Source organism: Pelophylax lessonae (genome assembly GCF_965119305.1).
Source record: "Pelophylax lessonae genome assembly, chromosome: 2".
NCBI lineage: Eukaryota > Metazoa > Chordata > Amphibia > Anura > Ranidae > Pelophylax > Pelophylax lessonae.
This window is the reverse complement of record NC_138769.1, coordinates 355,137,082-355,209,170: the sequence shown is the minus strand read 5'-3', so window position 1 is coordinate 355,209,170 and position 72,089 is coordinate 355,137,082. Positions and strand designations below refer to the sequence as shown.

The 72,089-nt window shown below is 42.9% G+C and overlaps 1 protein-coding gene across 2 annotated transcripts; it reads left to right on the top strand.

Moving 5' to 3' along the window:
- Positions 1 to 14,255: 14,255 nt before the first annotated feature.
- On the top strand, positions 14,256 to 69,543 carry CYP4F22 (cytochrome P450 family 4 subfamily F member 22; the record flags this gene model as incomplete). Of its 2 annotated transcripts, none has more annotated exons than XM_082247067.1 (12): positions 14,256 to 14,477; positions 29,235 to 29,379; positions 35,407 to 35,460; positions 38,863 to 38,990; positions 43,219 to 43,340; positions 43,453 to 43,720; positions 48,390 to 48,456; positions 52,669 to 52,798; positions 63,875 to 64,008; positions 65,858 to 65,922; positions 66,009 to 66,091; positions 69,214 to 69,543. In XM_082247067.1, 12 exons carry the CDS (start codon positions 14,256 to 14,258, stop codon positions 69,383 to 69,385), a joined length of 1,590 nt encoding a protein of 529 aa, XP_082103193.1. In that variant the 3' UTR covers positions 69,386 to 69,543. The 2 variants fall into 2 exon arrangements, with proteins under 2 accessions (XP_082103193.1, XP_082103192.1); XM_082247066.1 differs by lacking the exon at positions 29,235 to 29,379 and adding an exon at positions 26,448 to 26,592.
- Between the last annotated feature and the right edge of the window lie 2,546 nt (positions 69,544 to 72,089).

The window sequence follows — 72,089 nt, the reverse complement described above, 5'->3', positions numbered from 1 at the left end:
AGGCCCTGTTCCAGCTAGCTACCCACAGCCCCTGTGCCAGCCACCCACTGACCACAGGGTGCCAGCCAGCCACCCACCACAATGTGCCAGACAGCCAGCCATCCACCACAGGGTGTGAGCCTGTCAGCCACCCACCACAGGGTGCCAGCCACCCACCACAGAGTGCCAGCAAGCCAGCCACCCACCACAGGGAGCCAGCCGCCCACCAGAGGGTGCCAGAAAGCCAGCCACCCACCACAGGGTGCCAGCCAGCCAGCCACCCACCACAGGGTGCCAGCAAGCCAGCCATTAAGCATTAAACAAAAATTAACATGTTCAGTACCAGATTTGTTTCAAAAATTGTCTTTATTTTTCAAACCTTTAAATGTACAAAATATCGGCCCATATCAGCCGATAACCGATACGTTGTGACTTATTATTCGTGTTCGTACCGAATAATTGGAATTTTGTTACCCGAACACGGACCCGAAAACTTTACTGTATGTTCGGGTTTAAAATCCGTGTTCGGTCCTTTTATTTCCTGTTTTTTATGTAATGGCGCACTTTTAATGGCGGGCTTTCAACAGCCAATCAACAAGTGTTTAACTGGTGTGCCTTAAGCCATCCCTGCCATGCCTACTAATGTATTAGTAGCTGTGATTGGCCATCTGAAGCATGTGACCATGTCTTTATAAGTTCGAGAGCCCCAGCGCGCCGCGTCATTCTGCTGTAGTTTAGGGACAGAGCACACATCATACGTGCTGGCTGCTGATTAGGGACAGACAGTGATTCTGTGAAAAATTGTGTCCGAAAAGAATGCAGGGACAGGTCGGAGTGCAGGCAGGGAAAGTTATTAGAGCATTTTAGGGCCAGGCTGGAGATTAGGCAGGGTCAGTCTACATCAATTTTGCTGTGTGGGGGGGTGGTGCAGTGAACGATCTTATTGAGCATATTAGGGACAGGCTGGAGATTAGGCAGGGACAGTCTACATCGATTTTGCTGTGTGGGGGGTGGTGCAGTGAACGATCTTTTTGCCCTCACCTGAGCCCACTGAGGAGGAGGAGGAGGGAGAAAAAAAAAATCTATTTTTATCAGTCAGTTGTGTGCAGCGTTCATCAGCTATATTTTACTACAAGTTAAAAGGGATTTTTTTTTTCCCCCCTTCATAGTCTGTTTGCTGCAGTGCTGACTCTGAGCTGACTGTGACAAAAGACACTGCTGTGTTCACATGTGCTATTGAGTGATTTTCAATTTTATACACTTTTTTTCTATTCCACTATTCAATATACACCCTTTTGGGTTAAAAAAAATTAAATTGTGGCATAGTCAGTACTAATCTATTTAAAAATTACAAACTTAAAGGGGAATTTTCTTTTTTTTTTCCCTTCATAGCCTGCTGCAGAACTGACTGTGACATAAAACATAAGACACTGCTATGTTCACATGTGCTATTGAAAAATCACCAATTTTATATCATATTTTCTATTCCGCTATTCAATCTACACCCTTGGGGTAAAAATAATTAAATTGCGGCATAGTCTGTATCGGTACGTGTGAGATACACCTTTCCAATTTTTGGGGCACATCTTCCACCGCCGAGGATTGCAGGGTGCTTCAGTTTGCATCCTGTTCCGAACTCCTCCTACTCCTCATCCTGCCTTTAGGGTACAAAAAAATTGTAATCGGGGCCTAGTCTGGGTCTGTACGTGTGAGATAGATACACCTTTTGATATCATATTTTCTATTCCGCTATTCAATCTACACCCTTTGGGGTAAAAAGAATTAAATTGCGGCATAGTCTTTATCGGTACGTGTGAAATACACCTTTCCAATTTTTGGGGCGCATCTTCCACCGCCGAGGATTGCAGGGTGCTTCAGTTTGCCTCCTGTTCCGAACTCCTCCTACTCCTCATCCTGCCTTTAGGGTACAAAAAATAGTAATGGGGGCCTAGTCTGGGTCTGTACGTGTGAGATAGATACACCTTTTGATATCATATTTTCAATTCCGCTATTCAATCTACACCCTTGGGGTAAAAAGAATTAAATTGCGGCATAGTCTGTATCAGTAAGTGTGAGATACACCTTTCCAATTTTTGGGGCGCATCTTCCACCGCCGAGGATTGCAGGGTGCTTCAGTTTGCCTCCTGCATGTTCCGAACTCCTCCTACTCCTCATCCTCATCCTGCCTTTAGGGTACAAAAAATTGTAATCGGGGCCTAGTCTGGGTTTGTACGTGTGAGATACACCTTTTGATATCATATTTTCTATTCCGCTATTCAATCTACACCCTTTGGGATAAAAATAATTAAATTGCGGCATAGTCTGTATCGGTACGTGTGAGATACACCGTTTTATAAAAAATTTTCTATTCCGCTATTCAATATACACCCTTTTGGAGTGTAAAAAATTAAATTACGGCATTGTCTGTATCGGTACGTGTGAGATGCACCGTTTTATAAAAATTTTTCTATTCCACTATTCAATATACACCCTTTTGGAGTGTAAAAAATTAAATTACGGCATAGTCTGTATCGGTACGTGTGAGATACACCTTTTTAAATTAGTTTGGCGCATCTCCTTCCACTGCCGAGGATTGCAGGGGGCTTCAGTTTGCCTCCTGTTCCGAACTCCTCCTACTCCTCTTCCTCATCCTCATCCTCCCTTTAGGGTACAAAAAATTGTAATCGGGGCCTAGTCTGTGTTTGCACGTGTGAGATACACCGTTTTATATCCTTTTCCGCTATTCAATATACAACCTTTTGGGGTGAAAAAAATTAAATTACGGCATACTTTGCATATTTTTTTTTAATCAGATAATTTTTATTGAAAACTTTTTTGTCACAAACAATACAAGACAAAAACAAAAGAACCCAACAAAGAAACATCAAAACAGCTCACAAATCAAAAGTATTCATCACATGCTCACAGTGGATAATAACAATACCAGGGAATAGGGAGGGAGGGTAGTCATCGGTATAGCATGAGTCTACAAGGCAATGTAATTCATCAATGGAACAGAAGACATGCATTCATCTACGCCTAATGAGCAGCAATCCCCCCCGCCTCACAGGTCCAAGTGATGACGGCAGCACACGCAGTACAGAATACAATAGGTGAATCCTCCCCACTAACCAGTAGAGTTAAATAGATACAGAGCTCCCTCAGATATAGGCATCCACCACCTAGCATGCAATGAGTTGCTCTCCCCTGCAAGCTCTCCGGGTGTCAATAACATCAGCAGCAGAACCTCACGTGGAGGAGGTAACCCCACCCAGGAATCGATTGGTGACTAAATGAGTGGGAGCTAGGCCAGGAACGTCTAGCCACGGCCCCCACACACGGTCAAATTTCAAGGCAGTACCCCTGTGTTTGTAAGTGAGATGTTCTCTGTTTAGGAGCACCTTAACTTCCTCAATCCAGTCAGCATGAGACGGAGCTATAGCGGATATCCACCGCCGCGCTATCAATTTCCTGGCCAGAAAGAGAAGCCTGAGCACCGCAGCATGGACCTCAGGTTGATAGAGCTCCTCATCCAAGCAACCCAAAATACACAACTTCGGTTCCACAGATAGAGTTAGTTTCCAGAGCGAGTTAATAGTCCTCACCACCGCATGCCAATACCGGTGCAACTTCGGGCACGCCACAGCATGTGCAGCAGGGTACCGGTGTGGGCCCGACATCTAGGACAGAGGGGAGAGTCCCTCCTCCCCCAGTCGTACAGCCTCTGAGGGGTCCTGTACGTCCGGTGGAGAATGAACAGTTGCGTAAGTCTCTGTGAGGAAGACAGAGACACCCTAGGGACATTCTCTAAAATACTCGTCCATTCCTCTGAGGAGATGGGACCAATATCCTCTGCCCAGGTGTCTCTACATTTAAAGGACATGGCTTTCGATATGTGCTCCATAAAGTCCGAGTACAGAGATGAGATCTGCCCCTTTTTGATGCTAATGGTCACCAGATCAGTGAGTATGACTGGGCGGCAGGGACCCCATGGGGAATTTCGGGACTGGGCAGTGATGGCATGGCGCAACTGTAAATATTGAAAGAAAAGGGAATTGGGCAAACCAAATTCAGCACGGAGGGATTGGAAATCCCTCAAGTTGTCCCCCTGATACAGCTGCGAAATATATTTCACTCCGTAGTCACCCCAAGTAAAGGAATGCCGGAGCTTATCCAGTTCGGGATAATGAGCATTGTTTAAAATACGTGAGTACCTGGAGTAGCCACTATAGCCAAAGTGACTCCTAGCCCTGTGCCAGACCCTATCGAGCAACTTGAGAGTGGGGCATCCCGGAAAGAGCCCAAGGGTGCCCGCCTCCAGGGACTCGACCAGAGAGTCCCCCGCCAAGCGTGCCGCAAGGACACGCCTGACAGGGTCAGAGTCGTCATCCTGCAGCCACCCTGTAAAGTGCTGTAATTGGGATGACAGAAAATAGTAGTAGGGGTTCGGTACCGCCAATCCACCACTCTCCTTAGACTCGTGCAACATCTCTAGTCGAATGCGAGGAGACAACTTTCTCCATATAAGAGCGCGGTAAACCGTGTTGAACTTCTTAAAGATATGAATAGGGATCCATACAGGGGAGTTATGCAGCACATATAACAGTTGCGGGTTCCAGATCATTTTGATCAGGTTGCATCTGCCCACCACAGACAGAGGCAACTTAATCCAGCTAGCCATTTTGTCCTTGAACCTATGCAGCAACGGCAGGATATTAAGCTTCACATAACGTCCCAGATCAGGATGGACAACCACCCCCAAGTAGCGGAAGTGGTCTACCACCAAGATCTGCGACGCCTCAGGGGGCAATGCAGTCTCGAGGGGATCTAACGGGAGTAGAACAGATTTATCCCAGTTAATCTGAAAGCCAGAGAAGGATCCGAATCTGCGAATCAAGTGCATCAAGGCAACCAGGGAGCCCGAAGTGTCTCCCAAAAATAATAACGCGTCATCCGCATATAAAGCAATTTTGTCCTCCCCCTCGCCCCTCCTAAAACCCACAATATTCAAATCGGCCCTGACAGCCGCTGCCAGGGGTTCCACGGCCAAGGCAAAGAGCAGGGGCGACAACGGGCACCCCTGTCTTGTGCCCCTGTGTAGCGGGAACGAACGGGTAACCGAACCGTTAATTCGCAGACAGGCCGTGGGCGCCCCAAACAGAATCTTAATCCAATGTATGAAGGAAGGACCGAAGCCAAAGCCCTCGAGGGCCATCCACAGATACTGCCACTCCACACTATCAAAAGCCAGACTGATCCCCGTGAACCAATTTGGCAATCACTTTAGACAATCTGTTAGCCAGAACCTTAGCCAGCAGTTTCAGATCGGTGGGTAGCAGGGAAATCGGCCGGTAAGATTCAGGGCGAGTCGGATCCCTCCCTGGCTTCAAAATGACCACCACCACCGCGTCATACATGGATCTCGGGAGTTCCCCCCCCTCTAAAGCAGCCAGGAGACTAGTAAGTAGCTCAGGTAGTAGAATGCCACCAAAGGCCTTATACAGCTCAATGGGGATACCATCAGTACCCGGTGCCTTGGAGTTGGGGAACGATGCCATAGCGGTCTGGAGCTCCTCCAATGTAATGGGGGAATCCAGAACAGCCCGGTCCCCCCCGGAGACCTGCGGTAAATGGAGCCCCTGCAGGAATCGTCTGAGGTCCCCCGGGTCATAAGTGACCTTGGAGGAGTACAGATCCTCATAAAAAGCCCCAAATCCCTGTAAAATAGCAGCTGTATCAGTGATCACCCGACCCGAAGGAAGAGCTAGCCTATGAATAATAGATGGGGGGTTTTGGGCCCTGGAGATGACAGCAAGCATGTGGCCCGTCTTTTCCCCCTCCTCAAAGTGTGCCTGAGAGGCGAAAAAACGTTTATGATCCGCCTGTTGGAGCTGAACAGATCGGAAGAAACGCTGCGCGTCCAACCATCTGGCCTCCAAGGCAGGCGAGGGGGAGTGTAGGAACTCACGTTCAGCACGGAGCACAGCTTCACTGGCATCCTGCGCCCAACGCCTGCTCCCAGACTTGATGGCCGACACCTCCCTAATACACAAACCTCGCAAAAAAGCTTTCATAGTATCCCACACCACACCCGGAGCTGCAGAGTGCCTGTTGTCGATAAAAAAATGTTGTAATTTGTCTGAGAGGGAAGTCAGGTTTGGGAACAATTGGAGCCAGAAGGGGTTCAATTTCCAGTGCATCGGCAGCTTAGGGCCTGGGAATGTAAGACCAACTTTCAACGGGGAATGATCAGAGAGACCCCTGGCAAGGTATTCCACCTCAGGAGTAAGGACCTGCAGCGAGTCGGAACCAAAGGCTATATCAATTCGGGATAGCGTGGAGTGAGTCAGGGAGTGGCAGGAAAACCCGGGCTCAAGGGGGTGTTTACAGCGCCAGAGATCCACAAGACCCAGCTCCCCCATGAACTTAGCAAAGGGAGTGGGCATTCTGGAACCCCCGGGGCAGAATTTTTTATGCAAGTCCAGGGACGGATCAAGGATATTGTTAAAGTCCCCCAGCACCAGAATTGGGACCTGGGGGTGTTTACCAACGAACCGAGACAAGCACTCTAGCACCTCAAAAGAAAAAGGGGGTGGAATATACACATTTGCAATAATACATTTGAAAACATCCCACATCCCAACCAGGAAAATGAACCTCCCCTGCGAGTCTATCAGGGAGTCCAGTATTTCAAATTTAGCAGCAGCAGCTACCAGAATAGATACTCCCCGGGAGTATTGACTATGAAAAGAGTGTAATTGAACCGGAAACCTCCGCGATCGGAGGCTGCCGACCGAGTCCGCAGTGAGGTGGGTCTCTTGCAAACAAACCAAGGTGGGTCCATGGAGCGACAGGAACGATATCACAGCTGTACGTTTACGAGAGTCACTCAGACCCCGTACATTCCAGGAGAGTAACGAGCCATCAGTGACTGCCATGTGGATAAATCAGCCAGGTGAGGGGGCAGAGCAGTCTGCCAAGGGGTATGGACAGCAGAGCACCAGCGAACTGCCAGGGTGGCGATAGAGAGAGGAGCAACAGGGTCAAGGATGTGCAGCAAACGTGAAGGAGGGATCCACCAGTAAATTGAGCTGTGAGAAAAACAAAAAGGGATAGAACAGAACACAAGACAGAAGATGGCAGGCAGCAAACAAGGCCACGGCCATCTGAGCCCCGCAGGGAACAGTTTGTTGGCCCCAATGGGGCATGGGGGTAGGTAGTGAGGGCCCGAACTTGGTCAAACATGGAGACCTGCAATTGTATGTCCACAGGTCCCAAAGCATGTAGAAGCAAAGGAACCATAGTGCTGCAAACAGGTAACAGAACAATATCCAGGCAGCACTATATCCGAGTAGGAAGAGAAAAAAAACAGCTTGGCTCCTGTTGAGGGGTATTGAGAGTCCACCCGCTTAAGTAAGGAGGTCCAGGGCAAGAAGATTATCGCTCCACAGCAGCTCTCAGCTGACCCTCCTGTCGATCCAGCCAGTTAGTCGCCATGACGGGGTTGTCAAAGAAGTGCACGGTTCTGTTAGCCACCACTCGTAGCTTGGCAGGGTAAAGCATAGAATACACAAGGGGGATAGCCCGCAGGCGTTTCTTGACATCCAGGAATTTAGCCCGTTGTCTTTGTAGGGCAGCAGAGAAATCAGGGTATATGGAGACCCGCGTACCTTGGATCTCCATCCTAGGATGTTGTCTCGCCAGTCGCAGTATGATGTCTCTGTCCTTATAGTGCAAGAGCTTTAACAGGAAGGGGCGATCCGGGCCACCAGGTGGAGGGGCACGGAACGGCACTCTGTGTGCCCTCTCCACGGAGAAAAAAGGGGACAAATTGTCTTTGCCAAAGGTATCAGCAAGCCATTGTTCAATAAAGGTAACTGGGTCTTTCCCTTCCGCCTTTTCCGGAATACCCACTAACCTCAGGTTACTTCGGCGTAGTCGATTCTCCATGTCCTCCAGCTTGTTCCAGGCTTCGGTGACCCCTGCTGTGTTCCTGTGGACATCCTGGGCCAGAGGGCCAAGATCGTCCTCCACCGCACTAACGCGGCTCTCCAGCGCGGTGGCCCTCTCCCTGATCTTTTGCATATCTTGTCGAATGTGAAGCAACCCCTCCTTCATGCTCTTGACTTCATCCGACAGGACCAATATGGAGGCACCATAGGTGTGGACAGCCGCCAGAACATCGTGCAGGGTAGGTTCCGACAGTTCCCCGGTATCCGCGCCGTTCAGCCCCCCCCCCTTGCTCCAGAGGAGAACTCACTGCGATCCCCGGCGGTGTTGCGGCCTGGCGGGCGTGCGGTGGCAAGGGAGCTCGGGCGGGAGGCGAGTGTCCGGCCTGAGGGCTGCGAGCAGCCGGAGATGTAGCAGCGGATTGTTTGCGGGCAGCCGGGTCATGGGCGAACTGCCCCAGCTTGGAAAGTGCAGAGGGCTTGTCCTTCCCCGATCTCTGAGGCAGCGGGACGCCGCCATTTTGGGCCTGCTTGGCCGCGTGCGACCCGTCCTCCTTCTTGTTTGCCATAGCAACTGGAGAGGTCCGGAGTCCTGAGATAGGTAGGTAGGACCTGGATCGAAGTAAGCGGGCACTTGTGATGAAGATAGCGGGCAGCTATTCAGGATGATACGGCAAAGGATAGCGGAGCCGAGGTAACACACGTCTGCCTACATGAACGGTTCAGCCACGCCCCCCATACTTTGCATATTTGACTGTGAGATACACCCGTTGTATTTGTATACTGTTTTTCTATTCCGCTATTTAATAAACACCCTTTTGGGGTTAAAAAAATTAAATTGCGGCATAGTTTGCATATTTGACTGTGAGATACACCCGTGCGATACTGTTGTTGTTTTGTTCCGCTATTCAATAAACACCTTTCTAGGGCAAGATCATAAATTACAGAAATATGAGGAGACTGTCAAATAGGGGCCGTGGCCTGGGTCGTGGTGCTGCTGGTAGAGCTCCTGTTGCAAGGAGAGGACGTGGTCGTTCTGTGCCAGCTACACGCACAAGTGAAACACCTTCCTCAAGTGTGAGTAGCCGACAGAACCTGCAGCAGTATTTGGTAGGGCATCATGCGCCTCTTGAAGTGATGAGGCCAGAACAAGTAGAGGCGATAGTAGATTGGGTTGCTGCTGACAGTGCCTCCAGTTCCTTCACATTGTCTCCCATCCAGTCTACTGCAGAAAGGTCAGAGTTGGCACCTGCAGCCAATGTCCAACCGTCTTTCACCTCACCCCCTTGCAAATCAGGCAAGCAGTCTGAGCCCCAAGTCATGCAGCAGTCTCTTCTTCTTTTTGATGACTCTGTCAGCAGGGTTTCCCAGGGCCATTCACCTAGCCCTGCGCCAGAAGTGGAAGAGATTGAGTGCAGCGATGCCCAACCACTTATTTCTCAAGATGAGTACATGGAAGGACCATCGCAGCACGTCTCCGATGATGACGAAACGCAGGTGCCAACTGCTGCGGCACTCAGAATTGTGGAGACCGACAAGGAGGGCAGGGGTGAAGACTGGGTGGAAGATGATGTGGAGGACGATGAGGTCCTCGACCCCACATGGAATGAAGGTCATGCAGGTGACCTGAGTAGTTTGGAGGAAGAGGCGGTGGTCGCACAGAGCCACCAGCACAGCAGAAGAGGGAGCAGGGTGCAGAAGCGGAGCGGCCGTGCCCTAGACACTACGCCTGCTACTGCCCAACACAGCAAGGGACCGAGCGCACCAAAGCCAGCTCAAAGGAGTTCTCTAGCGTGGAAGTTCTTCAGAAAATGTGCTGATGACATGACACGAGTGGTTTGCACCCTGTGCAGTCAGAGCCTGAAGCGAGGCATAAACCTTCTCAACCTGAGCACAACCTGCATGATCAGGCATCTAAGTGCAAAGCACGAGCTGCAGTGGAGTAGACACCTTCAAAACCAAGAAAGGTCTCTGGCTCCTCCTGCTTCCTCTTCTGCTGCAGTCTCGGCCTCTTCATCCACCTCTGTAGTGATACCGGCACCTGCCACCCCGCAAACAGACGATCTTTCAGCAACACTGCCACCTGGGTCACCAACCATCTCCACAATGTCCCGTGGAAGCGTTCAGCTTTCCATCTCCCAAACACTTCAGAGGAAGAGGAAGTACCCCCCTACCCACCCGCGATCCCTGGCCCTGAATGCCAGCATTTCAAAATTCTTGGCCTTTGAAATGCTGTCATTCCGTCTGGTGGAGACGCACAGTTTTAAAAGCCTTATGTCGGTGGCTGTCCCACAGTACGTCGTGCCCAGCCGCCACTACTTTTCCAGGCAAGCCATCCCTTCCCTGCACAACCAAGTGGGGGTAAAAATCAGGTGTGCACTGCGCAACGCCATCTGTGCCAAGGTCCACCTAACTACCGATACGTGGACCAGTAAGCACGGTCAGGGGCATTATATCTCCCTAACGGCACACTGGGTAAATGCAGTGGCGGATGGGCCTGAGGCGGATAGTAATTTGGCGCATGTCCTTCCACCACCGAGGATTGCAGGGCGCTTCAGTTTGCCTCCTGTTCCTAACTCCTCCTACTCCGCTTCCTCATCCTCTACCGCCTCCTCATCCGGTCAGTGTAACACCTTCACCACCAACTTCAGCACAGCCAGGGGTAAACGACAGCAGGCAGATTTAAAACTTGCCTGTTTGGGGGGAAAACCACACACCGCGCAGGAGTTGTGGAGGAGCATGGAACAGCAGACAAATGAGTGGTTGCTGCCAGCCTGGTGGTGTGCGATAACGGGCGAAATCTCATAGCAGCTCTGGGCCTAGCCGGTTTGACGCACATCCCTTGCCTGGCGCATGTGCTGAATTTGGTGGTGCAGAGGTTCCTTAAAAATTACCCCGATATGTCAGAGCTGCTGCAGAAAGTGCGGGCCGTCTGTGCGCACTTTCGGCGTTCTCACCCTGCTGCTGCTCGCCTGTCAGCGCTGCAACGTAACTTCGGCCTTCCCGCTCACCGCCTCATATGTGACGTGCCCACAAGGTGGAACTACACCTTGCACATGCTGGAAAGACTGTGCGAGTAGCAGCAGGCCATAGTGGAGTTTCAGCTGCAGCACGCACGCATGAGTCGCTCTGCGGAACAGCACCACTTCACCACCAATAACTGGGCCTCCATGCGAGACCTGTGTGCCTTGTTGCGCTGTTTTGAGTACTCCACCAACATGGCCAGTGCCGATGACGCCATTGTCAGCTTAACTATCCCACTTCTATGCCTCCTTCAAAAAACGATTCTGGCGATGATGGAAAAGGATGTGGCACAGGATGAGGAGGAGGAGGATGAAGAGGTAACATTTCCAAGGCTTTCAGGGCAGTCATTCGCAAGTGGCTCCGAGGGTGGGTTCCTGCACAGACAAACGCCAGGGACACAATTGTCCAGCAGGGGCACAGTTCTGGAGGATGAGGAGGAGGAGATGGAGGAGGAGATGGAACCATGTTCACAGCAGGGTGGCACCCAGGCCAGCTCATGGCCATTACTGTTGTGTGGTTGGGGGGATACAGAGGACACAGACGATACACCTCCCACAGAGGACAGCCTTTCGTTGCCTCTGGGCAGCCTGGCACACATGAGCGATTACATGCTGCAGTGTCTCAAAAACGACCGCCGAGTTGCCCACATTCTAACTTGCTGATTACTGGGTGGCCACGCTGCTGGATCCCCGTTACAAGGACAACGTACCGTCCTTAATTCACTCACTGGAGCGTGATCGCAAGATGCGCGAGTACAAGCGCACGCTGGTAGACGCGATGCTGCTGGCATTCCCACCTGACAGCGGGGCCACAGTGGAAGCACAAGGCCAGGCAGAGGAGGAGGAGGAAGAGGTCGCCAACGCAACCAGGGCACCGCCAGCACCTCAGAAGGCAGGGTTAGCATGGCCGAAATGTGGAAAAGCTTTGTTAGCACGCCACAACACAACAAACAGCAGATCCAGCAGCTCATATGGAACGTCTTAGCAGGAGGCAGCATTTCACCAACATGGTGGAGCAGTATGTGTGCACACGCCTACATGTAGTGAATGACGGGTCTGCCCCCTTCAACTTCTGGATCTCCAAATTGGGCACATGGCGTGAGCTTGCCCTTTACGGCTTGGAGGTTCTGGCGTTTCCTGCAACCAGTGTATTATCTGAACGTGTATTTAGCACGACTGGGGGTGTTATCACAGACAAGCGCAGCCGCCTGTCCAGAGACAATGTGGACAAGCTCACGTTCATTAAAATGAACCAGGCATGGATCCCACAGGACTTTTCCGTACCTTGTGCAGAATAGAGATGGATACCGACCTTACCCAGCCATTGTTATATTTTTGATCTTTCTCACTCTTTTGGGGTGTACCCTCATTTAAAATGACTGAAAAAAAGCAGTGTTGGCTACCTCGTCCTCTTCCACCGCCGCTTCCACCTACACCGCCACATCAACCACCACCTCAACCTCTCTCCTACTCCATATGGGCCTCGTCCTTCACAGATGAAGAAAATTGTTTTATTTTTCTGTTTTTTTTTGTTGTTTTAAGTTATTTCCCTATCCACATTTGTTTGCAGAGCACTTGCCATGCACTTAACTACGTTTTGCTGCCATTTGCAGCACTCTAGACCTTTCCATTGGTGTTTTAGAGCCATTTTAGTGCCTGAAAGTTCGGGTCCCCATTGACTTCAATGGGGTTCGGTGTCCGGGTAAAGTTCGGAAAAAGTCCGGGACACGGACCGGACTTTTTTTTCCAAGTTCGGCCGAACCCGCCGAACACGGACATCCAGGTGTCTGCTCAACTCTAGTTGTGACCAAAATATCGGTATCGCCCCTGAAAAAACCATATTGGTCTATCCCTACTGTAGATGTAACCAAGCTAGACCAAATGTAAGTTTTTTAAAAAAAAGATAATTCTTGGAGTTCAGCTTTAAAAGAGGTGTATGTTTTTTTAAAACTCATACTTACCTAGGTGGATGCAGCGTAAGTCCGATGCTGCATCTATCCCCTGGCGCCTCTAACACTAAGAACCGAGTGATTAAACACCCGCAGATCGCTCGCGTTCGGTTCTCAGAGCTCCCTGAGCAGAGAGCTGGTCACTGTCATTCAGCAGCTCTCTGCTCTGACCCCCCCCCCGCACTCACTCGCTGAGAGGTTGAGCAGGGTGCCAGTCCAGGCACGTGGGCAGATCCCACCCACCTGCATTGTGGCGACTCTTGCCTGAGCCTGGACCAACTTTTTGACACCAGCAGAGAGCGGACTTCAGCCCACTGTCTTATGAAAACGGGTCACAGGAGTGCAGAACGAACTTTGGCTGTACTTCTTTAAAGGGGTCGTAAAGCCAGAATGTTTTTTTATCTTAATGCATTTTTTGTATTAAGATTAAAAGCATTCTGAATGCAGCAGCCCCCCCCTCCCAATACTTACCTGAGCCCATCTAGATCCAGCGATATTTCAGGTGTGTCTCAGCTGTCTGGGACTCCCCTTCTCATTGGCTGAGACAATAGCGTGGCACCGTTGGCTCCCACTGCTGTCAATCAAAGTCAGCCAGCCAGCCAATCAGGAGAAAAAAGGGTGCAGGGCTGGGCTGCAGCTCCGTGTCCGAATGCACACAGGGAGCTGTGACTCGGCTCCGTTGCCCCATAGAAAGTTGCTTGTTGTGGGGACACTCAACAGGAGGGAGGGGTCAGGAGCACAGAAGAGGGACCCAAGAAGAGGAGGATCGGGGCTGCTCTGTGCAAAACCAACTGCAAAGGGCAGGTAAGTATAACATGCTTGTTATCTTTAACTAAAAAAAAAAAGACGAGATTTTACAATCACTTTAATATAGAGTATTGCAGAGTAACAATGGCTTTGGCGTCCCTGTTATTTCTGTTTTGAAGGCTAGATTAACACCTATGTATTTTTTTAGTGCATTTTGCAATTTGCAGAAATGCACTGCAGTCCATTTAAAATGGTTTCCTATGGGACATCTATGTGTTTTTCAGCTGCTGCGTTTTTGGAAAGTGTCAGGGACTTTTTTTCACGCGTTTTGTCGTCTATGGAGAGAGTTGGCAACAGTACTAACTTGATAGTCGCCAGAGACACAGTACATTAACAGATCAATTAATATCTTACAGGTTCAACAGGAATATTTTTGCAACAAATTCAACAAAAACATTTTGATGGTATATTTATCCAACTAAAAGAAAGCAAATAAGAAAACTTAATTGTTTGAGTTTACATACACTTTAACTTGAAAGAAGTTGTACTGTGTGATTTGCTCATGAAGTTGTAGCATAATCTTTTTTATTTCTCTCCCTTTCCATAGAATGTTGCCATTAGTGGATAACTTCTTGGATGCACTTAACCTGGAGCACACGACATTCAGAATCTATGCTGTCACTGCATTGCTTCTGTTCTTTGTTGTTCTTGTTCTTCGAACTTGCCTAAAGGTGGTTCTGTCTGTAAATGCATATATCACCAATGCTCAAAGATTACGCTGCTTCCCAGAGCCGCCAAGGCGAAATTGGTTTTTGGGACACCTAGGATTGGTAAGCACACTAAAATCAAAACTGTAGTCTAGCTACCTTAACTTACAACTGTATCAGCATTGTAACTATGACAGAATAGATATACAACTTAGCAAAGTTAGGAGTTCATGAAGAACTTTATATGTGGTAAAGTGATCTTTTTCTTTGCAAATACAAGGAAAAGTAAGAGGGTTACCTAAAGGGACGTTGCCACCTGGTCATGTAGAGCAAAGGGACCAGTGTCTTTGCAGAGCCCCCTCCCTGACCCACTTATGCATCTCACCTTCAGTCCCTCTCTACTCCTTCCTTCCTCACAACCATCACTGAAATCACTAGTGCCATCGACCAGGGTGAGCAGTGATATCATTCCTTGGGATATATGACCGCACTGGGGCCTAGTGATTGACTGTTAGGCCCAAGCGCTGTCACAGGGGAGGAAGTCACTTGCCCTTCCATGCTCAGAAGCACCTGGTATTTTCTTTAGCTGTGATGGAGGAAGGATCGTCAGGGGAGCACTGGCAAAGTTGAATATAAGGGGGTCAGATGGATGCGCTTTGCAAAGACACTGTCACTTAGCCTGCGTGGGCATGGTGAAAGTGTCTCTTTAATTTCCCCAGCAGAATATACTCCCTATTGTTGGATTGTTGGCTCCGATACCACTCCATTTAGTCACCAGGTTAAGAAACTGACTTGTCTGGGCCTACAAAGTGCTATGAACAAATCCCCCCCCCCCCCCCTGTATGACAGTGCTGGGCCAATCAATGTAATCTGGAAGAAGAAACTTGAGTCACATGCTCATCCACCCAGAATTTCACTTTGCTCCCAATGGCTGTATAAGCTAAAGTGCACTGTATTCATCTTTTTTCTCCAGTTTGTCTGAGGATTGCAGTAATTTACCGGCCTTCTGGCCCAGTATTACACTTTCCTGATGACTTTTCTACATGGCTACTCTAGTTCCTCTCCTCTGAAGTACATGCCATCATCCTCAGTGACTTTACCATTCCAGTCAATGCTAACACCTCAGCTACTTCTCAGCTACTCAGCTGAACCTCTTTTATCTTAACACAATTGACACAAACCACTATTCATATCAGTGGCAGCAACCTTGACTTTGTATTCTCCCACCTCTGTACTCTTTGCAACCTCTCTAACACCCCTTTTCCTCTCTCCGATCACAACCTTACCAGTTTCACACGCTCCCTGTCTCCAACCTCCATTGCCTCAAACCAACAAACAGTTCCTAGTATTTCTTCCTCCCCCCTGATCCCTCATGACTTTACCATTGAGATCAACAGCACAATAATTGGTCCCTCACATGCCAGGGTGCTAGGTGTAATCCTAGACTCTGACCTATCCTTCGGGTCCCACATCCAGTCACTGGCTAAATCTCGCCACTTTAACCTCTGCAACATTTCCAGAATTTGCCCCTTCCTAACGACACCACAAACAACTTATTCATACCTTGGTTATTTCCTCCCTTAACTACTGCAACTCCCTTTTCACTGGCCTACCTTTACACAGGCTACCCCCCTTCAGTCTATTATGAATGCTACTGATAGACCTATACACCTTACAACTTTATCCTTGACTGCTGGCCCTTTCTGCCTATCCCTCCACTGGCTTCCACTAGCCCAATGTATAAATTTCAAAATACAAACCATAACGTATAAAGCCATCCACAACACTGCCTCCAGCTACATCACCAACCTCATCTGCAGATATTACCCAAATTGTGCTCTCTGCTCCTCCCATGACATCTTGCTCTCTAGCTCCCTTGTTACCTCCTCCCATGCTTGCCTTCAGGACTTCTTCAGACCCTCTCCCATCCTCTGGAACTCCCTATCCCAGTATATCAGGTCATCCTCAAACTCCTTAAAAACAAATTTATTCAGGGAAGCCTACCCCGCCGCTAACCTAAAAACGATTTTTTAATCTCCATCAGATCATCCCCTGCAGCTATTACCTTTTGCACCACCTCCCCCTCCCTCTTCCTTTAGATTGTAAGCTCAATGAGGGCCCTCCTATTCCATGTGCACCAAACTGCATTGTAATTGTACTGTCCCCTTATATTGTAAAGTGCTGCACAATCTGTTTGCGCTATATAAGTCCTGTATAATAATAATAATAATAGGGATGGAATGGTGAGTACATGCTGCAGGAAGGAGTTAAGTGACCCGCTTACTTTGCCCTGAATGGGCAACGTAAAAGGATCACTTTAATTTACCGGTTAGGTAAAAGTTAGTACAAAAATGAGAAGAGAAGCAGTAAAAAAAATAAAAAATCTTGCAACACTTACAGAAGGGTGGCTGACATAAGTGAGAGTCTGGCATATACTGATACTGGATCTAAAAGGAGAAACAGCATGTGGTCAGATACACTAATCTATGCATAATCTATGCTGAGACTTCACAGACCATGTTCTGGAGAATGCAGCTCAGTACACCTTAGTACACAGTAAACAATAACATAAACTGTATATTTAAATCTGACTGGGTCTTCTATATAACTGAATGAAACCAATGCAACCACTTACTAGTTGGGCTTTCTTACCAGCAGTATATGCCATATTGGTATATTCTTTTAATTTTTTGGTAGGTTTGGTAATAGTGCTGTACTCCTAGAATGGTCTGGTATTGGCTTGTCTTGTATACTACACTGCAATACACTGATTTCAAATCAGGTAATTAAAGTGGTTCTAAAGCCTTAAGGTTTGTTTTTTTTGTTACCTTAATGCATTCTCTGCATTATGGTAAAAATAATTTTGTAATGAGGGCCCCCCCCTCCCCAAAACACTTACCTGAGCCCAATCTCGATCCAGCGCTTTGCACATGAGCAGCAGCTCTCTCCACTCTCTCCCTCCTTACAGGGCAGATTGATAGCAGTGGGAGTCATTGGCTCCCGCTGCTGTCAATCAAATTCCATGATGAAGGAACAGGGGGTGGGGCAAAGCCAGTGGGCTTGGGAGTTTGCCCACATGGGAACCCCCTTAGCAAGCGGCATGCTGGGGAGGTCTTTGGAAAGGGGGAAGGAGCGGCATGCGGGGAGTAAATGAGGATTGAGGCTGCTCTGTGCAAAACCATTGCACAGAGCACAAAAGTATGATGTGCTTGTAATTTAAAAAACATAAAACCCCAAAGGTTTTATATAACTTTAAACAAATAAAACTGCACATAGTGCCATTTAAAATGTTTTCCCATAAATATTTGATAACTATTATAAAGGATATATTAACCAACGCAGCAACCCTTTTCAACCTATGTACCATGTTGACACCATTGAAACTATTGTCTAATGTCAATAAACCCTGGCTATAAAAAATGTTATCTTCAAATCATGGTACATTAGTGCTAACAGAAAATAAGTATGGAAATATGTATATAGAAGAGTAAAGAATGCAGAAAACTAAGACACCCAGAGTTGATTTTTTACACTCGTGTACTAAACAACAACATTTTTTTGAGTAGTATTTAATATTCATTTTTCCAAAAAAAGCTGTGAAAATTAGAATGCATTCTTTACATTGATAGTCAGGTAAGAAATGTATTTACATTGGTAAAAGAGCCCCTATATATTGGTATTCAAGGAGAAAGGAGCCACTTACATTGTTAGTAGTGGGTGAATGATCCCTTTGGAGACAGCCTAAAACATCATCGGTGTCAAGGTTTCTTAACTGAGACATGGCGCTCTACAGGTTCTGCCAAATTGTTGGTGCCGGGTCTATGCAGGCACTGTCAGTCAGGAGAGCAATCCACCACTGCTCATTGCCTAAAGTACAGTGATCAAACAAATCCTACTAAATAAGTTGCACCTGATTATCGGCAGCCATCTCTTCTCTACAGCCATTTAAAGTGCAAAATTTACACAGCTTTTGTGAGCTTCCAGAGGCCAAGGTCTGAGGTCACCCACTGCACAGCTCAGAGAGGAGACCTGAGTGTTACAGTATGTGAAACCTGAATATAGGGAATGAGCACACTCCCTCTACACAAATCTCCTAGGGAAACCTGCACAGCTGAGGCTGTCACACACCTACTGCGTGCTAGACAACCCCTTCCTTGTCCCCCTTAATTACCTGTAGTCCACACAGCTTGTCAGATATGACTCTTGCAGATAGAAGACAGAAATCACACACAGTGCTTTGAATTGGAGGCAAGTACACACTATAGAAGGATGTGCTTTGCTAATTTTTCATTTCAGAGGTTTACAACTACTTTAAGGAATCCCTAGCAACCTCTAGAGCATGGGTGCCAAACTCAATTTCATCACAGGCCTATCAGCAATATGGTTGCCCTCAAAGGGCCAGGTGCATCTGGGGTGCGCTATGTACAGAGTGCATGGTCCAGGAGTGCATTAAGTACAGAGTGCAGAGTTTAGGATTAGGATACGTACAAAGCTCAGGAGTGTGTTATGTACAAAATGCAGGGTTCAGTGGTGCACCATGTACAGAATGCAGGGTTAAGGGGTGCGCTGTGTACAAAGTGCGGGGTTTAGGAGTGTACCATGTACAAAGTGCAAGGTTTAGCAGTGTGCAGAGTTCAGGGTGCGCTGTGTACAAAGTGCAGGGTTTGGGGTGCCCTATGTACAGAGTGCAGGGTTTAGGGGTGCACTGAATGCAGAGTTCAGGGGTGCATAGTGTACAAAATGCAGGGTTTAGGGGTGCACCATGTGCAGAGTTTAGGGCTGTGCTACATACAAATTGTAGGGATTAGGTCTGTGCTATGCACAGTATACTAACCCCCCCTTCCCAAAGCTTCATTGCATCCCTACTCACTCCTACCTTTCCCTATGTAGGTGGATCTACTACTGCCCTAGGTAGGTGGCTCAAGGTACCCATGTATTTGGCTCTGTTATACCTCCCTGTGTAGATGGCGCTGCTTTACAGGAGATCGTTCTTTCTCTCACTTTCAGGAGAGCTGTCCCCGCCTTAAGGGATCTGTGACATTCAGAAGCTGCTGAAAACAAAGCTGTCCCTTGTAAACTGAGGGACAACCAGTAGTGGGAGCCGAGGGTGGGAGCCAGAGGTGGCGGAATAGCTTCCGTCACAATCCGGCTGCAAAACTGGTTGAGAGGGCCTTGTGTTTGACACATGTGCTCTAGAGGAACCCTAGATTTTTTACAGAACTCTTTTGAGAAAGTCGGATATTGGGACTTTGTACTTTTTAAATGTATACATTTATTAAAGTGTAAATCTGGACAAATTAATCTGTACACACATGCAATAATGAATGCGGTGTAGTATTTTGAAGGACTGCAGCAAAAACATCTGAAGGAAAAAAGTAACTGTTACGACATGGGTAGCATTAAGGTTTCATAATATGTACAATTGTATTTCTGCTCTGGGGTTTGCTAAAATTCTTCAGAATTACAATGGATTCTACAGTTCTGCTTTACAACAGATGTGACAGTTCTGCTTTTTTATTTTCTGCCATTAGAATATAAAAAGGTAACAATTGTAAAGGAACAGATTTGAAAAGTGTGAGATCATCTATTTAGCAAGCATGTAGTGCAGTGAAGCAATTTATTACATATACTTATTGAGGTCACAAATACAATAACATGGTGTTTCCCCTGTATACCAGTAAACCTTCTAGAGAAGAACAACATTGTAGATATCTCTGCAAATTACAGATAATCTGCATTTTTTCAACTTTCAATATAACCTTTTTAAGAAGTCTATTTTTATTTGTATACTAGGCATTTATCCTGTGTGTGTCCAGTCTCAGCATATTAGAGTGCCTGGGAGGTACAGAAAGATCTGGGAGTCTTGGTTGATGATAGACTAGGCAATAGCATGCAATGTCAAGCGGCAGCTGCCAAAGCAAGCAGAATATTAGCATGCATAAAGAAAGGGATGTATTCCAGAGATAAGACTATAATCCTTCCACTTTATAAAACTCTGGTCCGACCGCATCTGGATTATTCTGTCCAGTTCTGGTCGCCAGTCCTCAGGAGGGATGTGTTGGAGCTGGAGAGAGTCCAGAGAAGGGCAACTAAACTGATTAGGGGATTGGAGGACCTTAATTATGAAGAGCGTCTGCAATCGCTTGATTTATTCTCCCTGGAGAAGAGACGCCTGAGGGGGGACATGATAGCAATATATAGATATCTCAATGGGGATCTCAGCTTAGAAAAAAAGCTATTCAGTTAAAGGGATTGCATGAGGACTTGGGGGCATACAATGCGATTAGAGGAGAAGCGTTTTAACCTCAGGCAACGCGGGGGGTTCTTTACTGTTAGGGCTACAAGATTGTGGAATTCTCTACCACAAGAGGTGGTTTCTGCGGGAAGTATGGTGGCTTTCAAAAAACTCTTAGACGTACATCTCAAGGATCAGAACATTCAGGGCTATGTGAGATGATTACAGCCACACACACCTACACAGGTTGAACTGGATGGACTATTGTCTTTATTCAACCTCACCTACTATGTAACTATGTAACCTGTGTTCAAGGCATATGTTCCTGAATGCACAGGGCTCTAAACATGAGTACCAGCTGCTACAGCGCTCATCCCCATTTAGTTGCAATTGACTTTGACAGGCTGCAGGCGGCGGAGCTGGACGCTACACCTGTGCCTCCCTGGCACACTAAAGTTCCAGGATTGGACTCGCATTGGACTACACGCCTAATGTGCACAGAGCCTAATATATCCAGAAAGTTAAGCTAATGAACTATTGGCAGTTTAAAGTGACTGGAATTGTAAAAGTATAAGTGCTGCTATTGCTGGTCTTCTTTTGAAAACGCTAGTTGCTTGAGTGTGTCTGGCTTCAATAGTCACATACCTGGAACAAGCATGCTATAAATCAGTGTGCGAAAGTTTATTTTCTTTATATTTGTTATTGACCAGAGACTTAAAGCATTGAATCCAAGGTATCAGCATGACATCCCAAGGAGAGGTCAGCAATGGCAGCAACCATACCTTTCTAATGACATGAGTCGCTTTAAAGTGGTAGTAAACTCAAAATCTTTCAAATCGGCTGACAGGCAGGCTTTTTATAACAGAAGTGACCCTAGAGGTCTTTTCTGTCATACATGTCCCCCCTGCCTTTCAGCAGATAATGTGATCTGAGCCGCACATGCGCAGCTCAGATCACATATACAGCCTGCTCTACATGCGGCAGCGATGTTTCTCCCGCACACATGCTCGGGAGTGATGTCACATTGGCCCGGGCCAAAAATGTGCCCAGAAATACGATACCCCGAATGAAGACCGAGTGAAGATGGAAGCGCCAGGAACTGGGGAGAGCCCTGACAGAGCATCGTTGGAGGGCTCAGTTTGTAGGTAAGTTTGTCACAATGTACTAGTAAGCAGTGCATATTAGTACATTATGGCTTAAACCTGCAGGGAGGCGGCACTTTTTTTATATTGTCATAGAGACTTTACTACCGCTTTAACTGTAAACATTCAAAACCATTCTACTTAAAGGGGAAAAAGAAGTCTATTCCTTAAAAAACACACAAGAGCCAATTGTCACAAATACAGGCTTTTTATTTCTTGCCATTAGTAGTAATTCTCTGAGCTCCATTGTGTAATTTACAGCCTGAACAAGGATGACTAGGTATTTGACTAGCTAGTGCTTTTTGGGTGTTTGACATCAATAGAGGTTGCAGAAAGTCTATTGTTTTCAATCAGACAGACCTTTTTTATGTCATATGTATACCTATAATGCAATAAAAAGGCTATAGGTCAACTTTAACTTAACACACACTCTGCTTCTTGTGATTTGGGTCAGATGATTGTCTCTTTTCTCTATGGAAAGAACCAAAACACAATACAGAATAGCTTCACACTCATTACTTGTAGCTATATATAGCTTCCAGATATTTAAACCATTCAAGCTCCTTTGTTCCCCAAGGTAAAATGATGTTTGGTGACTTCTTTTGTGATCACAGCTCGCGTATGTACATACACATCCCTGGATCTTCCCGTTTACCAAAAGACATTCCAGCTTCCAAAATATCAACTCTTGGAGTTCTGCATGCTTTTCTAGATTTATCTATATCATAAGAAATGATAAAACAATGAAAAAATTTGGCCACCATCCTACTGATGATATTTTTAGATTAACAGTATTCAGGAATAGACTGGAACTCCAGCCAATGATAAATTCTCAGGGTCAAATGTCAGGATCTCAATTTAGAAAATCTTTGGAAAAAAAAAAAAAAAAAAGAAAATCTTTGTTTGATTTCATCACTCCCTAAGTTCTAAGCATAACTTTTGATAATGGAGGCTGACCCTGATTAAATAACCATTCAACTGAAGAAGAAAGAGTGAAACCAGATCTGTAGTTGAAGTCAAGATTTGCATTATGGAGCATCCTGGGTTTTTGTGGATCCCAATAGGAGCGTGGTAGAATTATTGAAGCATGCTGGCTAGCATTGAATTTCTAGTTTATATGTCACTAAAAGTATAGAGTCACTTTAAGACCATACTTTTTTATTTTCTACCTTATGAATTTACCTTTTTGCTCTTTTGCAGTCACCTTCTTCAGCACCTGTAATTGTATCTGCATCTTGCTGTTCCTAAGCTTCTGTCATCATGGCACCTAGAGGTGTTGTCCCGTCCTCAACTGTTCCTAGCTGTACACTATAGGTCTTACAAATTACAAGAAACCTATTCTAAGGCCCCGTCAGTGCGGTGCAGTGTTCAGCGTTGTGTTTTTATGCGCATTTTACACATATTTTTAGGTGCCCTGCCATGAGACTCTATTAGAATTTGTGTTTTCATGCAGTGTTAATTTAGTTGACAAAAATATTTGCGTCATTAATTTTATCAGCTGCATGTTTTCAGTGACGAAAACGAAATGAAAATAAAATTCTAATTAAGTAAATTGACAAAAACTGCCGAAAATTAATTTCAATGAACGAAAATGTGGGGTAGGGACATTTACCCACCTAAACTTCCACTTTCCTCGGAACTCCGGAACTGTCTGTTAAAGCCCCAGACTCTGACAAGCTGTATTGGCTGAGGGATGCAGGTTCCCTCTGTCTGGCTGCTGCCTGGGAGTTCTGGAATAATGCCCTGCAAACCTCGTGGTGAGTGTTTGCCCTCCCAGCAAGGTAGCAGTGCTTAGCAAAATAGATCCCGAACCAGATTTCTGCCCTATACACTCCCATTTACTTCCCCATTTCCACTATATGTTGTTAGATTTTTACTCCATGAATATATGAGTTTGGAAATTCGAAAGAAATGCTTAAATAATGCATCACAATTTACCTATACCAATTAGATTTTAGCCAAATAAAATGTACTGGTGATTTTAGTCGATTAAAACACAACTAAAAATAAAACAATTCAGATGACTAAAATACCTCTAAAACTAAAATTACATTTTAGTCAAAAGACTGTCTAAAACTAACTCGAGATTTGACATCAAAATAACACAGTTTTCATAAAAAAGCACATCAAAGTCTTGCTTGCTGCTTCTTAGATGTGCTTTCATAAAACACACTTTCTAATACAGTTTAATGGCCACACACCTAACAAGGTGGAAACTGCACATAAAAACGCGACTTTGAAAAACCGCACCGCAATGTGAAACGAGCCTTAGAAAAATATGGGGGTTTCCACTGGTGACCTCTTTCTGACAATGCTAGGTGTCTGGCTGGATACAGAGCAAACATGCAGCCATTGTAGGAAGATCAGTTGCTTTGTATATTTATCCTGGATCGGGGACACCCAGCCACACTCACTACAAGTGAAGACTCCAGTCTAGAACTATTGTGTGGTCACCAGTCAGTGATTCAGCGATTGCCTGCTCAGATTAGTAAAGGCATTAAGAATGATCTTTTTGTAATATTTTGAATGAAAAAGACAACGCCCTTCCTTTTTTGCATGATAATCGGTGTTACATCATGGACGCCAGTGTAAATATGGCATTTTTCAGAAAGCCATTGTTTACCATGGTTTTTGGAATTTCAACATAGGTTTCTTTTTTAGAACCCAAGATAAGGAAAACCTGTTTTGAGTGTTTAAAGTCCTAATAACGGACTTGACAAGATGCTTGCTTTTACCTTTATTAGCCTGAAAAAAAAACCTTTTGGAAGCTTTCATATCTCACAGTGGAATGGCAGTTAGCAGTAAAACTACTTTCAGAAGGGTACACAGTGTGATTCATTTAGTAAAGGGGTAGATTATGTTCACTTTGCAAAGTGATTTTTTGCTTAGTTTAGTGCAGGGGCTTTTAAACTTTTTAATTTGAGGACCCAAATAAGAAAATTGTTACTGTCGGACCCAAGAAAGAATTTTTATCAAAATGTCTGCAAATCGTTAAAAAAAATAAAATAAAAATGGTCATATAATAAACACAAACCCAGAAACAGTAAGAACCTATTTACATCTATGTGTTGCAGGAATGCAGATTCAGACTTTGTCGCTTTTTGGTGCCATTCATATTGCATAGTAAGCTCATTAGGGAACATGCATGCATTTCAGTGTGCAGCAGCTCATGGCCATGCACTGTAGTTTCTTGTGGTGTGTTAAAAGTTTTTTAGTGCATCTGATTTTTGAGATGTTTTGGTGCATTTGGCAGCATTTGGCAGCACATTGATTTCAATGGACTGGCTTAATCAAACACATGAAAAGGCATGACATAACCAGCCTTATTGCACAGCACAAATGTAAATAGACCCTAATTCATGCAACTCTGTATTCAATATGTAACAAGGAGGCATTAAGGTTTGCACATGGGAGGCACTGCAAGACATTACCTTATACTGGTGGTTTGATGCTATCTCTCTACCCACAGCTACTGTTTACAAGCTGATTCTGCCTCAATCAACTTACCCATCTGTTATTTTTAAACACTATTTATAAGGCTTTTTGCCCTACCACTAAAATGTCCATGGGCTTGTTTTAATGCCGTGGGCAGCTTTTTTAGCTTGTTAAAGAGGAATTCCAGGTATGGATACTTTATACATAGTTACATTGCTCCAGCTTAGAACAATGTACCTATGTATATACCATACCTGGCTTATTCCCCAGGAAGCTGGAAATCTCTAAAGTAGACAGCTCTACTGCAGTGATCTCCACTTGCATCTGGGTCTCCGGCTGAGTGGCTGTCCAGCTGCATTGTGTACACAGGAGGTCAACCGCTAGGCACGGAAGCCATTCAGAGAATACTTTGCATTCTCTGAATAATGCAAAGCATTCTCTGATTGGACAAGGTAGAGAGCGCAATGGTCCCCACCCCACCTGGAATTCATTAAATTTGATGCTTTTATTGCAATAAAATTCCCCATATAGAATACATTGCGGGCACTTTGCTCCATTTCTTTAAGCTTTACTGTAGTAAAGCCAAGAGAAATAAAGTCTTATTTGTATTTTTTTTAGTAGTGGACATTTCTAAATAGCCCCAGGTCTCTTCCTCCTATAATCTTTCTGTATAATTTCATCCATTCCCCTCCCTGCCACCACCACTGCCTTGCACGTATTGTAGTCTTTAGTCTTCCAATTATGCCTGAACAAAAGTATTTTTTTTCTTCCTTGCACATAATTGGATATTCAAAATGTATACCACTGTACCGCAGTAAGCTAAGTGAAAATTCCATTTAGAAAGTGAACATGCTCTACTAGTAAATTAACGCCAGAATATTTTTGACTGACAGTTGTAATCTTAGGTATTTTGTAGGGACTGGTATTAACCAGGACCTTTACTTCTATAAGTGACTGCTATATCCACTTTAACAGTAATAAATTGATAAACTGGGGACCTTGATATTGGGTTCTGGAACCCATTTGGGTTCCTGGTCTACAGGTTTCACAGCTTTGTATTATAATGATGTAAAGTAGTCTTTCTTTATTGTACAATATGTACTGTTGGTCCTCCAGTAACATGCAGGGAAATATAGTTGTATATAAAGGGCATAAGTAGGGACCACCTGACCTTATTACGTTTCTTGCACTGCTTATTAATGCTGATAATATGCTGTCACACTAACCCATTTTCACTCCTCTGCAGTATAACCTTGCTTTGTGCCGTATCATTGCTTTTAGATTATGCCAAATGAAGAGGGTTTGAATGAAGTCAGCAAGCTAGTCACAAACTTTACCTACACTCTGAAGTCATGGTTCGGGCCTACCTTGCCTATAATCTCACTTGTTCATCCGGACACAGTTAAACCAATGGTAGCAGCTTCAGGTATTGTATCAGAGTCCCTAAGAAGAAGTATCACGGTTTCACCCGCATTAATTAATTTTTTTATTTTTTTTTTATTGAATTAGGCTCAAGAATGATGTTTACATGTTTTTTTCTTTAGTGAATATTCCAGATATGGTTATGAAAAAAGCTTTAAAAAACCTGGAGATGGTTAGATGTGTTACCCAAAGTTTACTTTCTAAGTAATGGTGGACTGATTTAGGTTGACAATAAGCATCATTTTATATACTAAAGCCATATCTTTTATATTTCAAAATGTTTTGCCTTAGTCCCAGTCTAAAAATTGGGGCATCATCCCTTTTAATAACCACAGTCTATTTAAGTTTTCTTCATTCATTTTTTATTCATTCAATGTCTTACTTTAGTTTTGTATTCAACAGACCTCAGGGAAACTTTGATATATGACCCAATTAGTCATATTCTAACTATCATTTTGTATACTTATGTGTGCCCAAAAGTTTACACCTGGAGCATACTGGTTGCAACCCTGACACATTGGGGTTGATTTACTATAGCTACATTTTTACTAAACTGTTAATTGTGAGAATTGCCATAGCTTGGCTGCCGTATGGGTCAACCAGGTGAATTCCTAGAGATGATTGTTGTTGAAGGCAAGAGGATCACTGATGAATTACATTACATTTTGGGATCAATTTACTAAAGAGTCATTTTCACCCTAGCCTTAAAACTTTCTTAGACCCGATTGGGTATTTAAAGTGAACACAGGCTGGGTTTCAAAATAATTTTAATCCAAACAGTGTAAAAAATACCAGTAAAATATACGTAGTGGCTTTTAAATTGACATATCCATTGCTGAGTTTTGCGTCTTGTTTGCAGTTGTTTTGTTCACAAAGTATAGTGTATTTACAGTGAGGATATATGCTTACTGTATTGTTTACATGAAAATGTTGTATTTTTTATATTTTTACATGCTTGTGTTTCCATATTTTCATTGGGTTGTATCTCAGAGTGGAGACATTCTGCATTTGTGCAAACAAACTTCTAAGTTTTAGTACCCATTTAAATTGTTGCATTATGGTAACATGGCAAAACCTGCATAATCGCAATATACATTACTTTTGATTTGAATGGCACCACAACACTCTAATCCAATGCACATCCAACGCCTCGTATACAGTAATGCGCTGAGTTGGAAAAGATAGTGCACGTCCAATTTACAGTGCTCTAGCAGCTCTTTGAAATGAAGGTGATGTCTTAATGCAGCGCATGTTTATGAGCAACATATTATATGCTACAGAAGAATTCCAGGTATGTATAATTTATACATAGTTACATTGGTCCAGGTTGAACCAGTGTAACTATGCTTAGACCATACCTGGCCAATGCTCCTGGAAACTGGAAATCATTGAAGTAGACACTGTTACTCTAGTGATCTCCACTTGCTTCCGGGTCCTGTGCCGAGTGTCTGCCCTGTTGCAATCTGAAGACAGGGGGTTGGCTACTCAACATGGGCTCCATTTGGTTTGCATTTTCTGAATGAATGCAAAGCATTCTCTGTTTGAATGAAGTGGAGATGTGATGTCATTCTCTCCACCTCGCCCAATCAGAAAAGGTTTTGCATTCATACAGAAAATGCAGAGCATTCTCCAAATGGCACCAGTGGTGAGCTTCCGACCTTCTATGTTCAGAAAGCAGCAGGGTAGCTGCAAGAACCTAGAACTAAGTGGAAATCAGAGGATTTTAGGAATTCTATTTACTGTTTTAAATAATTATTTATATAAAAGACAGCTGAGAGCCACATGGGAAGCACTGCTGTAAAAAATTACAGATGGAATCTCATTGGCTGGCATATGAACAACACATCCACTAGGGTTTATAAATGGGCTCAACTTACTGGATCTGTGGAACTCTTAAAGTACATGTAAACCCTGCCCAAATGACATTTAGTTTGCCAAAGCACTGGTTATCATAAACAATTTCATTTTTTTTTTCAAATACTGATTTTACCATTTTTCGTTCTTTATTACATATCAACACTGCTTATCTCCTGCAGCCTTGTTACAGCCATGTTCTCTCTACATATATGCACTCCAATAAAGGCTCGATGACATTTCTCAAGATGTTTTTTTTTTTTGATGGTGACAACAGTGGAACATGCCAATGCAATAGGATTGATTTTCTAACACTAGAGAGTGAAAAATCTGGTACGGTTCTGCATCGAAACCAATCAGCTCCCAGGTTTTTTATCAAAGCTTAATTGAACAAGCTGAAGTTAGAAGCTGATTGGCTACCATGCACAGCTGCACCATATTTTGCACTCTCCAGTTTTAGTAAATCAACCCCACTGTGTTTTGGCACGGTTGCTTCTGGTCCCTATTGGGAGAGCCTGTCACAGAGTGACAATGTAGGATAACAATTAAAAGACTGGGAAAAAGTGTTGTCACTTTGTAAATGAAAGTGCCAGCCAGGGGCCTTTATGTCAGAATCACCAGGTATTATTTTATTGAAAGCTGCAAATATAAAAAGACTTAAAAATAGCTTTTGGAATTATTTTTACATGTTAAGGCTTGTATGAAATTTTAGAGATTGGGTTTACATATACTTTATACTAAATTTGCATGCGTGATTGATATCAATCTGACTGTTACCTCCCACCAATCTAGATCAAGGGTACAGAAGAAGGATTACTGGTGGCAAATGATCTGGTGAAGAAGTACGTCTATGCCTGCTCCTGGTGGTTTAGTCTTTACTATCCTATCATCAGGCTTTTCCACCCCACTAGCATTAAGTCAGTCCTGCAGGTTCCAGGTAGACTATTTTTTCCAAGTCTTCTGTATAATTGTCACCTGCTTCAATTCATGTGCCTTTAATTTTTTCCAGCTGGTGCACAGTAAAACAGACATTCATGTTAGTAGGATACATTGCAATGCACATGTATGAAAAATATGGCATTTGTGCTTAGATGTGCTTACTGAGCGAAATACTAATGCCTGCAAATTGCAGGTAACGCTTATGCTGCACTGTGCCAACACCTACTTACTGTTCTAGCTTTACCTTTACTTTTGCACTTTTACCTCTGCTGCCAAAGATTTAAATAAAGTGAAGAGAAATCAAATGAGGGCATACTCTACTGTGCTACATACCTTCCACATATTGTCCCTTAAATTGAATGCATGATGACTTAGAGTTTAGTGTGTCCTTCCCTCATCTTTAGTTTACATATCTAAATTTTATAATGAGATTTACTGGAGATCCACCTTGAGGGTAGATTGTGTGGTTGGACTGCGTTGGGTGACTTTTCCTGCACAGGTCCAAAATTGCTATGGCTCCAGTGTGGCGGGGTCACAGGCACGAGGATAAACGCATCAACACTGCCTGCACTGCAATGCACACCAGCTGCTGCCTTGTAGCGCAGTGATTAGTGTGAATGTACCCTAAGGCTTCATGTCCCTCCGGACTTGCATGTGTGTGCTGGGCCTGATGTTGTCTACCTTTGAGGCGGTGTTGTTTGCACAGTTTCATAAGAGGTTCCTTCAGAGGGAGATCCTGGTAAAATGGGACAGGTGTCCCAAGTCTCTGGACACTCAGATTCATCAGAGCCGGGAAACCAGGGGTTCCCTGCTCTGGTGGCTTCCTTCTCCGGCCCTCCAGCAGGGCAAGTCTTTTCTTCCCTTGTATTGGACAGTGGCAGGGGAGGGCTGGCAGCCTTAGGCCTGGGGGGCAAATCTAGTCAAGTGGCCCGTTGAACCACCGAATCAGCTCACCATCCATGCCCATCTGGTTTTTATAGCGGGTATTGATGTTGTTATGAAACAAGACCAATATGACCCCGATCTCGTTAAAGAGCCGATGCCGCGGCTCATTGCACATGTGATTGGCTGTGTCCAATCACAGTGGATCATGTGTAAAATGTGGAGAGCCAGATCAGTGGCATCTCCTCGCAGGGGAGACCTGTACAGATAATCAGAGCACAGCATTACAGTGCAGCCTCAGCAATGCCCAGCAAGTGATGCCAATCAGTGCTACCTTTCAGTGCCTGCTCATCAGTGCAGCCCATCATTGCATCAGTGCCACCTATTAGTGCCCCATATTAGTGTCTCCACATCAGTGCCACCTAGAAAAATGTTTTAACCACTTCTGGAGCGGACGATTTTCCCCCTTAATGACCAGGCCATTTTTTGCGATTCGGCACTGCGTTATTTTAATGGACAATTGCGTGGTCGTGCGATGCTGTAACCAAATAAAATTGATATCCTTTTTTTTCCTCACAAACAGAGCTTTCTTTTGGTGGTATTTGATCACCTGTGCGATTTTTATTTTTTGTGCTATAAACAAAAAAATGTGACAATTCTGAAAAAAACAATATTTTTCACATTCTGCTATATAACATTCACAATAATAATAAAAAAAATTAAAAATCAAAACTTTTTTATAATTTTAGGCCAATTTGTATTCTGCTACAGATTTTTGGTAAAAAATAAATCCCAATAAGTGTATATTGATTGGTTTGCGCAAAAGTTATCGTTTCTACAAACTAGGGGAAAGATTTATGTCATGTTTATTCTTTACTAGTATTGGCAATTTGGCAGCGATAAGCGATTTTTTGCAGGACTGCAACATTGCGGCGGACAGATCGGACACCTAACTGACATTGTAGACACGATAACTTTTGCGCAAACCAATCAAAATACGCTTACTGGGATTTATTTTTTACCAAAAATATGTAGCAGAATACAAATTGGCCTAAAATTATGAAAAAGTTTGATTTTTAATTTTTTTTTAATTATTATTGTGAATGTTATATAGCAAAAAGTGAATTTTTTTTTTTTTTTTTCAGAATTGTCGCTCTTTTGTTTGTTTATAGTGCAAAAAAATAAAAATCGCAGAGGTGATCAAATACCACCAACAGAAAGCTCTGTTTGTGGGGAAAAAGGACATCAATTGTATTTGGGTACAGCGTCGCACGACCGCACAATTGTCAGTTAAAATAACGCAGTGCCGAATCGCAAAAAATGGCCTGGTCATTAAGGGGGGGAATCCTTCCGGTCCAGAAGTGCTTTTAAAGGACATACAGCGAGGACTGTACATCCAGTGGAGATCTAAATACTGGGCTCCATACATAAAAGTGAAAAGGAAAAAACAGCACATGTCCCATAGTAATCAGAGAGTCCATTCTATAAGTCCAGGAGAGTGAAGGCCATGTCAGACCAGCAATCCTCTAAAACTCACCAGTAACAAACCACTTACTTTTTCCTATGGAGTGGCTCCCTCACTGGATCAGTGAAATGTCGCTCTTTGCTTCCAAGTAAGTGAGTGAACTTCTACAGCATTTAGACCCAGCAAAGGAGCACTTCTATCAGTGGTTTGTCTTGGGATTTATCATTAGTAGCAGAAACACTCATTTGACATGGGGCCTAAGAGGAGCAGGAAAGTCTGACTGGTTTCTATGGCCAACAAGAACAGTTCTTTGTGAGCTGGGTACTAAGACTTAGAAACACCACTCAAAGCCAGGAAAACAACTCTCAGTTGCAGACTGCCTAACACAAACTCATCCAAAAGCATGCATATGCAGGATTAGGAAAGCACTGTGCACTCCCGACTAGACAACTTTAAACTTACCCGCCCACACTGGAGACTGCCCGTGTGATGTGAAGAGAATGTGTGGGCGGGCACAGGAAGAGAGGGGCGGGAGGAGGCAGAGCAGATCTGTTCTCTCATTTCTACAGAGGAGGGGGGCTTTGCTCCGTAAGAATGGAACACAAACAATCTCAGTCCTGTGTGACAGGTACAGGCAGCTAACATCCCTGTCACAGGACATATCGCCGGCTCGCAGCTGCAGTGGAAGATAGAGACATTCTTTTCACTGCTCCTCCACGCTGTAACCCCTGCCAGAGCCGCCCGAGCAGCAGCACCCGGTCAGCTCCGACACATGCACAGTCCTGAGCTGCCTGTACAGCGGCCCATTTTACAGGGAATCAGAGCGGCCTGGGGGGAAATTGCCACTTTGCCCCCTGGCCCAGCCCGCCCCTGGACAGTGGTCACGGCAGATTCCAGCCTGTCCGGGTGGGGAGGTGTCCTGGGGCTGAGCTTAGCTCAGGGTTGTTGGAAGCTGGAAGAATCCAGACTACCGATCAATGTCTTGGAACTTCTGGCAATCAGGCTTTGACTGGATCACTGGACGGATCGGCTCCGGGGGCTCCCAGTACGGGTTCAGCCGGACACGGCAGTGGCTTATGTCAATCACCAGGGCGAAACAAAAAGTGTATTTGCAGCTCTGAAGGTCTCTTGAATACTTCAGTGGGCAGAACACTTTGTTCCAGCCCTTTTCGCTGTGTACATTCCAGGTGTGGAAAATTGTCAGGCGGATTACCTCAGTTGACATTCATTGGACCAAGGAGAGTGGTCCCTTCATCAGGACTTGTTTTATCTCATATGTCTGCAGTGGGGCATCCCCCAAGGTGGACCTGTTGGCGTCTCGGCTCAACAGAAAAGTACCAAGGTTTGTGGCAAGGTCACGAGATCCTCTGGCGGACGCCACAGATGCTCTGGTGGCCCTATGGGGCCGGTATCATCTGATTTATGCCTTCCCTCCTCTCAAACATCTTCTGCGGCTTCTGCACAGGATCGAGGCCGAAGGTTTTTTTTAGTCATTCTGGTGGCCTCAGACTGGCCTCGCCGGTCTTGGTACTCCGACCTAGTGCGACTGGTTGCCGATGTCCCTTTGAGGCTGCCTCTCAGAAGGACCTGCTTTCCCAAGGGCCAATCTTCAATCCTGCTTTACAATCACTGGCTTTGATGGCCTGGCTGTTGAAAGCCAGGTGTTGAAAGATAGGGGTTTGGCTGGGTTGGTGATTCTGACTATGCTGAAGGCGAGAAAGTCTACCTCTAGAAAGATTTACCATCGTATGTGGAAAGCGTACATTTCGTTTTGTGAGTCAATCAGTGTTCACCCTTGATCTTTTTGGTGGCTCGAATTTTGGCTTTCCTTTAATGAGGTGTTGAGCAGAAGTTGGCCTTGAGTACCATCAAGGCCAGATCTGCCTTGGTGGTCTTCTTTTAGCAACCCTTGGCTACACATTCCTTGTTGCATACTTTCATTCAATTCAAGGGGTTCGACACCTGACTCCACCAGTGCGGTCACCTTTACTGCCGTAGGATTTGAACTTGGTGCTCTCCGTTCACCAGAAACTTCATTTTGAGAATATAAGAGATCCCCCTGTTTACGCTGTCACAGAAGGTGGCTTTTTTGGTTGCTGTCTCTTCTGCTTTCAGGGTGTTGGAACTAGCAGTGGTATCTTGTAGTACTCCCTACTTTGTAGTCTATAAATATAAGGTGGCTCTTCGCCCATGCCCATCGTTCCTACCTAATGTTCTGTCTGACTTCCATTTGAATAAAGGCATTGTGTTGCCTTCTTTGTATCCTAGGCCCGCTCATCCCAAAGAATTTGCATTGCATGCCCTGGATGTGGTTCGGGCGGTTTGGGTGCATCTGGTAGCCATGGAGTCTTTCCAGAGGTCAGACTCTCTTTTTGTGGTCACAGACGAGCCAAGGAAAGGGTTGTCCGCTTCTTCTGCTACCATTTCCAGGTGGATCAGACAGACAATGATTCAGGCCTATTCCATCAAGGGGCGGGTTCCTCTGTTCCCTGTGACAGTGCATTCTACCCGGGCGATTAGTGCTTCTAACCTACGTATGTGTTTGCTTCTGCGGATGGGGGCGCTTTACTTTTTTTCTTTCTTTTTTTTTTTTTACACTGTCCCTTTATTTTTTTATCACTTTTATTCACATTACAAGAAATGTATACATTCCTTGTAATAGGAATGAGGCATGAAAGGGCCTCAATGGCCCATCACAATGAGGGATGTGATCTAGAGATGTGATGGGCCATGTTGATGGATGTCCTTAATACAGGTTTACTACACCTTGTTCTTTTATCTCCATGAGTACTGATGCCAGCTTACTCTACAACTTTTGATTACTAGAAAAAAGACCCTTGAACATTATTTCAAGCTTCTGATACACAGTAAACTACATTATATCCAACTATCATACACTGCCTACTACGCTATGTTGATCCATTGGCACTCATTATATCCAACTATCATACACTGCCTACTACGCTATGTTGATCCATTGGCACTGCCTACTTTGGGACTGTGGATGCCAATCGCGGCATCCCTGGTGGTATCATTTTCTATAATCTGCACCCCCCCCCTATATTGGAACTATCTAAAAGGCTGAATACTCTACCAACAAGTCCCCTATAATATACATGATTGATGACCCTAGGCTTAGAGGGTTTTAGCCTCTGCCTGCTCCCACACTCGTCTGGGGGAGTGTTACTGGTGCCTCCCTGTGCTTGGCCCATATACAATCTTGTTCACACACCCAGGGAACAATGTATTTTCTTTCACCCTTGAAACTCCTGAAGAAGCAGGCAACCATGAAACATGTTGAGTATTGACCAGCTGTGCTCCTATTTGTATACACTACCACCTTATAGGAATTGGACACAACAGTGGAGCCACTGTAATGGGTGTCATAATGTACATTCTTATTTTGTGTTAATACTCTTGTTATGTTGCATATATTTCTAATAAAATTATTCTGATTTTATATGGTCTGACATGTGTCTATTGTTACCAAGAAAATCCTCTAGCCCCTCTTCCCCTTTGTCTGCATTTGTACTTAGTACATTTATTAAATTATTAATGCTCATCTACTAGGTTTGCAGTAATGCCTTATTACTGAGCAGAAAGTATACAAATTTGAATGACTTATTAACTTTATTGGTATGCAATGGGCACTTTCAGAGGTCTGTTTTTTTTTTCCAGCTCTCATTGCCCCAAAAGATGAACTGTTCTATGGCTTTCTAAGACCGTGGCTAGGTAAGTTTTCAATTATATTTTTTGGTTTTAGAAAATAAAATGTGTGTGTGTGTATATATATATATATATATATATATATATATATATACACACACACACTATATTATTACCAAAAGTATTGGGATGCCTGCCTTTACACGTACATGAACTTTAATGGCATCCCAGTCTTAGTCCATAGGGTTCAATATTGAGTTGGCCCAGCCTTTGCAGCTATAATAGCCTCAACTCTTCTGGGAAGGCTGTCCACAAGGTTTAGAAGTGTGTCTATAGGAATGTTTGACCATTCTTCCAGAAGCACATTTGTGAGGTCAGGCACTTACGTAGACGAGAAGGCCTGACCAGGGCCGGCCCTACCATGAGTCCCGCTGGGTCCATGGGACCCAGGCGGAAATTTGAGAGGGATGCCAGAGATGGCTCTTTAATTAGGCGGTTGCCTTAAACCTCGTGGCTGTCTAATTAAAGAGCCGTCTCTGGGTAGCAAAGCTCCCTGCTCTTCTGCAATGGCTGCTCTTAGTCTCGCATTCCCCACCCGTGTGCTCAGCCAGCTCCTCCGGGTGCCTCTCTACTGCCCCATTCAGTGCCGCTCAGCACAGTGTCCTCCCCAGAGTCCCACCCCACCCCCCAAGTCGGCTGCATCCATTCTGGCTCCCACACAAATGAAGTTTAAGCACACAGGTGCTGCTGTACAGAATCCTTATGAGAACTGGAGGACACCGCAGACTTGTCTGCAATGCCAGCCCCCCTCCTCCCCACTGTCATACACAGGTCGCCCTAGGAGTCTGAGATATGCTGATTGCCCGTCCGTGCTGCTGCTGGAGGGAGCCCAGGTGACCAAGGATGAGTGTGCTGAGATGACCCCACATCCCCCACACACCCTCCCATACCCCATTCCATCTCCCCTGGGGACAAGGACCCATTCTTACCTGGCGACAGGGACCCCTTCTCACCTGGAGACAGGGACCCCTTTTCCCCTGGGGACAGGGACCCTTCTCACCTGGAGACAGGGACCCCTTCTCCTCTGGGGACAGGGACCCTTCTCCCCTGGGGACAGGGACCTTTTTTCAATTGGGGACCAGGGGACAGGGACCCCTTCTCACCTGGAGACAGGGAATATTTCTCACCTGGGGACAGGGACCCCTTCTCACCTGGGGACAGAGACCCCTTCTCCCCTGGGGACAGGGACCCTTTCTCACCCCAAGGCTTCTGCGTGGCTATCTCCCACCAGGAGCTCTTTCCTTATGGGGAGTCCCGGGGGACCTACTGCTGCCCGATGGTAATGATGAGACCCCTGAGGTGGTGAAACTCACACAGCCCCTTCTCTTCTGTGAGGCCGACTTCAAGGAGCTCCATGTGAGTACAACACTGATAGAGACAGAGCACTGACACCAGCACTGAGGGAGAAAGAGCACTGACACAAACACTGAGAGAGACAGAGCACTGACACCAACTGGGATAGAGGACACTGACTCCTGCACTAAGACAGAGTGCACTAAGAGAGTCCCATGACGCCAGCACTGAGATAGAGGACACAGGGAAAGAGGACACTGACACCAGCACTGAGAGCACACTGACACCAGTGCTGAGATATGACACTGACACCAGCTCCAAGACACACTGCACTGAGATAGATCCCCCCCCAACGCCAGTGCTGAGAGAGAGTGCACTGACACTTTAGTTTAAGTTTAAGGCTCTTAATAAATGTGATTTATACTGTTAATTTGTATCGCTTGAATTCTTTTTTGCATTACGGGTGTGAGTGGGGCCTCATGTTTAAGTTATGCCTAAGGCCTTAATAAGCCCAGAGCCCCCTCGGAGAGGTGGCAAATTGACGCCCAGTAGGAAATTTTTTCCAGTAGTTTTGTGTGTCATCAGTTTGCGGTCCATTATGGGAGATATTTCCTTATCTCATACTGCCTCCCGCTTTTTTTTTTTTTTGGGGGGGGGGGGGGGGGCAGCATTTCATTCTTGGACCCAGGCAGTACAATGTCTTGGTCTCTGCTCTAATTCATCCCAAAGGTGTTCTATCGGGTTGAGGTCAGGACTCTGTGCAGGCCAGTCAAGTTCCCTCACCCCAAGCTCGCTCATCCATGTCTTTATGGACCTTGTTTTGTGCATTGGTGTGCAGTCATGTTGGAACAGGAAGGTCTGAGGTCCAGAGCACTCTGGAGAAGGTTTTTGTCCAGGATATCCCTATACTTGGCCGCATTCATCTTTCCCTCGTTTGCAACCAGTCGTCCTGTCCCTGCAGCTGAAAAACACCCCCACAGCATGATGCTGCCACCACCATGCTTCACTGTTGGGACTGTATTGGACAGGTGATGAGCAGTGCCTGGTTTTCTCCACACATACTGCTTAGAATTAAGGCCAAAAAGTTCTATTTTGGTCTCATCAGACCAGAGAATCTTATTTCTCACCATCTTGGAGTCCTTCAGGTGTTTTTTAGCAAACTCCATGCGGGCTTTCATGTGTCTTACACTGAGGAGAGGCTTCCGTCGGGCCACTCTGCCATAAAGCCCCGACTGGTGGAGGGCTGCAGTGATGGTTGACTTTCTACAACTTTCTCCCATCTCCTGACTGCATCTCTGGAGCTCAGCCACAGTGATCTTTGGGTTCTTCTTTACCTCTCTCACCAAGGCTCTTCTCCCCCGATAGCTCAGTTTGGCCGGACGGCCAGCTCTAGGAAGGGTTCTGGTCATCCCAAACGTCTTCCATTTGAGGATTATGGAGGCCACTGTGCTCTTAGGAACCTTAAGTGCAGCAGAAATCTTTTTGTAACCTTGGCCAGAACTGTGCCTTGCCACAATTCTGTCTCTGAGCTCTTCAGGCAGTTCCTTTGACCTCATGATTCTCATTTGCTCTGACATGCATTGTGATCTGGAAGGTCTTATATAGACAGGTGTGTGGCTTTCCTAACCAAGTCCAATCAGTATAATCAAACACAGCTGGACTCAAATGAAGGCGTAGAACCATCTCAAGGATGATCAGAAGAAATGGAAAGCACCTGAGTTAAATATATGAGTGTCACAGCAAGGGGTCTGAATACTTAGGACCATGTGATATTTCAGTTTTTCTTTTTTAATAAATCTGCAACAATGTCAACAATTCTGTGTTTTTCTGTCAGTATGGGGTGCTATGTGTACATTCATGAGGAAGAAGAATGAACTTAAATGATTTTAGCAAATGGCTGCAATATAACAAAGAGTGAAAAATTTAAGGGGGTCTGAATACTTTCCGTACCCACTGTATATTTAAATATATAAAGCTCTCTTTACTTTACAATTAGATCAAAGTCCCATTGACAGAAAAAATAATAATGAGCGACAGGTAAAGAAAATGGCATGCAGAATAATGAAATGTATTTACTCAAACAATTCTTTTTACATTTGATGTTTTATCATTTAGGAGATGGTCTTCTTCTCAGTCATGGGGAGAAATGGGGTCGGCACCGGCGTCTTTTAACCCCTGGATTTCATTTCGATATCCTAAAAAATTATGTTACTATCTTCAACCAAAGCACTGATATCATGCACGTATGTTCAAACTTTCCATAATATCTGTAGTATCACAACTTTCTATGTGGTAGGTCATTGGTTCTCAACCTGGAGTATGCATGCTCCTGGGAGTACATTGACAGATAACATTGGATATTAGAGGGGCTGCTTTCAGTATGGCAGATCGTTGAGAACTGGTGCAAGAGTCATAATGTGGTGCTTACAACGGTCAGATTTTATTTACTGTATGTAAAACCTTTATCTAAAAAGAAAAAAACTGTTTCTGTAACTGCTCAAAAAGTGGTAGCTGGAGCTCGGCTTTAACTTGTTTGTCAAATCCATCTAAATCTGCATCTAAAGCCCCGTACACACGTACCGATCGTCGGCCGAAAAGCTTCGGCCGACGACCGATCTGCCGATTGTAGGCTTGTTAGTATGATGCCTCCGACAGCCGACAGCGCACATTCGGCCGAAAAGAATCTGTCATGCAAGCATTAAAATTTTTGTATGCCGACACCAGAACGGCCGATTGTTCGCCAGTCAGTACAGATTTCGGCCGACAGACCGCAGATTTGCAAGACTGGGCATGCTCAGAAAAGGAAAAACACAGGGAAAGTTAACCATCACATGACATCACTTCTGCAGTCGGCGGACAAAATTCTTGTGCAGTCTTTTGCACTTTTCAACAAACACGACAGCCTGGGGACAAAATACGGCCGATCGTTCGCCGACGATCGGTACGTGTGTACGGGGCATAACACTACACTCACCGCAGACTGGCAATGCTGCTGTCCAAAGGTGCCTCCACTGCTCCTCCATCCAGAGTGGAGACACCCTAAGACAGGAAGTGTATTACTGGCTGGATCACCAGATGAAAAAAAAAAAAGAAAAGATTTAAAAAAAAGAAAACGAATGCACCTACCACATTTAAGGATTGGTAAGCTGCAAAATAATAACTTTCTGAATTTAATAGCGGTTTTATTTGTCCCATGTTTTGATAAAAAAGCAACACACATGGAACTTCTATTAAAAAGGAACATTGTTGCCACGGAGCTGACTAAATGTTTGGTACACTATTTTTCTGTTTAGTCTTGCAGAAACATTCTAGAAGAACGTTTAAAGGGGAAGAATGAATGCAGCAGACAGATTCCGTTTTCCAGAATTGCCTTCTAACTTGGGGTGATGCAGGCACAGAGGAGAATTGCTGCGACTTTACTGTGTTTGCAGTGCAGTTTTTAAAGAGCATGTAACTCAAAAACCGCACCAAAAATGCACAGCGGATGCGTTTTTACTGCGCTTTTGCCATGTTTTCCATTGCTTTCAATGGGGGAAATGCGTTTTTTGTTACCCAAACATGCTCCAAAATGCTGCAAGCAGGATTTTATTTCACCGCAGCAGTAACGCACTGCCCCAGTGTGAACATATTATTTGATTTTAAACATTTTTCTTGAGCTTTTCAGGCGCTTTTTTAACGCAAAAGTGCTTGAAAAACTTCTCAGTGGGAAAGGGCCCTTAGGGAGGAAAGGAAAAACAACCAAAACATTTTTAAATGAGCTGCAGGGGTACAGATTGGGGGGGGGGGACAACTGACACAGCTGGACTACTGACACCAATGTGTAGCAATTACAGATTTAGCAATAGATGTAGCAATTTACAGATTATAGAATTACAGCTTTGTGAAGTTGGAAAACGCATACTTTTTTTTTTTTTCTTTTCTGTAAGGGCTTGTTTACAGTGCAGTTGGGAAAGTGGTAAAAACATGCAGTTGAGCTGTGTTTTTACCACCCCCAACTACTCCCCTTTAAACTGTCACTAAACCCACATAATGAAAGAAAACTATCAATAAATAGTGTAATGCATGTTGTTCATACTCACTCACTCACTATGAGATTCATTTTGTGTGTTCTGCTAAAATCCTGGTTGATCCCGCTGCTCTCTATCTCCCCCTTCTGTCCATGTCCCCAATTCAGCTAATGATTTTGCAGATGTAGTGGTAACTCTGCACATGCTCCGTTTTCAGTTTCTATGCTAAGCATTTCTTCCCTATGAGATATACTGTGAAAGGCTGGCTCGGCTGCACGAACCGCCCTACCAGTACGACGGTTCGTGGGAGCACTCCTGGGGACACGCGCGTGCCGCCAGAGGCACACTCGCACACCCATTAGCCAGCGGGGAAGCTGACTCTTGGGGCCGGTGGCTGCGATTGCCCCCAGGCAACCGCGATCGCTCCCCGTGGAGAAAGAACGACGGTCTGCTGTTGTAAACGGGTCTGCTGTTGAATAAACACAGAACGCCTGTGTTCCTTCTATTATAGGATCACAGATCTCTGTGTTGATTCCACAAGCCAATCCCTCTCACAGTTAGAAAACACCCCCTAGGCATACACTTAACCCTTTGATCGCCCCTGAGTTAACCTCTTTCCTGCCAGTGTCATCATTACAGTAACAGTGCATACGTTTAGCACTGATTACTATAGTAATGTCACTGGTCCCCCCAAAAGTGTTAAAAAGGTCAGTTAGGGGTCCGATATCTGTCCACCGCAATGTCGCAGTCCTGCTAAAAAACGCTTATTGCTGCCATTACTAGTAAAAAAAGAAATAAATCAATAAAAATGACATAAATCTTTCCCCTAGTTTGTAGACGTGATAACTTTTGCGCAAACCAATCAAAATAAGCTTATTAGGATTTTTTTTACCAAAAATATGTAGCAGAATACAAATTGGTCTCAGAGGATGAAAAAATTAGATTTTTACATTTTTTTTATTGGGAATGTTATATAGCAGAATGTGAAAAATATATACAGTAAAACCTTGGATTGCGAGCATAATTGGTTCCGGAAACATGCTTGTAATCCAAAGCACTCTTATATCAAAGCAAATTTCCCCATAAGAAATAATGGAAACTCAGATGATCCGTTCCACAACCATTTATTCATAAGTCTTTCAGTTTATAGTCCATATAAAAAGATGATAGCAATGTGATAGGTTGTGTAACCATAGAATGTCCATCCACAAATGGCGCCTCCACAAGGGGATTAGAAGCAAAATCCAGCAGGAGCTACAGAGTATAAAAGAAAAGAGAGGTGCATCTAAGTGTAGCAGTATGGGGACATTTAATGAAGGTACAACATTTAGCAACTTACATGGTTGATGATTAAACAGGCACATCTAAGTATGCAGGCATCCGGGGTAAAGCTGTCCACATAGACCATCTTCTGAACCACTGGCTCTCACCAATGTCAGTCATTGTGATTGGGAAGACTACCCTGCAGTAGAGTGATCTGAAAGCGAGACTTTGAATCACTCGTGGAGCGCAGCGTGGAAGGGTGTGATGAAGATGGCAGTGCGGAGGATGGTCTATATGGACAGCTTTACCCCAGATGCCTGCATACTTAGATGTGCCTGTTTTAATCATCAACCATGTGAGCTGCTAAATATTGAACCTTCATTAAATGTAACCATATTGCTACACTTAGAGGCGCCTCTCTTCTCTTTTGTACTCAGCTGTGACGTGACGCTACTTGTATATCAAGACATCGCTTGTATATCAAGTCAAAATTTATTTAAAAAATTAGCTTGTCTTGCAAAGCGCTCTTAAACCAAGTTACTCTCAAACCAAGGTTTTACTGTATATATTTTTTTTTTTGTTTGTCTTTTAAGAATTGTCGTCCTTTTTTTGTTTATAGCGCAAAAATAAAAATCACACAGGTGATCAAATACCACCAAAAGAAAGCTCTATTTGTGGGGAAAAAAGGACATCATTTTTTTTGGGGTGCAGCACCGCAATTGTAAAGTAACGCAGCGCCGGATCACAAAAAATGGCCTGGTTATTAAGGGGGTAAAACCTTTCAGGCCTGAAGTGGTTAGGGATTAAAAGGGCTTGTCTCCTTCAACCTTCCAACAACTTGTAACTTACATGTGGAGTTTCTCAGGCTGTTCAGCAAGAATTATACCCCCTAAACGCGCCCACCCAAAGAAACCCTTTCAAGTGAATAGGAGGTGGTGTGTGCTTTTGGCGGGTAAAACACATGGTAAAGGAGGTGGCATAACGCTTCCCTGCTGCTTGTCAAATGCCCTCTAAAAAGTGATCAATCGCAGATCGGCTTTCAGTATTTTGGTAATCCACCTGAATGAGAGACCAGTTTGGCTTCACTCTAATTCTGTTCTTATATCCAGGCACATACAATTTTATAAAACCCCCAGTGTAGTTTTATGCAATGGTGACTATTCCACTGGGACTAGCACTAATCACTGACTCTTTTCCACAGGCTAAATGGCGCAGGCTGTGTGTAGAAGGCCCAGTGTCGCTGGATATGTTTGAACAAATCAGCCTGATGACGTTGGATTCACTTCTGAAGTGCACATTCAGCTATGACAGTGACTGCCAAGAGTAATGTTACCTTTTTTTTTCCCCAGAAATTCTCGGTCTACATACTAATACAGTAATATCTTGCTAAAAGGAAATGTTGCATAATAAGCATTTCCTTATATCTCTATTGCAGGAAACCAAGTGATTACATTGCTGCAATTTATGAGCTCAGCTCCCTGGTAGTGAAACGTGAACACTATCTTCCACACCATTTCGATTTAATTTACCGATTCTCCTCCAACGGAAGAAAGTTTAAACGAGCATGCAACATTGTACACGATTTTACTGCGGGTGTGGTAAAGCAACGGAAGAAAGCACTACAAGAAAAGGGGGCAGAGAATTGGATAAAGTCCAAGCAAGGGAAGACCACAGATTTCATTGACCTCCTGTTACTATCAAAGGTATGAAAGAAGTGGTTAGCAAATGCTACTGTCTAATTCAGCAGGCACCATTCACTAGTCTCTTTTTGTTGTTTTCATCATTTCCAGAGCTCACATATCTAGTACTTCCAAATAACACCCCATTAAACACTTGTGTGATTTGTCATGCGACCTTGGACATCAAAGTCACATGACAAGTCATACCTCCATGTTTTCCAATTGTAGCACCCTCCTAGGTAGGTGCTAGGTAGGTAAAGCCTAGTGTCTCCATCTGCTTATCAGGGGAGCCTGATTACTAGTTAGGCCTGTTGCATGTGTCCATGTGTGATTCATCTGGGCTGAGGGAGTGTCCCCACTGTATCCAACAGGGGAGCCTGTTGGACAGTGGGGGAATCCCAGCCAGTGACACACAGGCTTTGTAACTATCCCAGTGGGGCGGCACAAACAGTGGTGCATCCTGGGATATGTTATAAAAGCCAAGGGCACATGTGACAGGGTGTCTTTGGGCGGGAAGCCAGGTCCCAGAAGGAGGGTGACATTTGTCTCTCCTTCTGCTGCAGTGGATGGTGGTCACAGGCGGTCGGCCTTGTGAGTCAGAAGTGTGGAGCTGAGCCAGGAGGTCCAGAAAAGCTGACTAGTGGAGTTTTAAGGCAGAGCAACCTTGGGAAAAACAGTGTCCATGAGTACCGGGAAGCTTGTCGGAGGTCTGCCCAGGAATCAGTGGACAGGTGTCAGCACAAACAGCAAGTTAGAAAGGGGGTGCCAAGTTAGAACCCTGAAGGGTAATTCAAACAGGAACACATTATCTATCTTGACTTCAGTGGCAAGGTGAAGCAGCGGCCTTGCCGCACACTACAGCTACTTGTCCTCAAGATTGTGCATAGTTCAAAGTTGGAGTATCCCACTCATCCCTTCTCCCATCCCAGTTCCAAATAAAAACACAAAAACCAACATCCCCTGGAATGATTATTGACTGAGCCAAGGAATTTCAAATGCTATTTGTCTGCTATCAGTTGCTAAGGGTAACCCAGGGGAATCCAGAAAATGTAATTCTCAGCCGTCCTCTAGGGGGCAGTGCTACACAATGATAACCATTCATATAGTCGCAGCGACTTCAAAGCAGTTCATGTATGCAACTTGAGGGCCATAGACTTCAATATTAACCCTCAAAAGTTGCATGAAAGTCAAACCTGAATGTTTTACATGCAACAGTGTGTCCAACTTTGCAGAGGGACAACAAGTCGCACCCATCCAAAGTTGCATCAAAGTTGCACTCCAAAGTTGCACGACTTTGGAATTGTGCAAATGTAAATGGAGCCTTTAAGCTGAGCCTCATGCAGATAGTTTAAAGCAACTAATGCAATTAGAGTGCATTTTTAAATGAATTTGTTTTCATATCAACCTGTTATAATCCCCTGTGCAGCAGCACTCAAACGAAGAGGAGGGGCATTTCAAAAGGCCTATCAAGTGTATTTCAATTGTGTATCTACCTGTTTGTCTAGAGTTCCCCACATCCTCCTAATAAGTGCTTTTGCTATTTCAAATGAAGAGATTTCAATTTATAACTTTTTTTGTTTGGCCAGTCCTTATCAGAGCCATAGTTAAAAGAGGATTACCGTACATAAATATGTAAATGTAAATCTGCATACTCACCTGTGTGGATGCAGCATCGATTTGATGTTGCAGCTGTCCCCCCGCTGGCTCTAAGGCCGCAAAATGAGCGATCACATGACTGCTGATCACTCAGTTCTTGATCTTCAATAAGCAGAGAGTGGTGACTAGTCACCACTCTTTTCTCTGTCCCTCCAGTGCTCATTATGGAGGGGGTGGGAGCCGCTGGCTCAGGCTCTCTGCGGCACACTGAGAAGCTGAGCCAGCTGCCAGTCAGGCATCTGGGTGGATCTGGACATTATTGTCAGTCCTGGGACCCAGAAGAGAAATATGGCCAAAAGGTCTTTGGCCATACTTCTCTTTTAAATAAGGGAAAAAAAGCTCAAGTGTTATAATGTAATAAGAACGTTCCCTTGTATGTTGCCAAATAATGTCTTTTAAGGGAAGAAGATTTGATTTATTCCTCTTCTATACCGATAGTTCTCAACCAATGGTACATGTACCTTAGGCCAGGGATATGCAAACTGTGGCCCTCCAGATGTTGCAGAACTATAAGTCCCATGAGGCATAGCAAGACCCTGACAGCCACAAGCATGACACCCAAAGGCAGAGCCATGATGGGACTTGTAATTTTGCAACAGCTGGAGGACCACAGTTTGCATATCCCTGCTCTAGGCAATACCTTTAATATAAAGGCTTTTGGAAGGTATAACATATGTTAAAGTTGAGAAACTGTGCAATACACTGTGAAAGTTGAATGAATCTTGTGTGAAAACAGACCTCAGATGCTTGATTCACATCTATGCATATTGCTTTTGAGCATTTCTGCAGTGCTTTTTGCTGTGCTTTCTGCGTTTTTTACTGCAATTTTGCTGTGATTTGCTTAGTTTTGCGTTTTATGTTTTTTTTTTTTTTTTTAATTTGTTGTTGGGCTGATTAAAAAATGCAAAAACACAAATTGCGGCAAAATCGTGGTAAAAACGCACTTCATACTTTTCTGCAGCTTCTCCATTAAAGTCTATTGAACCAAAAATGCAAAAAGGCACTGTTTTGCGTTTAAAAAAGTCACTGACCCTTTCCAAAAACGCAGAGGCACAAAAATGTATTGATGTGAACGTGTTCCTTAAGAACCCATGTCGAAAAAATGTCCTGGGCTTCTGAAAAAAGCATGAAAAAAACGCATTGGTGTGAATGGAGCCTAAGGCTGGCCATACATTATACAATTTTCTTGTACCATTTTCCTTTAGATTTACCAAAAGCATATAATATGAGGTCAAACCTAAACACTTTCAATTTGTATGCAATCAGGCAGGCCCTCGCACTACATAGTTGAAGGTAATTCTAAAGGAAATTGAATAGGAAAATTGTATAATGTATGGCCAGTATAAGTACGTTTGAGCTACTGTAATAATGTCAATAGGGAGTGGTATATGAAACTTCTGCCTGAAGTTTAAGTTGTAATTTGTCCCTTAGCATTCACAACTGGCTTGCTTGATGTACACTTCCTATATATGGCATGTGAAAAGGATCTCTCCAACATTTAACCACTTGCCGACTGTCGTCAGTATATTTACTGCGGCAGTCAGCCGCTCCTGGGCAAACCGATGTAGTACTACGTCGCTCGCCCAGGAGCCTGTAGGGGGCGAGCGCGCCGCCAGAGACGCGCTCCCGCCCCCGCTCAAGATGTCCAATAAAGTTAACCCCTTCCAGTGTCATTTTTACAGTAACAGTGCATATTTATAGCACTGATTACTATGGTAATGTCACTGGTACCCCCAAAAGTTTTACAAATGTCAGTCAAGGATCCGATCTGTCCGCCGCAATGTTGCAATCCCGCAAAAAAAATCGCAGATCGCCGCCATTACTAGTTAAAATAAAAATGACATACATCTTTCCTGTAGTTAGTAAACGCAATAACTTTTGCGCAAACCAATCAAAATACGCTTATTGCGATTTTTTTTTTTTACCAAAAATATGTAGCAGAAAACAAATTGGCCTAAAATGTTAAAAAATTTAGATTTTTAAATTTTTTGGGGGGAATTTCATATAAAAAAATTAGAAAAATATTGTTATTTTTTCAAAATTGTCGCTCTTTTTTTTTGTTTATAAAAAAATAAAAATTGCACAGGTGATCAAATACCACCAAAAGAAAGCTCTGTTTGTGGGAAAAAAAGGACGTCAATTTCGTTTAGGTACAGCGTCGCATGACAGCACAATTGTCCATTAAAGTCACGCAGTGCCGAATCGCAAAATAGGGCCTGGTCTTTGAGCAACCAGATCCTCCGGGGCTTAAGTGGTTAAAGATCGGAAATATCCCCTTGGCTATCAAGTATTCATTATAGAAAATACACTTGTTGGAGGGCCACTTTTTTGTGCGTGTATGCAGCCCTTAGGTGACTTGTAAATGTTTAATTTCTTTTTTCATCACAGGACAAAAAATAGAAGAGTCTTTTCTTGTTTTGTTTGTCTTGTTGGCTAACAATGTCCCCGTAATTTATTATCCAGCAAATACAATCCCTTTTCCTATGAAACTGACTGTTTTATTAAAAGAAATATATTCAAATCTTTACAAATACTCAGCCCTTATAACAATTATAACATTATATTTTAACATTATTAATAACATTATATTATAACATTAATTATAATTATAAGCCCTTATGTGGGCTACTTTGGTGTGTGTGTGGTATGCAGTTCTTAAGTGACATACAATATAATATTCATAAACAGAGCAGGAATGGATTATGGTGACCTTGGTGGCGAATGGATACTTGCAGTGACTAGTAGATGGTGCTGCACCACAGTACACTCTGATGCAAATAACATACACTTTTATCAGTGCAAAGTCACATGTGTCATGTAAAGCCAACGTTTTGGGGCTGCGCCTGCTCCCTTTATCAACGTTGTGACCCTTCTCTTTAGGCATTGAGGAAGGGACTCTGCAGTGCCCCGAATAGTTTTTCATGGCATATGTGACTTTGCACTTATAAAAGTGTATTTGTAGTGACGGTTAATCTTTCCTAATGTATTATTCATAGGATACATACTGTATAAATCTAATTTCCTTTTTTCATCCTAGGATGAACATGGAAGACAGCTGTCTGATCAAGAAATGAGGGATGAGGCTGATACTTTTATGTTTGAGGGTAAGTGAATAAAAAAAAGTGTATTTTGGCTTGATATGTAGCAACCTACAGAAAATATTTTAAAAGAACACAGATGTAAGTGCCCTTTCACACTGACGCTGATCGCTTTTCAGGCGCTTATAAGATGCTTTTGAGTGCGCTTTTCTTAATGACATGTGACTTAAAAACTGCTTCAAGAACCCTTTTGAAGCGCTTCCTATTCATTTCAATGGAGAGGGGCGTTTTTGAGGTGCTTTTGTTAGCGCTCCAAAAAGAAGCTGCTTGTAGGATTTTTTTTCACCGCCCCAGTGTGAAAGCATCTATTAATTTTATTAAAAAGGAAAAAGAAAAAAGAGCAGGACTTTAAATGAGGGGGACAACCAACAATGGGTATAATGAAACCTGGAAACATAGGTTCATTAACAACAAAAGGAATGATGTCAAACCATTTGTTTATTCAAGAGTATCCACAAAGTATACATGTTGACAAATGCATCAAATAGACAATATATAAAATCACATAAACATCAAATAGAGTAACAATTGCTGGTTACATGGAGGTCCTGATGATTGTAGATATATAAAATGCAATAGACAACAATTGTAATGCAAGCCACTATAGGAGTATATAATTTGCATCCTAATGAGCCCAACGCGTATCATGGGATACAACCCACTTCTTCAGGGGCAGGAGCAATTAATTGTATCTATAAATATAATAAGAAGGTTAGGTTGATTCTATAAGGTTTTTGTGGGGGTTTTTTAGGTGCTTTTTTTTTAGCGCCTCAGTGTGAAAGGGCTCTAAAAGTAACAAACTTTAATGAACAAGTCATCCACACTTACACTGAGGCAGGGGAAGAGCAGCATGGGAGAAGATGGGCAAACCACCAACACAGCAAACAAAGACCTCCAGGGATCCATGAGCCGGATAATGTAGAACCTTTCCTGCCAGATAACACTCCACAGCGGCATCTGTTACCGACCTCCCTTTCACTCTCAGAGCGGATCTAGATGCCTGGAAGGGAAAGAGGGGGCGGGCAGACGCGTTTCGGGGCTCGCCCATCTTCTTCTCTGCTGCTCTTTCTCTGCCTCAGTGTGAGTCTAGCCAATCAACTTGGTCGAAGTCATCTTGGAGCAACAACATTACTGAACTGTGCCCTGCTTCAATGTAAGTGTGGATTACATGTACATTAGTTTGTTACTTTTACTGATTCAGCACCTGTGTTCATTTGCAAGCTTCTGCATTCTTCCTTGATCTGATTTTTACCAAGTGCTGTGGATAATATCCTTCTTCCTGTGGTCGTCCCTCACTCCCTGGATCCATCCTCCACCTGTCTTTCCATCCGAGTAGGTTGTTTGGTGTTTGTCATCTGCTGATCACCACACCACCTGTTTGCAACTTTTTATTATTTTTTGTATGCACTTCGACTACCCTGCGGTTTGTGTGCCATATCTATTGTAAGCGCTGGGGTTTTGTGCTTTTGGCAATCATTTTGTTGTCTTTAGAAAATATTTTTAGATATACACCTATATCTGGATTGCATAACTAAAGCCTGTTCAGTCATTGCCAGTGCTTAAAAGCCAGAGCTTAATATCCCAAAAAGGCATTAGCAGTAATCAGTGCCAGGACAAGGTCTAAAGTGCACCCCAAGGCGGAGCAGAGGGCAGAGTTAATAGTGGCTCGCTACACTGTGCACGCAGCACAGAAATACATGTAATGGTTATGGCATGTGCTGAAATAGTGCCAATGATTCTGGCACCACACAGCAAACTGAAGTGATTAATAGTGATGAACACATTCTGTGTCATATCAAATGTAAATGGACAATGATATTGATAGCATGATGTATACAATGATATTGTATACAAATAAGCATGGGGGAGCTTATTGTCCATAATGGGAATGATATTAACACAGCCCCGAATGAAACACTATGGCTCAAAATTGAGATGGTCTAGAAATATTTAGACAGCTAACTGGACATAATAATACTAGATGCTAATATCTATAGGTAAAGATGATCCAGGGAACATCCGATTGCCTTTTGGGGGATCAGGAACACATTTTTTCCCCTACTGGAGCAAATTGGATCACGCTTTATTGTGGTTTTTTTTGCCTTCCTCTAGATCAACTGTGGGTTGTATCTATAGGATTTTATAATTTTTTTTCCCTTTTTATTGGTTGAATTGTATTGACTTTTTTCAACCAGACTAACTACGTAATTATGTAACTATGATCTTCTAAACCTTGTACCCACTATGAAGTAGGCGGGAGGAATCCAGCTAAGCCCTAAGCCAACTAACACACGCCTAAGACACATACTGTAGGTAATCTTTACAAGCATGAAAATAACAAGTTACAGCTACAGTAAGTTTACACTAGATGTCACCACAAAGATATTACATAAAACATTACATAATAAAATCCAATGCAAGGCGATAGATACACATTGAGTGTTCCAAAACATTCTGTACCACAGTAAAATATGAGGCTAACAGGGATATTGGTGTGAGGATAAATTTTCGCTGCGTCTGTGATGTCACTGGAAGGAAAAAATGTCCTGCGTTAATGGTATTACCTGAAAGAAAAAATGTCCCTGCATCATTGGTATCAATGGAAGGAAAAAATGTCCGTGCAACATTGGTATCAATGGAAGGAAAAAATGTCCCTGCATCATTGGTATCAATGGAAGGAAAAAATGTCCCTGCAACATTGGTATCAATGGAAGGAAAAAATGTCCCTGCAACATTGGTATCAATGGAAGGAAAAAATGTCCCTGCATCATTGGTATCAATGGAAGGAAAAAATGTCCCTGCAACATTGGTATCAATGGAAGGAAAAAATGTCCCTGCATCATTGGTATCAATGGAAGGAAAAAATGTCCCTGCAACATTGGTATCAATGGAAGGAAAAATGTCCCTGCAACATTGGTATCAATGGAAGGAAAAATGTCCCTGCAACATTGGTATCAATGGAAGGAAAAAATGTCCCTGCATCATTGGTATCAATGGAAGGAAAAAATTTCCTTGCAACATTGGTGTCAATGGAAGGAAAAAATGTCCCTGCATCATTGGTATCAATAGAAGGAAAAAATGTCCCTGCAACATTGGTATCAATGGAAGGAAAAAATGTCCCTGCATCATTGATATCAATGGAAGGAAAAAATGTCTCTGCATTGGTAGCGTTCCTGGTAGGAAAAAATACCTCTCCATCTGTGGTGTTGCTAAAAAGAACAAAACAAACAGCTGCATCAGTGTCAGGGTGGACAAAAAGAAACTGTTGCTGAGTTAGTACAAGCCAGAGGAAAAAATGCCACTGCGTCTATGGTGTCAGTCCAAAGAAGACCAATTTAGCACCTATGTCAGTGGAATGGAAGAGGGAGCTTTGTGGGTGCACTTAACTAAGGGATCCTGTGTGGGGAGGGAGGTCAAGAGCTTTGGGGAGAAGAGGGAAGCTCTCCGGCAGAGATGTTACCGCCACCTTTCTTGTGTTCACAGACTGAGAGCCCCTCGGCATGGCGCCCACCCAGGAATGGCAATTTCTCCTTCTCCCTATCTCATTTTATTATTTGACATGTCACATGACAAAGGTAAAAAGGAAGAAGGGCAGTCCACCCTTACTTCCCAGTGAGCCCCTGAATTGAGAAGGAGGTCTGCAACCACCGCAGGCCCACCCCGTTCTCTTCCATCTACAGTAGGCTGGGAGCAAAACCTCGCTCCAGGGCCTAATATGGCCCCTGCTCTGCCTGACATTAATATATTAATGACAGGTCCTGTCAACAAGGCAGCTAAAGAAAAAGGTGCTCTCAAGCTTCCAATGTGCCCCCTCCCTTTACATAAGGACACTGGGCCCAGGGCACCTGACAACACCTCCCATCATTCTTGTCCCAGTCCTGGCTGTAATACCTAATACCTCGATAGAAGCTGACATGTGCTTCATCTTCATGACATGTTTGTTACAAAAAAAATCCAATATTGTTGGCAGTTGGCGTTAATAGCTGAACATGATTCCTGCTGGTCTCCTTCTTTATTTGCTTGGCTAGCAATAATTTATTGACCAGCAAAAACAATCCCTATACTTATGAAATTGGCTATTTGGGTTACAGAACTGTATTTAAATTATTACAAAATTCAGACCTTGTAATAAATATGTGGCTTTCTTAAAAATACTTTGCATTATCACAATCTAAATAAACAATAACTTCCTATTCATTGTGTTTTACCTATAATTAGGACATGATACTACAGCCAGTGGGCTGTCCTGGATCCTGTATAATTTGGCTCGTCACCCTGAATATCAGGACAAATGTAGGGAAGAAATCAGAGACCTAATTAAAGGGAAAGACACAGCCCACTTGGATTGGTAAGTACCTGATCTCACAGCAAATAAATCATAGGGAATCTGTAATGGTTTGGGGTCAGTTTTAGTTTAGTTGTATTGTTTTGGTTTATAAGTTTCTAATCTGTTGTTTTATATGTTTGTACTTTACTTATACAGTCTTTGCTTTAGAAATTATCATTTAATTCATGACAAAGGATTCCAGAGCACTATGTGTTATCTAAGGCTCATGCTCATGGGGCATATAAAGCGTACATCTATGCAGGGCCGTGTTTACAAACACGAGGATACACAGGTGTTATGTGCATCCCCATGCAGGCAGTCCCATTGATGTCAATTGGGACACAGCAGCTGCATGGACACAGCTGCTGGTCCCAATATGACATTCTTGTGGATTCAGGTGCGTGTCCCTGAATGCACACTGTGTGAATTCATGGACATGCACCCACATGGATGTCAGATGTGGGGCAGCAGCTGCGTTTATGCAGTCGCTGCATCCCAGTTGACATCAATGGGACTGTTTTCAATGGCATGCACAAAATACCTGTGCATCCCTGCGAATAAAAATGGCGCATGTTTACATTCGAGGAAACCGGAGGTGATGACATTACCCATCGCTTCCAGTTTCCCATACCATACAGCTCATCAGAGACCTTCCAGTCCTGTTACAGGCTGGAGGGATCTCCCCATTCCGGGGTTCACCGGTAGAGCCTGGAGGAGCACAGGGAGGTGACCCCTCTCGTCTCCTGTAACAGCCATACAGTAGGTAATTAGCCACCAGAATAGCTTTTACGTTAAAGCCGATCACCTCCTAAAAAAAAAAAAAAAATACCAGGATAATGCCTGTAGCTGCAGGCATCATCCTGGTATACCCACTTGAAGTCAATCACAAACATGTGCGAGATTTGGTGGGAAGTGGTTAAGTGTCATCAGACGCTCACGCTAGTAGCTTCTATCTGTGTTCTGCCACGTTTGCTCAGATAGTTTGTAGTAACGAATGTATCTTAGCATTCCCTGTCTAGGCAATGCTTACTATCCTGTTACATAGCCAAGCTCCTCCCATTGCACTTTTGCAAAGCCCAACGACGTCCAACTTTTCTTCCTTTTGGACAACCTGGGAAAAAACAATTAAGATGTAGGCAATGAGAAAAACTTGACTGAAGTTTTAAAACTTCTAATCTAAGAAAAGATGGAGGAGGGACATAACTTTCGAAAAATCGCTCTAATATGGACACAGACTGCAGCAAAAAACCTTTTCTACTCGATCAATAAATAAAATTGTTTTGCTGAAGTTTGGCTTAAAGTGCACCTGTGCCCAGCCTATGGACTTTACATTATTTACATATTAACAAGCCATATAAGAGCTTTAAAAAAAAGTTATTCATTATGTCGCTAGTTGCTTTTATTGTGAAGTAATTATTCTTGAAGGTCCCCAAAGATCACAACAACAAAGATTTTGAGCTGCATTCTCACCTAAGCAGAGCGTTTTTTCAGTGGGTTGTTTTTTTATGTGTTTTTGAACGTGTATATGAGTGTTTTAAAAGCGTATCTCAAGCATTTTACTTGTATATTCAAGCTTCAGACATTTTTGTTTTAGCCAGAAGGAAGGAAAGACGGAAGCTAGTTTTTATAAGCTAAAACAAACAAAAAACTTATTGATTACAGGCATTCTCATTCATGTCTAAAGGGAGAAAAATGCCCAATTCTGCCTAAAAACTAGCTCACATAGCTTTTGGGGTGTCATGCATTAAGCTGCAGGTATCTGAGTGTTCATATGTGAACAGCCACCATTGAAATACATGGGGTTTTGGATTTGGGGTTTTGAGCTATAAAGTGCCCAGGTGTGGCCTTACAGTGATATGAAACCTTAAATTTTAGCAATAAAAGTTGTAAACAAGTGTTGGGCTAAGAATTTTACCAAAGAGTTTACTGGGGTGAATTTATTTTATTGTGCTCAATGTGTTAAACTAGAAATCGCTGGGGCCTCGGAAAGTTTATAGCTCAAAGCTATAAACTTATAACTCAAAGCTATAGTAACTCCCCGTCAGTTCTCAGAACATGGGTGCAAGTCTCACCAATCCAGAAATGTCAGCAAAATGAAGGCTGGATGCCACTCAACCGACCCGATGCTCGTTAAGGTGTATGGCTTCAGCCAGCACTGCTCCAGCATCCACACCCAATGACGCATTTCTCCCTGTCCACTGGGGCTTAGTCATATGACTCTGACTAAACCCCGGTGGGCAGGGCGAAATGCATCAGAAGTGTGTGGCTGCTGGAGCAGTGCTGGCAGAAGCCATGCACCTTAACGAGCATTGGGTCGGTTGAGCGACATTCTACTCTTGTTAAAAATCGCTGGGGGTTTAATACTAATAATTTATAAAAAATGCTTATAGATACACAGATGAATGTAGGCTTGTTTTAATGTGCTTTTACTGCTTGTTTAGAATACAGTATGTAAAAGCTTCACTGTGCATGATATGGGCTGAGGTTCATTTTAAGCAACAAGTGTGTTAATGAAAGGTTTAACAATTTTGGGGCAAGGCCTTCCACTCATTAGGAATAAGGCTCCATGTACACGGGACGCTGGAAATGGCCGTTTAGGAGCAGTTGGGCGTTTTTTTCAGAAGCCCCTGAACCCATCTACATTTTATCTTATCTGTCCATGTACACCAGGTCGTTTACAGTCATTTGCAGGCAGTTGAGTTCAGGGACTGTTTTTAGAACGCAATTATTTGCGTTCGAACGTGTGTTTCCCGGCGTTTCAAACGCGCAAACGCGTCCGAACGCGTCTAAACGCGTCCAAACGCGTCTGAACGCGATGACCCGCGTTTAGCGTTCGCGTTTTTCCATTTTAAAGGGGAATAATTTTTTTGACCTCTAGGAACGCTTCTAAACGCAAACGCCCGCAAACGCTGCTAAACGCCCGCTAAACGCGGGTACAAACGCGACTGAACGGACGTTTCAAACGTCCTAAAAATTCCAGCATTCAAAGGGACTTTTAACAACGTCCCGTGTACATGGAGCCTTACACTCAAAGGTCAAAATCTTCAGGTCATCCAAAGAGTCCTGTGGTATGAAAATCAAAAGACATAAATAGCACTCTCCATAAGTTGATTTTGAGATGCTTTATCTTCAACCCAGAGCTACCAAGTTAAAATAAAGAGAAATCCACAAAGGGGAAAGAGAAGGGGAGGTAGGGACTTTCAGATACCAAAACAAACATACAAAATGTGAAATATGTAGCTAAAACCATAACATTTTATTGAGACAACATTAAAAGAACCCCTGGAAAGCGGGGACAGTATGATACATCATAAATAGTTTAATACAACAAATATGAAAATAAGATATCTAGGACTATGTATTATTATTATATTATTATTATACAGGATTTATATAGCACCAACAGTTTGCGCAGCGCTTTACAATGTGAGGGAAGACAATACAGTTACAATACAGTTCAAAACAGGAGGAACTAGAGGGCCCTGCTCGTTAGAGCTTACAATCTAGAAGGGAGGGTGTATGTATGTATGTATCTATGTATAATGCAAACTTGGAACAAGAGCGTAAATTTCAATGGTAATGATAGATGCACCAAAAGAAGAGCCTTGACACGTTTCAACTTTTTGGGTCTTCCTCAGGTGATTAGCAACCTATTGTTGTCTAAAAGTATCTCTGCAACATATATATTGGTTAGTATTCATAACAGCAAAATTAAAAAGTCATAGTATTGCATTCACCAAAAAAAATCCTCCAATATTCCAACGGAAGCACAAGGTATAGAAAATGGATCCCCAGGGGCCTAAAATGGTCCTAGTAGGAATGTACCTCTGCGTGCTCTCCTCGTTACTATTGATGTGGAGGCATTATATTGCTCCAATCCCCATGAAAAGGGCTTGAAAGTTATATAAAAAAAGGCTTGAAAGTTACCATTGAGATTCCAAGTTTGCATTATACATAGTCCAAGATATCATATTTTTTGTATTAAACAATTTTTTATGTATCATACTGTCCCGCTTTTCCAGGAGTTTATTCAATGTTTCCTCAATAAAATGCTTTTAGCTACATATTTCACATTTTTTATATTTGTTTTGGTATCAGAAAATCCCTACCTCCCCTTCTCTTTCCCCTTTGTGGGTTTCTATTTAGTATTAGTGGGATTTGATACTGTTCCTTAATTGGGTAGAGGAGCATGTGATTTTAATTGATTCCCATGTTAAAAAATGTAGCCATTTTTTTTAGTTAGAGATCAGCAAGTCTTCTGTTTACAGCTGGCTATAAATGAGTTGCTTTTTTTATTTTTTATTTTTTGACCAACCAGTGGGTTGAACGGAAAAAAAAAAACTATTATTTTCTGACCGGGGGGGACGATTTTTAGTATGTTTGTACCGTTCTTAACAGTATATCTTCAAGTATTTTGCATAATTTGGATAGGCATATCTGATTTTCATATACTTTAAATACTCATTTAATATTGACATATAAATTAATTACAAAACCACTGTTACATGTTCACCAGAAACCGTAAACAAGACAATGCAAAGCACATGCAAACAAATGCTTAGCTATGCTAAGCTAAATGCTGAACATAATGCTATTCTAACTACAAATCTCAAAGGAAAACAGAATACTTTGCTAAGTCAGAGGCTTTGTTCACAGAGTCATAGTTTGGAGTAAAAAATACTAGAAGCAGAAACTGGGACCCTTGCATATGGATTTGATTTTGTCAGCTGCTGTGCTGCATTCCTTATTTATTGAGAATTTTAGTCATCTCCCTTGTCCCCATACTGATGCTACTGATTTTGGAACTGCACCCAAGTAATTTAGATGTGGTGGTGGCACTTGTTTTTTATTTCAGGCTAAGCATATTTTCTTCAAGTACAAGAAATACCTATTGATCTTGCCAAAATCTTATGCCCTTGTAACTTCCTGTGCATTTAAATGAAATCTCTTTATCTTTATCAGCCCTTTTTGATACCTTCTGTGAACTAGAAAACACTTCCCCCTATGTAATGGACATGAGAAGGGGGGTACTTGTAGTCTAAATCAGGAAAGCAGCCATAACCAGCAGAGCCCTCAGATTCCTCCTGTATTGAATTGTATTGAAACTGTACTGCCTGCCCTCATGTTGTAAAGCTCTGCGCAAACTAGTGATTGACCGATATCATTTTTTTTTAATGCCGATACCGATATTTGGTCATCGGATATCGGTATCGGCCTATATCTACCGATATTTTCGGACATGTAAAAAAACATTTTTTTTTATTTTTTTTTTTCTAAATGTACTCCTCCTCGGGAACACAAAAGCATTCAAAACGCTAAGTTTGGCTGTTTTAAATGTCAGTTTTTTTAGTTTGGCGCCAAGTATCCAGAAGTGATGTCATGACATTACTTCCGGATTTTTTACATGGAGACCCGGGTCTTCTCTTCGGCGGCGGTGGAGGTAGGATGCCCGGGTCTCCCGGTGGGACGGGAGACCCGGGCGATCTGCGGAAGGCGGCTGGAGGGGGGGGGACGTCCCCTCCGGCTCCTTGTAATGACAGCCGAGCGGCTTCTCGGCAGCATCGGTTGTCATTACAAGTCAACCGACCGTCAGCTTTGGACACCGGTACCCGGGTGATGCCTCTAGCTGCAGGCATCACCCCGGTACAAGCACTTACCCTAAATATTGGCAATATGGGTAACCTCAGGAGCTGATCAGGGAAAGTGCATATCGGCCCCCGATATATCGGTGTTGCCGATAATCGGTCGATCCCTAGCGCAAACTGTTGGCGCTATATAAATCCTGTATAATGATAATAATATTAGTAAAAACAGACTATGATTTAGTGTGCTCAGTTTAACTAAATTACACAGGTTTAACCATTTCAAAGTTTGCTCTTATTCTTTTTTGTTATTTTTTGTATTTTGTGGGCCAAAACATGGCAACCCCAAGGCTGTAATTTCCACACCCTGCTCCCACCATATATATGTGCAGACATGCAAACACAGTCCTAGTTTGGGGAGGACAGGATGTCCCTTTGCCATCTTTGTCTTGGACTCCAAAGGACTGGGATTTTTATCTGCCATTTTGTTCCCCCCCCCCCCCTCTTTTTTTTCCTGGCCCAATGTTTATTTTCTAGTAAACTTAGTTACAAGGCCATTTCTGTGTATCATCTGATCCTAGTCACTTCACTGGGTGTATGAAGGGGTTTCAACCAGTGAAACATTGCTTTGCAAAGTCCTATCTAAGTTGTTTGGTAATGTAATCCCTGGGTAGTCAATTCAAGCTTCCAGGCAACCCACGGTTTATTTCAATCAATTTCTTACTTTGTGTATGTTAAAGCAGGCTGTACAGAATCAGAGTTTTTTTATCAGTGATTCATTTACCTTTTTACCTACATATACAGACTGTGGATAAACACTACTGAAGTGTATAGTTCATTTTTTAGACTACCACATTTTGGAGTGGTATCACTAGGACAAGATGATTTAAAAGGTTTTTATAGTGGAAGAGTATTGTAAGAATGTTTGATTGTTATTCTAATTTGCTCAGCAACAGTTTGGTCCCAACTAGAGGAATGGCCAGTGGGAAAAATTATTCTTGGGGCAAACTAAGTTTCAAATGAAACTGTGAATTGCCCATGAATTCCAAAACAACTTGTTGTAGCTTGACTTAAATGCCTGCCTTGCCAGCCTTACACTCTTACTTTTTTTTCACTACCCATCCACTCTATTCAGCCACCAGGAGAGATGATAGACAGCCCTATGTAAGTAGTGAGGATTCTTCTACAGCAGGGATCCTCAAACTACGGCCCTCCAGCTGTTGCGGAACTACACATCCCATGAGACATTGTAAAACTCTGACATTCACAGACATGACTAGGCATGATGGGAATTGTAGTTCCTGAACAACTGGAGGGCCATCGTTTGAAGGTCCCTGTTCTACAGTATTGGTCCAATCCCCAAGTAACCAGTGCTGTTACATAAACTGAGTTCACAGTCTCTTCCTAGGAGTACCGGTGTTCTATCAGATTACTGTTACCCATCAGATAATGTAATGGAAGTGACATTCCAACCAAAAAGTATTTACTGTGCATGCGTGATGCGTTCCACGGCGCTATGCGTTCCATACGCTTCTTGATCTGAGGGGTATTGGTTATCTGATAGAACACCCATGCAGACATCTTACTACACCCAGCTACGTCTTGAATTCTAGAGTAATTTTAGAAATAAAGTGAGTGGAAATAAAAAAAATAAAATACAGTATATTGACATCTGTGATGCTGTTTTGATGTTACATTTTGAAAGAAGCTGGGCGCCAGCAGTGGGAAGGCGGTGGAGGCCATGTTGGTACTCCCCACACAGCTCAGCGCTAACACGTTAAGCTTTTAAAATTAAACATCCAAACAGCATCACAGATGTCAATATACTATATTTATTTATAGACGCTTACATTATTGCTAAAATTACTCTGCGTTTTAAGATGTAGCTGGGTGTAGTAAAATGTCAGCATAGCTGTTCTATGAGATAACCACTGCCCGTCAAATCATTAGGTGGTTGGAACGCATAGCGCATGCGCAGTAAGTATTTTTGGCCGGAACGTCACTTCTGACCAAAAACCCGATCTGACGGGTAGCGGTAATCTGATAGAACACCGGGCTTTTTCCACTCTCTTTCTCTCTCCCCTTCACTTCTTTCCTGAACACCTCCCTCAGTTAGCTTATACCGAGCAGCTTCACACAATAATTAGATAGTTATATAAAGTAACAACCCACTGATTTTGGCAGGATATGAATTGTTCTTAAATACAAATTAAGTGTCTTTTTCCCAGTAACTTCAGGGACATTCCAAGGAATTGTAGACGGTAATTTGTTTACTTTAGGTAATAGCTTAGCCGCAAGGCCCTTAACAATCTTTGCTGAATCTGGATTTCATAAACCACAGATGAAGTACCTAAAGCTGGCCATATTTGCATTTCATTTTGCCTGAACAAGAAGAAATGCAAACAATTCTCCCACCCACACTAAACATAAATTGACAAATTTCCCTCCAGAGCTTTTGACAGTCAGCAGTTGGTAAAATACCCAAGCAGTGGCAGCAGCTAAATGACTACCATCACTGTTCACCTGACAATTTTCTGCATGGCTCTTTCGGTTTTGAGACTGAAGTTTATTGAGCCAGATGGTGCCAGCAGGGGCCAATCACAGATTAAACTTTGATTCAGCAAGAAACCTGAAATTCAGTCCATGTACTGTATGTCCAGCTTAACCATTTGACCTTCAGAAGATGTACCCCCCTTCATGACCAGACCATTTTTTGCGATATAGCACTGCTTTACTTTAACTGACAATTGCGCGGTCGCCCGACACTGTATCCAAATAATATGTATGTCTTTTTTTTCACAATAAGATCTTTCTTTTGGTGGTATTTAAACACCTCAATTTTGCTCAAAAAAATATCCAATAAAAAAATAGAAAAAAATCTAATTTCTTCATAGATTTAGGTCAATATGTATTCTGCTACATATTTTGGGTTAAAAAAAAAAAATTTGAATAAGCGTATATTGATTGGTTCGTCCAAAAGTTATAGCATCTACAAACTATGGGATATTTTTATTTATTTATCTTTTTTTACTAGTAATAGCAGCGATCAGCGACATATAGCGGGACTGCGATGTTGCGGCAGACATTCTGATACTAACTGACACTTTTTGGGAATCAGTGGCACTATTACAGTGATCAGTGCTAAAAATATGCACTGTCATTGCAAAGGGTTCTGTGTGCCTAACCAGTGCTTATGTGTGCTGTGTTAGGTGCTTTTACAAGGGGAAGAGATGGAAATTATTCCCTGCAGAGACACAAATTCCATCCCTCCCGCCTGTCAGAATGGCGATCTGCCTTGTATACATAGGCAGATCACAGTTCTGTCTCTCTCCCCGCTGATCAGCTTCCACTGTGTATAATGACAGTGAAAACTAAACGCTCCTATAAGGTGGCCCGGAATCGGTTAACCAATTACCGCATATCAACGTACCGGTACGTCGGGTAACTTTGCGGGGTTTTACCGGGATGATGCCTCTAGCTAGAGGCATCATCCCGGTACCATGGTTTAAAGCCGACGGTCGGCTTTCCGTCGGTAACGACCGATGCAGCTCGGGAGCCGCTCGATCGTTACCCGGGTGAGCGGGAGGGGACGCCCCCCCCCTCCCGCCGCCTTCCGTGGCTTTGCTCGGGGCTCCCGTCCCACTGGAAGCCCCGAGCACCCAGCCGGCACGGATGGAGTCCCGATGAATGCCGGAAACGGCATCGATCGGGTCTCGATGACGTAACCCGGAGGCGGCGTCCATGATGTCACTTCCGGGTTACTGTGCTGCAAAAGGCGGCAGATTTGAAAAACGGCTGTATGCAAAAATGCCGTTTTCGGCGTTTTGCATACAGGGAAGTGTAGTGGAGGGGTCTAGGGTCTTTTAGACCCTCGATCCCTCCATAAAGTGTACCTGTCACTATATATTGGTGTCACAAGGGATGTGTACATTGCTTGTGACAGTAATAAAAGTGATCAGATTTTTTTTTTTTTTTAAAAACCTGTAATAAAGTTAAAAAAAAAGAAAAAATAAATAGGAAAAAAAAATTTAGCCGTCACCGTTAGCTCGTGCACAATAAAAAAAGTATACGCAAGTCGAGCCGCGAATGAAATCGCTGTTCAAACCACACATGTGAGGTATCGCCGCGATCACCGGAGCGTGGGCAATAATTTAAAAAAAGAGCTACACTCTAACTCTAAACTGGTAACCTTTAAATAAATTTAAAGCGTTGCAGATTGAGATCTCTACTGACCGTAGTTTGTCGCCATCCCACGGGGGGGCGCAATTTTAAACCGTAACATGTTGGGTATCTATTTACTCTGCGTGACATCATCTTTCACAATATACAAAAAATGGGCTAACTTTACTGTTTAGTATTTTTTAAATGCAGTGAAATGTGATTTTTCAAATTTTTTCCAAAAAAATGGCGTTTTAAAGACCGCTGCGCAAATACCGCGTGACAAAAAATTTAGCAATGACCGACATTTTATTTTCCAGAGTCTTTGCTAAAAAAATATATATAATGTTTGGGGGTTCTAAGTAGTTTTCTAGGAAAAAATACTGGTTTTAACTTATTAGAATCTCCCATTGTGGAGATTCTCTCCAAAGTTAGGAAATCCCTGGTTGTCACCATGGTCACCAGAACTAGTGTCCTCAGATTGAAAGAGTTATTACTATTACTCTATTACTATTCTGGGGACAACTCAAAATTTTGTTTTTTTATTTTACTTTAACTTTTGATGATGACAGTATACAGGACAAACAGAAAAGGTGACTCTCGCCATCAAAAAAGATTTAAACTTTGAAGTAAGTTTACATATAAAAGTGTGCTTTGCTCATCCTGCCCGTCAAATGTAACCTATTGGTCTCAAGTTATAGATTTACCATCTCAGCTTCTTTCTGTGCCGGTGGCGCTCACACCGAAAGTGTGCCTTTTGGGATTGTTGGATGGGGAACAATGGCCTCGACATACTAGGACGTTTATATGTGAGACCCTGTCCTTGGCTCGTAAACAAATTGCAAATAAATGGATGTAACCCTCCCCCCCTTCTGTCTTGCAGTGGCTTCATGCATATAACCAAATACTACCATATATGAAAGTTTTATATGAACATAGGGGATGTCCAAGAAAATATAATAAAGTATGGGATGCTTGGTTCTTCATGAATCTTACCATTACCACTGAACAATAAATGCCTGTTATATAAAGGCTTTGCGTGAATGAATGGTCGCATTCTGTATTAGTACCTTTAAGTGTTAAGTCATTGTGTACCTCTTATATATATACAGATTGAGACTGGACTTGTTTTCTTGGTTTTGCTGTTTTATTGTTTTTCTTTTTTTTTTAACACATTCCAGTTTATAACCTATTTGCACAGAAATACTTACTTCTGTATTTTGCTTACTTTTGCAAAAAAAAAAAGTATTTTTAAAAAAAAAGTGTGCTTTAAAATGTATTATGCTTTCCCACTGTTAACGCTTTAAATATTTATGACATTTTCAATTTAATAGTTTGATTTTTTTTTTTTTAATAGGGATGACCTGTCTCAGCTGCCATTTACCACCATGTGTATCAAGGAAAGCCTTAGACTGCATCCTCCTGTAACAGCAGTGTCCAGAAGATGTACTGAAGACATTGCTCTTCCAGATGGGAAAGTCATTCCCAAAGGTACTCTTTTGTATGTTTTAGGGTTCCCCTACATACCAAATTTGGTGCCTAGACTTGACTTGGGTTTACAGATAAAGGGCTCAGTCTGTAACAGATTTGGCTAAACAATATGAAATGGAAGACTTAGACAGCACTGTTGATCTAGGCTTACGTAAGGTATATGTTAGTAGTTTCTGTCTCTCTAGTAGGGATAATAGACCCATTTTTATTAACAAAGTTTATAGAGCTGCACGTCTAATCGTTAAAAAATCACGATTTTGATTCACCCCCCCCCCCCCTCGATCTCAAAACAGCATGTCCTCGATTCTTACAGAGCTGTTCTCCGCTCACTCACAGCTTTCAAAAGAAAAAAAAAAAAAAGAGCCTCCAGCAAATGTTTATCAACATTGCTAAGGCTGCTAGATAGCTATAAACACAATGCTTTACATTGTATCTTTTTGTTCTTTTAGATCAAGGCTATGTTCACATCTTGGCGTTGCTATTTACAGGTGTTTTTTAGGCTTTTTTATAGTCGTTTTTTCAGGCGTTTTTGTGCAGGCATTTTTAGATTGACAAGTGACCAATGGAAAAAAATAAAAATGCCTATAATTTGCCCAAAGAGAAGCTCATGTACTTTTTTGAGCGTTGGGCGTTTTGTTTAAAACGTAAAAACACTCAGATGTGAACAGGGGCCATTGAAATGAATAGGATTTGTCTTGTTGGGCATTTTTGAGCTGATCCTAGAGCAGAAAAATGCCCTAAAAATGCCCCAAACGCCTACATGTGAACTTAGCCCAAAGGAATGAACTTCCGTCTGTAAGTGAGGGCAGTTTAACCTCTTAAAGACTGAGCCTTTTGCTTAAAATCAGTATTTTTTGCTAGAAAATTACTTAGAACTCCCAAACATTATATATATATATATATATATATATATTTTTTTTTTTTTTTTTAGCAGAGACCCTAGAGAATAAAATGGCGATCATTGCAAACTTTTATGTCACACTGTATTTGCGCTGAAGTCTTTCAAACGCAGTTTTTTGGGGAAAAATACACTTAAACGAATTTAAAAAAACTAAACAGTAGAGTTAGCCCAGTTTTTTTGTATAATGTAAAAGATGATGTTACGCCGAAAATCGTGAGAGAATCATGATCTTTATTTTAAGCCAAAAAATTGTGATTCTCATTTTATCCAGAATTGTGCAGCTCTAAGAAGTTATAACCACAATTTTTTTATGCTGCTTTTATTATGTATACAAAACCTTCACGGCTACTGTGTAAGAGCCTGTATACACAGCCATTTATTTGCTTTTCTTTCCATACAAGTCAATATGAATCCAAAAGCAGCTATTAGAAGGGAGTCATGTACCCCTGAGGGATCTCAGAAGCATTTTAAACTGATCTTCAAATACAATGTGAACATTCTTAAATGTATGCTGCATTTGACCCTCTAGACCAGGGGTCTCCAAACTGCGGCCCGAGGGCCAGATGTTGCCCTTTGTAAGCCTTTATCCAGCCCTTGGGGTACTATTCTTCCCACTAATATCAGACACTATTCATCCCACTTAAACCAACAGTAGGGCACTATTTCTTCCTCTGATAGCAAAGATGGGATACTATACCTCCTACTAATAGGGGCACTACTCCTCCTCCTGTTGATCACCAATCCTGAGGCCATATAAATTCTCACTGATGCCAAGCCTGGGACATTTTCTGCCCCTGATGGCCACAATCCAGCCCTCCTAAAGTGTGAAGGACAATAAGCTGGCCCTTTGTTTGAAAAGTTTAGAGACCCCTGCTCTAGACCTTTACAGTAGGTATTGAGAATTCCATTTCAAACTAAAATGTGAAATTGTTTTCTTTGTTTTCTTAGGAAACACCTGTCTCATAAGTATATATGGAACCCATCACAATCCTGTTGTATGGCCAAATCCTGAGGTACAAATCTTATAATGTCCACAAGCTAATATAGCAGATAAAAAAAACCTGCGCAAAATATTAGTGCTGTCCTTTGTTTTCCTTAGGTCTATGATCCACATCGTTTTGATCCAGAACAAGCACAGGAGAGGTCCCCACATGCTTTTGTACCCTTCTCTGCTGGACCCAGGTAAAGATGAGCTAGATTTGTGATTGTAACCACCATTCAGTTTGCGATTTGCAGAAAAAATTGTAAATGTAATAACTTTTTACTTGTAATGTGTGTTCGGGGCCAGGGAGACTTTATATTTTTTTGTTGTTGTCCAATATACATTATGATATACTGTATAATGTCACTGATGTTGTAAGGTTTTAAACCAACAAGAGGCAACTGACACCATTTCAAAATGCCCTGTAAATTGCAGTCCAAATTGAGGCTGCATTGGTCCATAAATCTGCAAGTTAGCAGTACCACTAGAATATATTTTATGTTTGTCATATGCTGTTATTATTTTTAAACTATTTTCCTTGACAGGTAACCTGTCATAGGAGAAGTAAATAGGCTGCCATTAGCGACCTCCTTCTGAAAATACAATTTGCCTGCCTGTTTTATTGCCCTTGTGGTGTTTTTACTTCTTAACCGCCTCATGCCGACCGTACGCAAATATGCGGCCCAACTGGATTGGGCTTTTTTTCGTGGGGTCGCATATTCGCGTATCTCCCTTGGTGCTGAGAGCGCGCCACACAGTGCACTCCCAGCACAGAAACCGGGGTCTCAGCGGGAGACCCGGGCCCCATACTAATGATCGGGTTCCAGAACACTTGATTCTGGGTCACCTGATCGCTGTAATAGCCTCTGATTGAGTGATCAGTCACTGTGAAGCCCACTCCTGTGTTTTCTTTCTCTGTGAATTGAGGGGAGATTCAGAGAAAACAAAAAAAAGTGTGTGTAAAAAAAATTAATAACTAAATAATAAAATAAAATACAAGGTCAGTTCCAGGGTTAGTGTTTGGGTCAAGGTCAGTATTTTTTATTTTTTTGGAACAGGATTTTTTTTTTTTAGCATCAGTGTCAGTTAGTGTCAGTGTGTTTTAGGTAAAAAAAAAGAAAAAAAAGCAAAATGTGTATTGTATATACACATATGTGTTATTACTGTAATCGTCAGGAGCAGGAGAATTTAATTTGGGTTGTTCTCTGGTGGAAGGTTATGGCAGTAGCAAGAAAATTACAGCTAAATCTAAAAAAAAAATATTTTTGTTTTACTATTTTGGGGCAGTTTTCCTTTGTTCATTAAAAAAAAAAAAAAAAAAAAACAGGAGATTTTCATTACAATTTAACACCAAATAAAAGCCCAATTTGTCCTGAAAAAATAGGGTATAATTCACCTGGATGCAGAAAGGAGTTGACGATATGTACAATTTTACTAACACACGTCAAAGTTGCAAAATTGTGCTTATGATTTGGATTTGTTTTACCCTCAGGTACTAGGGGGTTAAGTCAATAATGTGACTGGACCAGCTGCATCAAGCTGAAAAGACTTTGTGCTCTACTTTTTATTGACATTCAAGATAACAGCTGCTTGCAATCACAGAGGAATACAGTATAACACATCCACAATGAAATCTTCAATAAAAATACTTGCCGCTAGTTTCTGTCAGTGGGCTCAATACCAAATTGTGCAGGAAAGTCTGCTATAAATAAATTAGAGACTTAGTGGAAATTCAGACTGTAGCATTCACAGAGGTCACTTCATGTTTTGGTAAGTAAATCCAATAGAGATTCCAGTATTCCTCTGTACATTTTTATTAAACTGTATACAGCTGCTGCAGATGCTGGTGATACCTTTATTGGATTGCGTTACCTAAATGTGAATTGACCTCTGAGAATGCTTTAAAGTGTCACTAAACCCACATCATAAAAACCTATCAGTAAATGGTGTATTACATGTTGTTTATACTCACTCGGTCACTATGAGATTCCTTTTCTGTATTCTGCAAAAAACCTGGGTGATCCTGATATTCTTTGTCTCCCCCTTCTGTTCATGTCCCCAGTTCAGCTAGGGATTTTACAGCTGTGGTGGCAACGCTGCACATGCTCAGTTTTGAGTGAGTTTCTCTGCTGCGCATTTCCTCCCTATCACATCTGAGCAGACTATTGAGTCACACGTTGGTGTATACACAGTGGTAAATGACAGCCCGCTCCCTCCCTCCTCCTCCTTCATGCCCACTAACCAGCTAAACACAATCAGGCAGGATATTACAGGTAGATTAATGAAGACTTCACCTCCCTGTTATTCTAAGACATAGGTTGGAGGGGCATGACAAAACCTGTGACTGGCAGAAATCCGCCCACACCATGTTATTGCCAAAAAATAATTAAGTTTTGATTTATATAAAATATATGTTTGTATGACAATTTAAAAAGTGTATTGGTATAAAATATTTATTTTTACTCTGTATTCCAAAGGCTGTTTATTATGAACATGTGACCAGCAGCAGAGGACTAGAAGCTCCTCCTGCTTATGTTTCCCTGCAGAAGGGCTGGGAATGATCTGGAACATGTGACAGCTGTATATTGAGTAGGAAAAAAGGTACTTAGATTTTGTTATTAAAATAATTACAGTTCCATTATCCATATACAGAACTAGAAGGCAAAATGTAAATTAAACAGCGTGTGTTTAGTATCACTTTAAGATTAGAATTTATAGTCATTTTTTAATTATGGTGGAGTACAAAGATTATCCTGTAAACTTTGGTGGTGAATCCACTGACAGAAAAGTGCTGCAAGCTTATGCTAGTTGCATATTTTTACCAGGACAAGGAGTTAAAGTTGAATGTCTAGCAGCCAACAAGAATTTTCAGAAGGTCAACGGTGTTGGTCTACATATTTCTGTTATGGCTGGTTTCCTAAATATATGTAATAAAATATTTAAAATTTGGCCTGGGCTTCAGGGGACGCATGGAACCTTTGAGGACTGGTTAAAGGTGAGTTGTCCCTATAAATTATGGCCATTTTTATTTTTCTTAACTGGCAAGTGATCTTTAAATGTGTCAAGGGGAGTCAGCTTAAATGTTATATAGTAATATTGTTACTATAAATGTATTGAAATTGTTCTAATCATTGACCCTGTTTGTTGTCAGCTACGTCGAATAGGCCACTTAATTACAGTATTTTGGTCAGTATATACTGTAAAATCACAAAGAGAGTTTTCAGTAAAGTATTGTATGTTACTGTGAGAAATGAAACCATTCAGAAACAGACATTTTGCTTATTTTTATGGGGATAATACTTATTGTTTCTTCAACCTATAGGAACTGTATAGGACAAAACTTCGCCATGGCTGAGATGAAAGTAGTGTTGGCTCTCACACTTTTAAATTTCAAAGTGAGCTTGGATCAAACCCAGACAGTGCGTCGAAAGCCTGAACTGATCCTAAGAGCTGAAGGTGGGCTTTGGCTGCAAGTGGAGGAACTCCCGTCTTAAGATTGCCACAAAATTTTCTAAAGCTTCAGGATCTACTCATCTTTCCTATCCATTTTTTATGTTCTAGGACTACTAACGTCCACTGTGCCAATGTATTGTTACCATAAATGTATTTCTTAACATGACCCAATAGAATAATAAACAATTTAAATACATGACCCTATTGAATAATAAACAATTTAATAACATGACCTTATTGAACACAATTTATTATCATAACTCGAAAGAATACAATTTACTGTGATATGGAGACACCCTGAGGCCTTGGATTCTGTCTCTGAGGTTGGGGCACTTGTGATCTGTGTGATGATTGTACTGTGTTTTGCTAATGGATCGCATCAAGCTAAAAATTACATGTAGGCAAACCTAATTAGATTTAACTTTTGATACCATATCTAAATCAATCCTGTCAAGTAGATCAGGTGGAAGCACAGGGGTGAACCACGAGAATCACTTAGGGTGTTAAAAAAATATGTTTTTCCACCACAACAGTCGACTTGGTTGGATCAAAACCGTCACTACTTGTTGCTCATCGCCCAGCCATTTCAAATTTGTCCCACTCTCTCGATGTCCGATTTGATTTTTCTTTTGTCAAATCGGACATTAATCAATCAGTTTTTTTGCACCATGTATGACCACCATAAAGAACACAGCTAATTCCAGCATTATAACATTTTTTCTTTGATTCATTCTACCCTACATTATATAGGAACAAATATGAATCTTAATCTGTGTAAGGTACTTTGCTTTTCAGAGTTTTTAATTAAATGTATTTTACAGTTTTAGAGAACTGTGGCAAAACGAAAGAACCTTGAGTATATTACCAATTACCATGTTTTTCAGAGTACAGTTTGGCCCTTATGTAGAACTATTATGCGTTGAAGGAGAGAATTCGATCATTTGACAACTGACCTTTAGGACCTCGGATTCGTTTCTTTTGTCTGTTCCATGAATTTCATATTACTGTGTACAGGTAATAAAGTAGAGCCCGGTTAAATTCATCCATCTCTATAGAGATGAAAAGCAAAATCCTCCTTGCCAGTAGTGTATGATTCCTCCCAAGGAAATTCATTAACCACTTGCCGACCGCCGCACGACTATCTACGGCGGCGGTCAGCCCCTCACAGGCAAAGTGACGTAAGTCTACGTCGCTCGCCTGTGAGGGTTTAGGGAGCGAGCGCGCGCCGCCGGAGGCGCGCTCCCGCGTGGTCACGGACCCCCCCGCGCGCGTGACCGGCGGACCCGATCGCCACCGGCCACTCTGCGATCGGCGGGGGAGAGGGAGAAAGTCAGGCAGCTTGTGTAAACAAGCTGCCTGTCATTCTCCTCTCTGTATGAGAGCTGATCACATGGATCTACTATGTAGATCCATTGATCACTCTGCATACAGTTGAAGCCACAGCCAATCACAGTTAGAATCACGCCCCTAGGGACACACACAGCCCCTCCCTCTCAAATAAAATTAACCCCTTCACTACCAGTGTATTTTTACAGTAACAGTGCATATATATAGCACTGATTACTGTAGAAATGTCACTGGTAACCCCAAAAGTGTCAAAAATGTCAGTCAAGGGTCCGATCTTTCCGCCGCAATGTCGCAGTACCGCAAAAAAAATCGCAGATCGCCGCCATTACGCGTTAAAAAAAAAAACAACAAAAATGACAAAAATCTTTCCCTTTGTTAGTAAACGCAATAACTTTTGCGCAAACCAATCAAAATACGCTTTTTGCGATTTTTTTTACCAAACATAGGTAGCATAAAACAAATTGGCCGAAAATATTAAAAAATTTTGATTTTTACATTTTTTTTTTTTGGGGGAATTTCATATAAAAAAAAAGGGAAAAATATTGCTATTTTTGCAAAATTTACGCTCTTTTTTTTTGTTTATAGCGCGTGATCAAAAAATCGCACAGGTGATCAAATACCGCCAAAAGAAAGCTCTGTTTGTGGGAAAAAAAGGACGCCAAATTCGTTTAGGTACAGCGTCGCACGACCGCGCAATTGTCCGTTAAAGTCACGCAGTGCCGAATCGCAAAATACCCTCTGGTCGTTTAGCAGCCAAATCCTCCGGGGCTTAAGTGGTTAAAGCATTGAGGACACTTTTCTGGTCGTAGTTTTCTTAAGAATTGCCTGTGCCTAATTCAGACAAGCATTTGTGCCAGTTTTGGTAACATTAGTGACCTAGCAACAAATTCAGCTACTTTAGGAACCTTGTTTAGGAACCTGTTGCTATGGCTGCAACAGATTCTTAAAGAATTACTACTAGTACGAAGATTAGGAAACTGGCAGTAATTAAGACCAGCTCTGAATTTTTAAAAAAATGCATTCATTCAAGTACATTGCAATGCATTTCCACGTGTTATTATGATAAAATGTATACCTAAGTCCATTTATCGCACCGCACACCAAAACAGTGCACACACGGCAATGCAGATCAGCACAAAGAATAGGTGTGAAGTCAACCTCCAGATTTGTAGAATTAGCTGCTTATTTGAGGTTTTGTATACAGTATGTTCTATTTTAATTTCGTAAAAAGGCACAATTTCAAAAAATGAAATAATGCAAAAAATGGGGTTAAAAGTGGAGCACAGAGTAAGGCAGCACAAGGCTTAACTTTAGAGACATTATGGAATATAATGGCTAATAGAATATGATTGACATTTATTAAAATGAACCTGCTGAAAGGGAACTTATTTTGTGACA